Source organism: Leucopleurus acutus (genome assembly GCF_964270905.1).
Source record: "Leucopleurus acutus genome assembly, chromosome: 16".
Taxonomy (NCBI): Eukaryota; Metazoa; Chordata; class Mammalia; order Artiodactyla; family Delphinidae; genus Leucopleurus; species Leucopleurus acutus.
Window position 1 is genome coordinate 9,708,973 of NC_139158.1, and position 70,048 is coordinate 9,779,020.

The 70,048-nt window shown below is 51.4% G+C and overlaps 2 protein-coding genes across 5 annotated transcripts; one reads left to right on the forward strand and one right to left on the reverse strand.

The window, feature by feature from the left end:
• Positions 1–5,040: 5,040 nt before the first annotated feature.
• On the forward strand, positions 5,041–19,934 carry LAT2 (linker for activation of T cells family member 2). 4 transcript variants are annotated; one of them, XM_082857189.1, is made up of 13 exons: positions 5,041–5,255; positions 9,611–9,739; positions 10,202–10,241; positions 13,789–13,832; positions 14,016–14,076; positions 14,304–14,341; positions 14,632–14,667; positions 14,748–14,778; positions 15,341–15,396; positions 16,469–16,531; positions 16,816–16,887; positions 17,206–17,464; positions 19,656–19,934. In XM_082857189.1, the coding sequence occupies exons 2-12, from the start codon at positions 9,640–9,642 to the stop codon at positions 17,445–17,447; spliced, it is 783 nt and encodes a 260-aa protein (XP_082713315.1). In that variant the 5' UTR covers positions 5,041–5,255; positions 9,611–9,639; the 3' UTR covers positions 17,448–17,464; positions 19,656–19,934. The 4 variants fall into 4 exon arrangements, with proteins under 4 accessions (XP_082713315.1, XP_082713317.1, XP_082713316.1 ...); XM_082857191.1 differs by having other exon boundaries at positions 17,344–17,464; XM_082857192.1 differs by lacking the exon at positions 5,041–5,255 and adding an exon at positions 8,461–8,570.
• Positions 19,935–21,587: 1,653 nt separating this feature from the next.
• On the reverse strand, positions 21,588–43,998 carry RFC2 (replication factor C subunit 2). Its single transcript, XM_082856921.1, has 11 exons — positions 43,863–43,998; positions 41,148–41,217; positions 38,942–38,983; positions 38,537–38,643; positions 34,890–34,991; positions 33,496–33,596; positions 26,160–26,317; positions 25,846–25,911; positions 25,041–25,121; positions 23,732–23,845; positions 21,588–22,158 (listed from the first exon to the last, which is right to left on the reverse strand). Exons 1-11 carry the CDS (start codon positions 43,967–43,969, stop codon positions 22,048–22,050), a joined length of 1,059 nt encoding a protein of 352 aa, XP_082713047.1. The 5' UTR covers positions 43,970–43,998; the 3' UTR covers positions 21,588–22,047.
• Between the last annotated feature and the right edge of the window lie 26,050 nt (positions 43,999–70,048).

Sequence of the window (70,048 nt, forward strand, 5' to 3'; positions counted from 1 at the left end):
AAGCACCTAAATAAATAGGGACATTTTCATAAAAGTTTGTACCACCTATGTGAGTGTTCCAGAGATAGGTTTAGACAGATAGTTGACATCTGGTTTCTCTCTGCTATTCTTGAACTGGTTTCAGAGAAACATTTTAGTGGAGTGCCAAGTGAGGCCCTTTTAATAAGGGGTTCAGGTTTCTAAGAATGTTCTTTCCTCGGAGTCCATTTTGTCCAAAGCCAGATTGTTTCTCCAGGTCCCGGGAGAGGACAAGTTTCCACAGCAGGCTTCCAGAAGCCTGGGTTTCCCCTCATGACTCAAATGTCTTGTTTCTTCAGGGAGGTCTTGGTGAGCTTGAGGCAGAAAGGGGGCAGTAGTCAGGAGGGGCGTACGTTCGGGGCGTACGTGCGGGTGAGGAAGGAGGGTGTTGCCATTGTTACCTAGCATCCCCTTTCCATTCGTCATTGCTTAGGGGTAGCCTGCTTTTCTCAGTGAAGGAAGTTACTTGGTAGAGATCAAGTCTAGAAGAAGAAAAACTGATGGACTTGAGTTTGTTAAAGCCACTCTGGCTTGAGATGCGTTAGAAACAGCATTGCTTTGCTATGTCTTGAGATGGTGCAACGCAGCCTCTAGAGATTCCTGTGCCTGATTTTTTAAACAACCTTATTATAATCTCTTCACGAGCTTCAGATACACTTTTGCTTCCTCTCAGTCCTCTTCTCAAATTCCAAATGGCTGTTGAGGTCATGCGGGGTCACTAGTACCGCGACAAGTTTCACTCTTTAGAATGACCACCTCAGTAGGACCTGAGGGGGCCCAGTGCTGTTTGTGGGGCTGCTTGGTCCCATGGAGGATGGGGTCAGTGGCCTGTTTGCAGTTCAGCTGCTGCTTGATGTCTGCACAGTGGGATTTCTCCCCACTGTTTTTGTAGGGAAATTGGGAAGGGAGATGGGTCACGTCCTGAACTTTCTGAAGGATCATCTGTACCGGAAGTCTGTGGCGCATGTCACAGATGGCTGTCTCCTGCCTCTCCCCACCCTCCCCAAACAGTTTGTCTGGCATGTAGGTTAGTGAACCATCCTAAAAGGTCCCCCTGAAGGGAGGCTGTGTGGACGGCAGGCTGGGCCCCTTGTGCTTCTTTCCAGGAACAGCTGGCCTGGGCCTGGCCACATCTGCCCTTGTTGGTGAGGAGCTTTGCTCTGTCTTTTGCATTTTCTTGGCCAGTCTTTAACAACATTGAGATATTTGAGTTACTTTCTCGCTTGGGAGAGGTTCACAGGCTTATAAACACATCTAGTATCTGAGAGTTTTCCTTTTGCAGTTTTTTGTCATGAAAATGAGCCGAAATAATGAAAGCTATGTACTTAATTATAGCCTCCTACTAATCTCTTCCTCCATCTGTAACCACACTCTAACTGTAGAATATTAAATATACAAACAGAAGCGCACTCCTTTGCAGCGGCAGGCTCTTTGGTTTTCAGTTCAGGCACTTAGAAAAAATCTGTTTCCTGTACCTGTTCTTCCGTTCACTGTGGGAGACAAGGTAAATGGTAATAAAACTACTGGCCTAGAAGCTTATCTTTCCAAACGGGATTGGGAGGGAGGGAGATCAGAGAAGCTTTCCAGGTAGCCCAGAGGTTCTGTAAATAGCACCAAGACTCCTCGGAATTGGTAGAAGTCTCTCATGCGTTATATTCTTGAAAGTAAGAATATGCTCACTAGATTTTTTTTAAAGTAATGTATCAAAATATAGATAAAACGGAGGTATTACATTCTAAAAATACATGAAGGGTATATGATGATTTCCTGCAGATCTGTAAGAGAAAAACAGTAGGAAACTAAGCAACACAGTGAACAGTGAACAGGCATTTCACAGGAGAGGAAATATGGCCCCACAATGGTCAGCCTCATTAGCAGTCAAGGAGCTGTAAATCAAGACTACAAAGAAAATACTTTTCTACACCCCTCCACACGGCAAGAAGCCTGACAGACCGGTTGCTGGCAAGTGTGTGGGTCTCTCAACATGTTACAAATGAGACTGTGAGTACAGCCGCTGTGGATATTCATTGGAAATTAGCATTAACCTGAAAATTGAATGTTCCCACACTCTAGCCCAGCAGTTCCCCTCCCAGATATGTACCCAAGAGAAGTAACAGCCACGCAGCATGATAATTTTATACATAAAAGACACTTTAGAAATACACATAGATGACCAAAAAGTCACGTAGGTCGGGGGAGGCAGAAGAATTGGGAGGATATTCTAGGTTCCGTTGGGTAGTGAGGTCATGACCAAAGATAAATCATAAATGGCTGGAGATGAGGGACAGGAATGATGCTTGTCTGTACCTTGAGAGCTGAGGGTGGCAGACAGCTTTATAGACAGGCTCCAGGGGCTTCTAGAATGTTGTGTATGCTTCTCAAGGTGCATTTTTCTGGAGAAAATCCCTCCCTTCACGCTAGCCTTTAAGGCATGTATGATGCCCGAATATTCTCAGCCTTGGAGTTGTTGAGTTCTTAGAACTGCTGCATGACTACCTAGATATCTCGCTTCTGTAACGTGTACATAACTGACACTCAGCTGTGAGCTGAAAAGCCAATTAGCCCTGTTTGGAGTGATGAAAACTTTGAAAATAGACTGGTGATGGCTGTACAACGTGAATAATGAATGCTGCTGAATTGCACACAAAAGTGGCTAAAGTGGTAACTTTTGTGCTATATATGTTTTGTCACAACTTTTTAAAATGTAATATACCAGCAACCATTGAATTGAAAACAAAAAAACAATAAAAAAACCCCGGGACTTCCCTTGTGGGCCAGTGGTTGTCTCCACACTTCCAAGGCAGGGGTTGCAGGTTTGATCCCTGGTCAGGGAACTAGGATTCCACATGCTGCGAGCACAAACAAAACCCAAGTGCACTAGCGTTTACACAACCGGACACGAAATGTCTAACTTGGGTTTTTGGTTTTTTGTTTTTTTTTTTTTTGAAAACTGGTCTATAAATGAAATAGAACTTGGAGGAATTTGAGAATTGCCCGAAAGGGGGCAGGATCCTCCTTCCACTCAAGCCCAAAAAGGGTCTTTAGGTTGACAGGGCCCTGTTTTTTGTTTTTTGAGTAACTTTATTTATTTAATTTATTTATTTTGTGCTGTGTAGGGTCTTCGTTTCTGTGCGAGGGCTTTCTCTAGTTGTGGCAAGCGGGGGCCACTCTTTATCGCGGTGCGCGGGTCTCTCACTATCGCGGCCTCCTTTGTTGCGGAGCACGGGCTCTAGATGCGCAGGCTCAGTAGTTGTGGCTCGTGGGTGTAGTTGCTCCGCGGCAGGTGAGATCCTCCCAGACCAGGGCTCGAACCCGTGTCCCCTGCATTAGCAGGCAGATTCTCAACCACTGCACCACCAGGGAAGCCCAACAGGCCCCTGTTTTTATAGATGGAAAATGGGCTCAGAGAGGGTGCAAGAGGGCTCCTAGGTGCCACTGTAGATGGGCCCTGAGACTTTGCCGGTGGTTGGCGGTCACTTCTCCAGCATCTGCCATCGCTAAGGCCGTGACAGAAGCCAGCATGTAGAACAGAGCGCCATTCCCACTGGACATGTTGGAGCTTCTGTCCGTCTCTGCGGGCAGGAAACCCTGGGCAGGTACCCAGTCCAGGGTTGGATGGAAACCAACACAGGCTTGTCCCAGTGGGTGAGGAGAAGCCAGGCAGGCGGTCCCAGAGAGCACCTGCGCTCAAGGGTGGTGAAAAGATGACAGGCTTTGGAGGCTTTGGAGTATGGGTTCAAATCCAGCTTAGCCTCTGAGCCTCAGTCAGCTCACCTGTATAAGAAAAGTAAGGTCTCCCTCCAAGAGTTGCCGTGGGACTTAAACGTAGCACTGCCCCACGTGGGATGAGGGAGGCAGCAGTGATTCTCAGGCTTGGGAGTCACGTGATGTTGGCTTTAGTCCTGGCGCCACCACTTGCGGGGATGAGGATTGCTGTTGATGCTCAGGGCCCACGGGCTCTCCCATAAGCTCCAGTCCCTGCACCACCCTTCTCCCCCGCGGGGGGCAGCAGCGGGCGCCCAGCCCTTGCATTTCTCTTTTGGTTGCCGCTGGGCTTCCTGGCGGCACTTCCGCTGTCGCCTGGCTGGGTCTGGGAAGCCTGTGGACCCTGGACTGGGGCTGAAAGAAAAACCTTGTCCCAGCAGAGAGGGGCCCAGAGCTGGGGAGCCCAGGCTCTGGGATGCCAGACAGATGGGGGTTGGGGTGACCCCTGTGGACTTCCTGGTCTCTAGCTGATGGGGCGCCACTAAGAGTTCAGCGGCCTTGGGCAAGTTATTTAATGGCCAGTAACGGGAGGCACTGGGGAACATTTTTGCTGCGTGCGTGCGGCGTACCTGTCTCTCTAGCGCCATCCTCACCTCTGAGGGAAGGGCCCAGGCACCAGGGCAGCAGGTGGAGGGAGTGGGGGCTGAGCTCTAGCCCCCCTGGCTGGCTGCACGCCTCTGTGAGCCTCATCTGGAAAATGGGTGTGTGGAGGCTCCCAGGCCTGGCAGAGGAGTCATGGTTGTCCTTCCTTCTGTCCTTCAGCTTGGTCCCTTCCTCTGCTGCCAGGGACTGTCCACTCCTTTGTCCATCTGTCTTTGTCTCTGCCCATTCGTTTGTGATGTCTGCCCTGATATATGTCTGTCTGTGCCCATCCACCCACATCCGATGTTGTGTGTGTGTGTGTGTGTGTGTGTGTGTGTATCTGTATCTGTGTTTCTCATTCTCTCCCTGCACGTATATCTGTGTGTGTGTGGTTTTTCATTGTGGACGTGTATTTCTATGTGTGTGTGTGTGTGTGTGTGTGTGTGTGTGTGTGTGTTTTCAGTGTGTCTCTCCGTGTCTTCCTACTCTCTCGCTGCCCGTGTGTGTCTGTGTGCGCTCCCCCATTTCGTTCCCTTTGTCCCTGTCCCGCAGTGTGTGTCACTTCCTCTTTGTGAGACGTGTTTGTGTGTGTGTATTTAGTGTGAATTTTGTGTGTGTTTGTGTGTCCGTGTCTTTCTTTTCTCTCTGTGCCTGTTTGTGTGTGCCTCTCTGTCTCTCTGTCTCTGTCTGTTTGTCTGTCTCTCTGCCTCTGTCTGTTAAGAGCAGAGCCTGTCCGGCAGAGCAGCGGATGTATGAGGGATGATTCAGTGGCTGACAGGAAGCTCGCCGCCTTGCATCCTGCCTGCCAGTGTCTGTGGCACTGACATCGGATCAGGCAGGTGTGTGGGCTCAGGATGAGGTGGCCGCAGTGAGGAGCCCCCCGCTCTCAGGTAAGCCTTTTCCAGGGGTGCCTGGAGCCTGGCCCCCAAGGCAGGGGTCCTGAGGCTGTCCCCCCGACACCCCACGGGGTTGGGAGTGGCCCTGCTGGCCCAGCAGGAGCGCTTGGCTGCCCGGCGGGTGGGCTGGAAAGAAGCCGGGATGCCCGGCACCCCCTCCCTTGGCCCCAGCCCTGTCCTGGCGCCCCCAGCTAGCAAGCCCTCGCCCCAGACCCTGTGGCACTAGAGGGGCAGCTGATTCTGGGGCTCTGGCCCCTCTCCCACCCCGCCTTCCCCGGCCCAGCCTGCACAGCCCTGGGAAGCCCCCCAGGGCGGGTTCCATCACTTCCAGAGTCCGGTGAGGGTCGAGGACAGCAGCTCCGCAGGCCCAGACCCGTGAGCCTTGGTTTCTTCATCTGTAGAATGGGGCTGTAACAACCCTGCCCCAGGGCTGTGGGAGGATGGGAGAGATGCTACAGATAAGCAGAGCCAGGTCCTGCCCCTGGCCTGGAGGAAGAAGCTGTCCCGGCCACCCCACCCAGCCCCCAGGCTGGCCACCAGCTCTCTGCTGGGGGGCTGAGAAACTGTAGGCCCTGGGGTGCTCTTTGTTTGTTTTTTTAAATTCTATTTTATTTATTTTTTTATACAGCAGGTTCTTATTAGTTATCCATTTTATCCACATCAGTGTATACATGTCAATCCCAATCTCCCAATTCATCCCACCACCACCACCACCACCGCTTTCCCCCCTTGGTGTCCATATGTTTGTTCTCTACATCTGTGTCTCTATTTCTACCCTGCAGACCGGTTCACCTGTACCATTTTTCTAGGTTCTGCATATATGCGTTAATATACGATATTTGTTTTTCTCTTTCTGACTTACTTCGCTCTGTGTGACAGTCTCCAGATGCATCCACGTCTCTACAAATGACCTGGGGTGCTCTTGGCACCCTGCTCTGCCTACGGGTGGCCCTGGCCTTCACCATCCCGCACCCGGTCCCTACCCTGGCCGCCTGAGCATAAGAGCCTCCATTAGAGACCTCTCGGTCAGCCTCATCTGAAGGCCAAGGTTATTTGGGAAAACGGAGCAGAGCCCAGCCGATAAGCCTTTCCAGGGGTCGGACGGGGACCTCTGGGTCCACCCCTACCCCCGCAGCCTGACCTTCGGCCCTGGTGGGCCTCAGTTTCCACATGTACTACATGAGGAGGGCTGGGAGGCTGGGCAGCAGGGTTGCCAAGGGCCTTTCAGGGTGAGAGGCTGTGTGCAGAGGGTTGCTCAGCCCAGCCCTGAGAGCTTTTCCGCCGTCAGCTTGTTGCAAAACTTGTTCATATGAAAACTGCCCACTTCCCTTTCTGCTATTTTGGCCTGCAGGCCACGGGCTGTGGTGGCCTCCCCTCCCCTCCCCACCCGACTCAGCCCTATCTGGCCCCTTGGGGCCCTCCTGGGGCTGCCGGGCCTGCCTGCGCCAGGGGCCCAGCCCCTCTCCCTCCGCCCTCCCCTGCCCCACTTGTTCTCAGGCCTGGTTGGGAAAGCAAGGAGAGAGGACAGATTGATTCAGTCTGGGGGGCAGCCACAGAGTTTTCCTCAAATGAGCCTCTCTTTTAAAAAATATTGCATGATTCTTAAAAATGTAATATAAGCAAATATATATATATATATATATATATATATATATATATATATATAATATAAGAAAGGATTTACGTAAAGGAGTGTAGGCCTTGGAGTCAGCCTGCCCTGGGTGTAGATCTTGGTTCTGTGACTAGTCAGCTGTGTGACCTTGGGCAGAATACTCACCTCTCTGGGCCTCCCTCTCCTCCCTTGGAAGAAAGGAGCTGGCATCTCCAAGGTGATGCTACCCGCGTCTGTGACAACCGAAGGGCTGGGGCAACAGCGCTGCTCTCCTTCAGATCCCAGCCCCTCCCAGGGTCCCACCACGATGCCTTGCATGGTGCAGTAGAGGGGGGGCTCAGGCCTGCATGTCTGGGGGACCCGGCAGGGAGGGCTTCAGGTAGGGTTGACCCACACTGCTCAGTGCGGGCCATCCAGCCAGCTCTGGCCCCGACAGGATGCGGCTGTCTCTTCCCATCCCACAGGGACCGTGATGATGGCAAGTCACAGTGATCACAGGCAACCATGCCCCACCGGCCGGCACTAGCACCTTACAGGCATCCTCTCAATGCTGGGCCTCAGATGGCAACCTGAGTGTTAAGTGTCATTCTTTCCCTCGTTTAACAGAGGGGTGACCGAAGGCTGGTGACACTGGGATTCAACAGCTGGGGCAGAATTTCTGTTCTCATGCTCCCCTCCCTTCCCTCACCCGGTGCCAGGTCGGTGGAGATGGACCAGGGCTGGGGGCATCCCGAGCGTCTGCAGGGCCAGGAAGCAAGAGGGCTTTCTGATGGTCGGGGTCCTCTGGGAGGGAGGGCAGCAGAGGTCAGCAGCCCAGGTCCCAGGGCCTTGAATGCCAAGCTGAGAGTGTGGACTTGAACCTGGGGTCTTAAGCAGACCCCGGCAGTGGCCAGTGCTGGACCATTGCCCCATGGGTGCAACCCTCCCATGTGTCTGTGCCTGAACCTCCTCTGGGGCAGAAAGAGTCTCTGTCTTGACCAAAGGACAAAGACGTCAAGGGTGGGAGCCCAAGGGAACTGTCCAGACCAGCCAGCTGGAAATAACACCCTCAGCAAGTTTCTCTTCCGGAAACCCCAACCGTGATCCAGGCTGGACGTGCTTGTCCACCCAACGACTCTTTGAGGAACGGCCTGGGTTGATCCCAGTCTTATAGATGAGAAAACTGACGCCAAGAGACCCCGAGGCACAGGCAAGCTTCCCTGCTTCAAGGCCAGATGCTCCCAACCTCACCAGCCTGAGATGGACTTGGGCCTTGGCTGGAGGCCCGGGAGGGAGGCAGCCCCGGGGCAGAACGAGGTGGGGGGGAGGGAGGAGGGTATGCGGCCTGGGAGGGCAGTGCCCAGGCTCATAGATCCCCTCGGACAACCTCCTGGGGTGATCAGGTCATCCTCTCTCCTTGTGTGGAGGCCGCTGGGTCATGAGGTTTGGGAATGGTCATGTTTCCGCTGACTCACTTGGAGTTTGGGGGAAGGAGAGGTGACTTCTTCATGACGGGCCCCTGACTGGGGCTCAGCCCTGCACGGAGATTCCTTGTCATCTTTGCCACAGGGAATCAGGAAGCTCAGAGCGGCGAGGGGGACGGCTGGGTGCAGTGCAGGCCTCTGGGGAGCCCGGAGCAGGAGGCGGGCAGCACAGAGCTCAGGTCTCCCCAAGCCTTGCTTTCCCCAGCTGGGAAGCAGGGAGAAGCCTCCTCCCAGGTGGGCCGTGGCAGGAGGAACAGGTGTTCACCGAGGGGACACTCAGTAGCGTGGGCTCCACGTGCCCACCACGGGGCACTGCCCTCTCAGGACCCCTGGTTGCCCTCAGCTCTGTCACTGGCATTTGCAAGGGGGGAGCTGAGTCTCTTTATAGTTGTAATGATTCTCCTTGGAGGGCCCCTCAAGAGGGCTGTACTCACCAGGCCCTCCTGTGTGGGTGCCTGTGGCTTTGCTGAGGCCTGGCAGTCACAGCGGGGCCCCGAGGCTGGGACCGGCCACTGACCAAGAAGCAGCCTTTTAGCCCCACCTCCCAGCACATCCCACCACCAGCCACCAAGGTCCATCTGCCCAGGCGCCCTGCTTCCCCTCCTGGTCTCAGGCCCACCTCCTCCAGGAAGCCTTCCTGACCTCCCTCCTTCCATCACCCAGGGCAGGAGGAATCTGGGCAGATGGGTGTTTTAGGAATGGAAATCCCACCCCCAGCTTCCCCAGAGGCCATGGGTGGGAGCGGAGAACCACCCAAGGGTGGATGGGGGCTGCCAGGGGCTCCCAGGCAGAAGGGGCCATGGACTCTGAGGTTGGCTGGCAGGAGGCAACAGGATGCAGTGGGCGGAGCCAGAGTTACGGTCTGGAGGCTGGAGTTCAAATCCTGTTTTTCCCCTTAGCAGCTGTGGGATCTCTGGCTTTTGTTTTTCTGTTTGTGAAATGGCTCGAGCCTCTCCCTCAACGGGCAGTTGGGGGGTAAGCGAAGACGTGTGTGGGAGTGTGCACATACATGTGGTGCTGTCTGGCGGGTCTCCAGAACCTTCCAGCACTTAACCAAGAGTTGATGATGGCCCTGGGAGCCCGGGGTGCAGGTTGGGGGTCAGATGGGGGAACAGGGCTGGTTCTGTCCCTGCCTGGTCCCAGAGCAGGCAGGGGAGGTGATGCTGGGCTCAGCTGTGGGGTTGGCAGGGGACAGTGGGGGCCAGAAACCTGGGGTTCCTGGAGGGGGCGGCCCTGCAGCCTCCACCCCAGCTCACAGTGCCCCCACGTTGCAGCCCTGCAGGAAGAGTGGCCAGGAGTGGACATGAGCGCGGACACGGAGCTGCTGTGGTCGGGGGCGGCCCTACTGCTGCTGCTGCTGGGGGCGGCGGCCGGCCTGTGTGTGCGCTGCTCCCCCCGTGCAGGTAAAGGCTGGGGTCACAGGTGCGAGGGAGGGGCGTGCGGTGTACCCAGCAAGCCACTCAGGCCCAGACCTGGCTGCAGTCGGAAGGGGCAGTCAGATAAGCCTCAGGAGGCAGAAGTGAACCCCAGGGGCCTGGGTTTCTCCTCTGAAGACAATGGGTCTGGCTCGCTGGGGGCTTTGGTTCTGCTGGGTCAAGGGCGTGTGTCTGGGGCCGATGGACTGCGCTGGACAAGCGTGGGGAGGGGGGCTGGGCTGCCTGCGTCCGCCTTCTCCACGCTCCGCGTTCCTAAATAAATGGTGAGCAACCCCTGCCAGTGTCAGGTGGCCCCCAGTGATCGGTGGCTTAGCCCGCACGTCCGGTCTGAGGCCTGCACAGGGCACAGGGGAGACACGATGGTTGGGCCTCAGATCTCAGTTCCCACCTGGCCCCGGGACGCTTGCTAATCTGGTCCTGTTCTTGCAGGTGCAAAGAGGTCCGAGAAAATCTATGAGCAGAGGAGCCTGTGAGTGTCTCAGTGTCCCCAGCACGGTGACACTGTGTGCCCTGGGCATGGGTGTCCATGTGGGCATCCCCTCGGGCACCGCCACGCCCCACCCCTAACCCTTCACTCACACCTCCTCCGTGCCGGGCTCTAGTGGGTTCTAAGCAGTTAGGGGAGGGCGAGGGGGTGCCCAGGGGCTGTTCGGACCTGGCCCCAGCCTGGTCGGGGAGGGCTGGGGATGCCACAGGAGGGGAGGAGGGGATGCCACTCTCCAGCTAGCCCAGGAGCATCTCCAGAAATCCCCGCAGTGACCCCAGCCCTGGGGAGCGTGCTGTGCCGGTGCTGGAGGTCGACAGAGGAATCCCACCCTCCCGGGGCAGTGAGGGGAACAGAGACCGGGCGCTGTGTCCGAGTCTCCCCTGGAAAACACTAAAGGACCTCAGGGGAGGATATGGGTGTGAAACTTGGGGGACCAGGGAAGGCCTCCTGGAGGAGGCGGGAGGGATTTTAAGAGAGAAAGAAGGCGAAAGGGGACATCCAGAGAGAGAGGAAATGGTGTGGGCATTTGCCGATGTCGGGCCGGGGTGGACACTGTCTTGGGGATGAGGTGGTCGCTGTGAGCATGTCTTGAGAGAGATCAGCTGAATGCGGAGAAAGAAGAGTCTTGACTGTGGAGAGAGACCTTGGCCTTTGTCCTAAGGGCCAAAGGGAGCCACGGGAGAGCTGGAAGCAGGGCAGTGGGGGTGAGATGAAACGGGGCCACTGACCCCAGGCAGAGTTGCAGGACCTGGGCAGGAGGGAGTTCCAGGCACCTTGGGGACAGGCTGGCCGTTCTGTGAGCCGTGGGAGGGTCAGCAGTGCTGGGCACTGCAGATCGGGGGGCAACCCAAGAACAACTCGAGGCAGGAGGGCAGCAGCCAGTGGTGTCCTTACAGTGCCTGGTGGAGGGCTCTGAGACCCGCGTGCACACACGTGCACAGGCCTGCATGCCCACTCGCACCCACAGGCTCCCCCAGCACTCGCTCATGCGTGCACTTCTCACACGCACGGCACTCGCTTGCACGCCTGGGCAGGCACTCACATACAAACTCACACACACACCCTCTCTCATTTCCTTTTGCAACTGAAAAACCACAGAGATTTGAAAATAGAATTTTCCCATCCATGCCCACTCCTGGGGCCGGGGCTGGACTTTCCAAGGCTTTTGGGGCCACTTGGTCCTCTGGCTCACCAGCCCATAACCTCCACCAGGGCTGGGCTGGGCTCCCCTAGTGTCCACCCACACCCCTGCCCCAGGGCAAGTTCCTCAGTATCTTCCCTCTCCCCTCCTCCCTTAGTCCCTGCCCACTCCAGGCCCCTGATTAATCTTAGAACCGAAGATAGTCAGAGGCACAAGTTAAACCTCCTCACGTGGGAGGTGGGAAAACTAGGCCTAAGTGGGAGGAGCTGGGAGGGGAGACTTGGGCTCTCCCCACCTCACTTGGGTTCAGTCCTATCAGCCTGTGTGTGCCAGGCCCAGCTCCTGCTTCATTTCCTCTGGGAAGCCATGCCTGACTCTCTTCTGTGGTTTTAGGGCATCATTCCTAAATCAGATCACTCTGACCCCCAGGCTGGAAGGCTGGGGCAGGTCACCATTCTGGTCCAGGGGAGGAACCCAAAATGGTTTAATGATTAGCTAATCTGATCCACTATCCTTAGCAGTGGCTTTCATTCCCCAGGGCATTTCATGGTCCAAAGTGGCAGCTAGAGCTCCAGCCCTCATCTCTGCCTTCCAGGCAGTAAGTAGTAAGAATGAAGGAGAAGGACAGAAATGGGGCATCCCAGTTAGCAGTGCCTCCTTAAAGGAGTTTTCCTGAAAGCCCAACAACCTTGGCTTTGCATGTCATTAACCAGAATTATATGGTCACACATAAATGCAAGGGAGGCTGGGAAATATAGCCTTTTATTAAAAATTGAGGTAACACTGTTTTATAACATTATATAAGTTTCATGTGTACGACATTATATTTCTACTTCTGTATACCCTACATTGAGCTCACCAACAAAAATTTAGTTTCCATCTATCCCTTCACCCATTTTGCTCTCCCCACCCCTGGTAACCACAGGTAACCACTATTCTGTTCTCTGTATCTATGTGTTTGTTTTTGTTTGGTTTGTTCATTTATTTTGGGCTTTTTTGTTTGTTTCTTTTTTATATTCCACATATGAATGAAATCATACAGAATTTTTCTTTCTCTGTTTGACTTATTTTACTTAGCATAATTCCCTCAAGGTCCATCCATGTTGTCACAAATGGCAAGGTTTCGTCTTTTTTATGGCTGAATCGTATTCCAGTGTGTATATATACCACATCCTCTTTATCCATTCATCTGTTGATGGGCACCTAAGTTGTTTCCATGTCTTGACTATTGTAAATAGTGCTGCAATGAACATACGGGTGCATATATCTTTTCAAATTAGTTATTTTGTATTCTTTAGATAAATACCCAGGAGTGGGATTGCTGGCTCATATGGTAGCTCTATTAGTTTTTTGAGGAATCTCTATACTGTGTTTATAGTGGCTGCACCAATTTCCATTCCCCTCAACAGTGCCCAAGGGTTTCCTTTCCTCCACATCCTCACCAACCCTTGTTATTTCTTGTCTTTTTGATAACAGTCGTTCTAACAGGTGTGAGGTGTTACTTCATCACGGTTCTGATTTGCATTTATTTCCCTCATAATTAGTGATGGTGAGCAGCTTTTCACGTGTCTGTTGGCCATCTGTATGTCTTCTTTGGAAAAGTGTCTATTCAGTTCCTCTGCCCATTTTTTAATCAGGTTGTTTTTTTGTTGTTGAGTTAATTATATATTATATTATAAGGGGTATTAACCCCGTATTGGATACATCATTTGCAAATACCTTCTCCCAATCGGTACGTTGTCTTTTTGTTTTGTCGATGATTTCCTTTGTTGAGCAGAAGGTTTCTAGTTTGAGGTAGTCCCATTTATTGGGAAATACAGTCCTTTGGATGGGTATGTGGCTGTCTAAATGAAGATCAGGGTTCTGTTTCAAAGGAAGAAGGTGATGGTTAGATACCTGGATGTGTCTGCTAAGCCTTGAAGTTGCCTCATCAGGTACTGGGGAGTAAATGGCGTGTGTGAACAACTTAAGAGGACCGTGCTCTCTTAGGAACGTTAAACACTCCTGGGATGGCAGGTGGTGGGAGCAGCCTCTTTGTTGCTCCTGGCTGACGTCACTGCCAGGTCCCTGAGCAGCTGCCCCAGCCCTGCCCACAGACTCTCCTGGGCATCTCCAGGGGTCCTGGGGAGGCTCTGTGGGGGCATATGTTTGGCTGGCAGCTGGCTCCAGCGCAGGGCCATGTGAGAAGTGTGGGCGCGAGGTGGGCAGGCAGGGAAGCACTCTAGAGAAGGGGTGCATCAGGAAGCCCTGGATCTGAGTCCTGGGGGGCTGGCAGCCCCTCCTCACTCTCGCCCTGGTCTGTCCCTCCCTGTCCGTCTGTCCTGCCCCTCTGTCCCTGGGGCTGTGGGAGGCCAGGCCCTGGCTCAGCACAGCTCCATGTGTTTCCAGGCAAGAGAATCAGCAGAACTTTGCAGTGGCCCGGACCTATACCCGTGAGTCCCCAGACAGAAGGGTCCAGGACTGGGCTCGGGATTGGGAGTGTCCACATCAAAGTCCCTTTCGTCCCCATTGTTCTGAGGCTGTGGCCAGGCCTGATCTAGTGGGGTGATGGGGTGAGGGGGCTGTGCTGGGCAGCTGGCCTGGGGGCCCAGCCAACACCCCGTCAACCTTTGCAGTGGTCAGGGAGGCCTGGCCAGGGCCCCTGGTGGACACGGCCTCCAACGCGGCATCAGCAAGGTAGGAAGGAGCCCCTGTCCCAGCCCCACGGGAGGCAATGAGGTGGGCCCCAGGGTCCCCACCTGGCTGAGCCCAGGCCAAGACCTTGCTCCTTCCTCGGACGTCAGAGCCCCAGTTCTGATTCTGAGGGCCCTACCGGGGGGCTGTGGGACTGTGGCCTCCAGACCCCCAGGAAACCCGGGGCCTTCTCCCAGCCCCTCCTTAGCCTCTGCCCCACTCCTGTGCAGGAAGGACAAGCTGCTGCAGTTCTCCCCCAGCCTCGAGGGTGAGTGCCCTGGGACACAGGGTTGGGGGCAGGGGCGAGGTGGGACGGAGACAGGTGAATACCTGGTGGGACAGGTACTGAGCAGGAAGCCTTCCCAGAGGAGAGATGCTGTGAGCTGGGCTGGGAGGCCCGACGGGGCTGGCCCAGCAGGGGGAGGGGACGGAGAGCAGGTGTGAGGGCGTGAAGATTGGAAACACCTAGGCTTCTTCCTCCGGTGGTCACAGCTGGGAGGGGGCGGGGGCTGGGGAACCAGCATTGAGTCAACCCAACAGGCCTGGCCTTTCTTCCAGAGTCTTCATCCTCCAGGTACCAGAACTTCAGCAAAGGTAGGTGGGCTCCATGGAGGAGGGGGCCGCAGTGGGGCATACAGCCCGCGCTCAGGCCTGACTCTCGCCTCCTCCTGCAGGAAGTAGACGCACATCAGATGCATCCTACATGTGAGCGGGCTTCTCCGGGCCCTGGCCACCCCCTCGCCCCGCTGCCCGCCCTGCCCGCCCTGCCCGCCCTGCCCGCAGCCTCCTTACGTGAGAAAGGCCTCCTGCCCTGGAACCCACTGGCCCAGGCAGGCTCTCCGTAGCTCTGTTTCCCTCAGATGACCGTAGCTTTGGGGGGGCTGAGGACAGGGACAGGAAGGAGCCCTGCTCTGTTTGGGGGTGGGGGAGACCGTTGGGGGACCTCATCCTGCACCACCCGGTCAGAGACGAGTTCCACCGACCCTCAGATAGGAAGGGCCCCCAGGACGTCTCCTCATCTCACAGTTGGGCAAACTGAGGCCCAGGGCAGGAGGTAACTTGCATAAGGCCACACGGTGAGGTGGCTGGAGCCAGGGCAGCTCAGGGGTGCAGGGAAGCAGGGTGGGAGGATCGGGGGAGACCCTGGCAGGGCCCCCCGCAGGCTCTGGGGGCAGTGACGGCCGGAGCCGTCTGCCTGCCCAGGAAGCTCCCGGCCCGACCATGGGCCTGCCCAGCAGTTGGTGCTGTGTCTATGTTTTCTTGCCAGACACCCCTTCGCCACGGACTATTTCGATAGTGGGCGGTTCCAGAAGCCCCCGGAAGGTGAGGCAAAGGTCGATGAAGGGGAGAGGGAGGCGTGGCCTGGGAGCGCAGCTTCAGAAGTCACACCCCCGGGGCGGGGCCAGAGGTGGCGGGAGGATGTAAAGCAGGAGGCCAGGCCTAGGTTTAGGTGGCTGGAGGAGGCTGGGCGGGGGGACCTGGGGGAGGCTGGCCCTGTGGAGGGAAGGAGGGAAGGGATGGGCGGGAAGAGGGGGTAGGGGAGCCAGAAGGGGAGCTGAGGGCAGGGGCAGGGGGCAGGCTGGTCCGCTTGTCATCCAGGCCCCTCTCAAGGCTGGGCACACAGGGGACCTTGAAGGAAGGCCCTGGACCGGTCAGCCTTGTTGACAAACGCTGAGCCCTCCAGGCTCCGAGGATACTGGCACCCTTTGTGAAGAGCAAAGGTGCTCCTAACACCTTTGCTCTACAGAAACTGAGAACTGAGGGTGGGCAGTGCCTGCTGAGAGGTGCACAGGGCTGGGCTCCTGCCTGGGCCGGGCTGGGGTGAGAGGTGGGGGGGTCCTTTTCTCCCCGCTGCGTTTCTAAATTGGGGAGAGGCCCTCACTTCTCAGAGCCTCTTCGACACAGATGGACGCAGGGTGGGGTGGCGTTTAGAGCTCAGCTTCCCCGTTGGGGGGTGGGGGGGAATACCGGGGTACCAGGCTCTGATATGCCACAACCAGCCTAGGCCCCCGGACAAAGGACCCTCAGCCCACCCCACTGCCTGAAGGGTTAGGCAGGTTCCTGTCCCCTGGGCCCCCAGCGGCTCTCCCTGCCCCTCTTTGCCCCATAGAGATGGGCCTCCCTTCTCCGACTGTCCCTCGTGGGCCTGATTGCACCCCCCCACACCCCCTAATCTCCCCTCCCCAGGGCATTCAGGGGAAGACAGAGAAGGAGCCCAGGGTGGAGGCTGCTGGAGCCAGGCCAGCACCCATTAAGAAGCTTGTCCAGGAGAATGTTCGAGGCCCCGGGGGACCCAGAGGGCTGGGGGCTTGATGAGACAGAGGGAGAGAGGAAGGGCCAGGCCTGTCGGGCAGGGCCCACCAGCATCCGGCGCCCTCTCCTCTCTCCCTGGCAGATGAAGATGACACCAATTCCTATGAGAACGTGCTCATCTGTGAGCCAAAGAAAACCGAATCAGGTGAGGCTGCCCTCCCCGGAGCAGGGCAGGGAGGCCCTGCTAGGCCAGGCCCGCCTGCCCCGCTGAGCTCTGAAGTCCCCGCTGCACGGTTCACCAATATCAGACCCTGTGTGCGGGAGGAGTCCCCATCAGTCCTGGACTCTCCCTCCCTCCCTCGAGGGGCCTGCCCAGCACGAGGACACAGGCTGCCCCTCTGGAGGGGTGGACGTGGCACCTCTCTGGCCTAAGGGCTGGCCATGGTGGCTGCCCCTCTGCCAGCCCCTCCCCCGGTGTTCTCCCTGCAGGGGACGAGGAGTCTGAGGGTTATCAGAACTCAGCATCCATCCGGCAGTGGCGGGAGTCCAGGAGAGTCGTGGGTATGTGGCCGGAGCCCCGGTGCTTCCAAATGGTCACCTTCAGCAGGCTCAGAGGGGCCAGGCCTGGGACAGACAGTCGAGGGGAGGGGGAGAGAGGGGAGCTTAGGGGATCTGGCTGGGAGGGCAAGGCCGGGTGGGCTCCCCTACGGCCAGTCCAGCTGATTCCACAGCAAAGCTTCTGGCACATCAGCGGCTGCAGAGGCTCGAACTGTGCCAGGAACCCCCTCAGCAACACCATGGCCTCCTGAGGTTGGGTCCTCCTGGCCGGCTGCCCATCCAGCCGCACGCACGGCATCGCACTCGCCCTGCTCCCCGCAGGACACACCTCTGGCAAATCCCAGAGAGGACGGGACAGACACACCATCCAGTGGAGCCTTTCCTGCGGGCGGTGTGGTGGCGGGAACAGGGCTGGGCCTGTGCGTGTGAACCCTCTGACCATGTGCCCGCGGGTCGCAGAGCCGGTCCCGAGGGGAGCACCTCCCTACCCGGTAGGAAGCCCAGACGAGGACGACGGGGAGCCCGATTACGTGAATGGGGACGTGGCAGCCACCAGAGCCTAGAGAAGCCCTGGAGGAAGGTACGGTCCAGGGTGGGGGCCGCACGGGCCTAAGGGGCTGCGCTCCCAGGGAGAAGCAGAGCTGGGGCGGGAGGAGCCACAGCAGGGACCATGGGGCAGCACCCACGGATGCTGAAATGGGGTGGTTCCTCGGGGCGCTGGGACGCCGCCCTGGGTGCTGGGCCTCCCGAGCGGTCCCTGCCCACCCCCCGCTCCTGTGGCTGGTGTGGGGAGGTGACAGACCCACGGTGGACACAAAGTCTCAGGCCCAGGGGGTGTCAGGCAGGGCAGGCTGGTGAGTCGTGGGGTGAGAAGGTGGGCTCTGGGTGGGCCTCTGCAACCTTGGGCGAGAGACTTCACCTCCCTCGACCCGTTTCCTCGCTTGCAACCCGCAGCTACTGGGACCTGTGTCTTGACAACACGCACAAGGCATTGCATGGAAAGCAGGACCAGTTGGACTCAGGGATGGGGCGGGATCGGGAGGAAATGGTGCCAAGCGCTCACACACACCGTCTCTTGGCGCCCCCAAGGCTCAGAGTGGACAAGCCACCTGCCCGAGGTCCCACTTAGAGTGAGTGGAGGAGGGAACGGTCCCCCAGGCGCTCAGATGTCGGAGCCCAGGCCCTGCCTCACGGGGAGCAGGTCCCGATGTGGGGGACACGGGCAGTCCTCTCAGCGGGCGGCCGGTCTGGGCCATTTGAGAACGAGCAGCAGGATCGGTGGTAGCAGTTTAAGCCCAGCGGGCAGAGCCCGGGGTTCATTCATTCACCCAGTAGCTAGAGGGCCCCTGCCAGGGGCAAGTCCTGCCTTAGGGGCTGGGGACACAGTGATGAACAGAAGACACACAATCCCTGTCCGCTTAGAACTTCCGTTCTGGTGGGAGAGAGAGAACATAACCAGCTGGAAGAGAAGAGGAGAGAAATGCAGCGCGTTAGGACTGCAGGCCTGGGAAGGGGCAGGGAGCAACGTGGGGTGGGGAGAGGCGGTGCCGTGATTCAAGCCGGGAGACAGCGCAGCCTTTCTGAGCTCCGCTCCTCGCCCCTCTGGGGACAGGAAGGACACCCAGGCAGAGGGACTGGCAAAGACCCCCGGCAGGAATCTGCGTCTGATAATGTGTGTGGGCAGAGTGATGGGGGAGCATCGGCAGAGGTGGAGGGCGGCGGCGGGAGGTGTGCAGGGCCAGCACCTGGGTTTTCCTGAGATGGGGCAGGCGAAGGTCTGGAACAGAAGAGTGACTTGTTTCTAAAGGATCGCTGGCCTCCGCGTAGAGACATGAATACAGGGGACGCGGTGGAGGCAGGGAGACCGGTGCGCTCAGGCAGGAATCCAGCGACTGTTTGTGGAGCGATGGGGCTCACTGATGCGCGGCGTGTTGGCTGCCCAGTAGAGCGAGGACTTGAGGAGGCCTGCAGGGGTTTGCCTGAGTAATGAGAGGGCATCGCTGCCAGCAACTGAGATCAGGGAGGCTACAGGCGGGGCGGGTTTTGTGGGCAAGGCCGGTTTATTTCTGGGCCTGTTAAATTGGAGATGCCGTGCAGGAGGATGTATGAAATGGGCAGTTAGAGATCTGCGCCTGGATTCAGGGACAGGCAGGAGTGGAGAGGCTGTGCAGGTTCTTCAGACGAAAGAAACTAAGAGTATGTTGTACGCTGACAAACGATACGGGAGGTTCGAGTCTGGGTCGGCTACAGCTGGCTGGAATTTACACCCGGGACCCCGCACACAGAAGGGACTGAACTCCACGGGCTGGGGCCCACAGCAGCCCGACAGGACTGCAGAGGCCCAATCCCTATATTCTAGCAGGTGGAAGGGCTGCCAGGCAAGGGGAAAGGCGGAGTGGAGTTAGGGCCCAATACCCGTCAGGTCCCTTCGGGGTTCGAGGGGAGAGGACGCAGCTTAATGGTACTGGTCCCAGGACACGTGCGGGGGAAAGCCGCCAGCTGCTGTGCAGAGGGTGTTCCTGCACCCAAGGCACGTCAGAATAACTCGGGCCTCGGCCAGAACCGAGCAGTCAGGATTTCAAACAAAAAGCAGACGCTCCTGGAATAAGAAACATGCTTAAGGCTGCTTGACGGCGGGTTCTCTGCTCACTGGACTCTGACCAATGTGCATCCTCCCCAACCCGTGCCGGCTGCTCCGGGGATGAGGGGACAAAGCGTCAGGCCAGGCAAACCTTTCCCTCTTTAACAAATACTTTTCCTTTTCATTGAAGGAGCCAGGGAACCATATACTGCCTCCCCAGGGTCCCTTCTCCAGAGCTGCTCAACTTCTAGACCCCCTACGGCTACGCCTGGGAGGGGCACCAATGCACCCTGAGGACCAGCCAGCCGGCCACGGGGTACCCAGCCCGGGAAAGGACAGTTACGCATGGAGCCGCCCTCTGACCGGCTCCCACGGGCAAGGCAGGAGCCTGGGGCCGAGGGCAGCTCCCGCTGTGGTCAGACGCCCAGGACTCAGGGCAGTCGCATCCCCTTAACCGCATTTAAAACATCATACTACATGGGTGTTCGTGTCCTTTTTTGCTTTGGATTTTGATCCCAAATTGCTTACTAATGTTGGTTGCTGGGATTCTTGTGCGTGGTGGATAGGCTTGTACAGTTAATTTATATAGGTGGAGTTGTATTTAATATTCTGCGTTTCAGAGTAGAGGTTGTGTCCATCTTGTCTCCTGTAAGCATTACACGTACTTAACTTCAGCAGAGTTACGGGGAGCCTTGGCGCTCCTTTCTTTGGCCCTCTGTTGACCGAAATCAGAGATGAGGCCACGGCCACCTTCATGACCCTTCAGCAGGAGTGTCTGCTGTGGACAGAGCACGTCACGGTTCTGGGGAAGGGGCAGGCGGAGTGGAGTGGCCTGGAGCCTCAGCTGATCGGGCAGAAACAGGACCGTCTCATGGGAAGGACGGGGTCCAAGGGACCTTCTGAGTCAGAGAAGCCAGAGTCAGGGAAACAAAATGCCTCCTCCAACCGAAATATCTCAATAAACCGTTCCAGTTCAAGGGCAGCGATTCTCCCGTCTGCTTTCCCTGCTTCACGTAGAACCTTCTAAGGCAATGAAAGTCAGGCTTCTTGTTTCATAGAAAGGGACCCTGAGGCCTAGAGAGAGAGAAGGTTGGGGACAAGAACTTGGTCCCTGAGTCCAACCCTCTTTCCAGATGCTGCACCGATTCTATGAGACGAAGTTAATGCTGCAAGTTAGGAAATTAGAAGAAAAAACATCTAGAACACAGCTGTTGGCCACTTGTCTCTTCACACCCCGCAGTCCTGGCCTCACGACGTGGAGAGGACAGCTTAGGCCCGAGCACAGGTGTGGTGGGGCTGCAGTGAGGCTCCAGCGGGAGGGGGTCCTGCCCCACTGTCACTGAGTGTGGGAAGCTGGGGTCTCACTTTGCACAATGGGCACGAGCATCCCTTCGCCTCATAAGGGTCCCAAGGCTCCAGACAAAAAATAAGAGTGAGAAGGTAGGGAATTCCCCTGGCGGCCCAGTGGTTAGGACTCGGTGCGTTCACTGCAGGGGCCTGGGTGAGAGCCCTGGTTGGGGAACTAAGATCCCGCAAGCCGTGCGCCAGAAAACAAAACAAAAAATTGGGAAGGTATGCCGAGGTATTTTTGTAAACCTTCCCCCTGCAGTTTCTGAGGACCTTAATTCTTTTTCCCCTCTTAATCAAAACCCTGACCGCAAAGAACCAGTGACCCTGGAGCCTTTCCTGTATCCGTTCAACCACATGGTCTGGACACGTGTCTAACCCTGCCTGGGATTTGCTTCAGAAAAATCTGGGAGTGGGGTAGGATGCTGGTGCTGGTGTCGGGTACAGAGGAAACAAGACTGGCCACGTGTTGGTAAAACTGCTAAGATGGATGATGAGTATGTGGAAGTTCCCTGTATCATTCTCTGTTCTACGTACAATTGATATTTTTCATAATTTTTAAACGTGGAAAAAAATAACACCTTGCCAAAAAAGAAAAAGCAATTCCACAAATTAATGCCAAATTCACTGGGACATTCTAAAGCAAATGCGTACACCCGTTTGCACAGAAAAGGCGACCTGGTGGGAGGGTCCCCTATGCCCGTCTGCACCATCCTCCTCTGTGATTCTCGCCAAGTCCTTTCTGAAGGGCTCAGGGCCCTGGGCTGTTCTGAGAAGCTGATAAATTACAACAAACCCTGCCTCACCCTGTGGGACTGTCCTCTAGGCTTCTAGAAAGATTGAGATTAGCCTGTCCAGTCTATTATCGAAATCACCTTTCTACCTGTAGGACACTAGGGGCGTATACACAGAGACGGGAAGCCAGCTTTCCTTGTGGCCTTGCACTGCCACCTTTCTGCTGACAAAGCTGTACGGTTTTATTACTAAAATGCCAACACATGCACAGATCAGGCACTGGGCCCTGGAGGGTCTCTGGGGCCTTTCCATGCTGTCACCCCACCACGAGTCTGAGGCTGAGGGTAAACGCTCCAGGAGCAGGGGAGACGTACTGGAAGGTGACGGCAAGGAAGATGCGCTCCAGGGCCATCCAAGGCAGCACTTTTTCCAAATCAGAAGGCTATGACTCCTGCCTCTCAGTGACGAGGACTCATAACCCAGCGAATGAGTTCTCTGCTCTAACTGGCCACCGGGGCCATTGTCTTCTGACACAGCCTGGCCAGGAGCCCTGCCATCTGCAGAAGGGAGTTCACACCTTCCGCTATTTTCATATGAGTGTATCCAATTTCCTGAAAAAAAAAAAAATCAAATTTAAGTCTGGTTAATAAGTGAGGGAAGAAGTTTAGTTTTTAAAATCTGAACATCTAAACGAATGGTTTGCTCAAAAGTGATGCAGTGAACTCAAACTCCAGCTGGAAAATGAACTCTGAGGTGTTCAATTTATTTCCTAAAAGGTTGCTGATATTTCTTTGACAGGTACTGCTAAGAAAATGAAAAAGAAAAAAAAAAAGCCAGACTGGGAAAAAACATTTGTAACACACATATCTGACAGAGGACTTGTAACCAGAATATATAAAGAACTCTCAAAACGCAATAATAAGAACACAAACAACCCAATTTAAAAATGGGTAGGGCTTCCCTGGTGGCGCAGTGGTTGAGAGTCCACCTGCCGATTCAGGGAACACGGGTTCGTGCCCCGGTCTGGGAAGATCCCACATGCCGCGGAGTGGCTGGGCCCATGAGCCATGGCCGCTGAGCCTGCGCATCCGGAGCCTGTGCTCCACAACGGGAGAGGCCACAACAGTGAGAGGCCTGCGTACCACAAAAAAAAAAAAAAAAAGGGTAGACTTAGACACTTCCTCAAAGAAGATCATGGATGTCAAATAAGCCACATGAAAAAGTACTTGACATCATTAGTTATTGGGAGATGCAAATTAAAGCCATAATGAGATACTACTATACACCTATTAGAATGGCTTAGAAAAGACCAACTGAGCATTCCAAGTGCTGACCAGAAGGGGCATTGTCTGGAATGCTCACGTATTGCTGATACAAAGGCAAAATTCTATAGCCACTTTGGAAAAGTTTGGAAGTTTCCTATAAAGTTAACCCTTCGATTACCATTCAACCAAGGAATCTCACTCCTGGGAAGTTACCCAAGAGAAATGAAAACTGGGGTTCATGTTCACACCAGTTCACATACACAAATGTTTATAGTGGTTCTATTCACTGTCACCAAAATCTGGAAACTCAAGTGTCCTTCAACTGGTGAACAACAGTGGGACGTCCACACAGGGGAACACGACTCAGCAATGAAAAGGAAGGACCCACCGACATAGGCAACAACGTGAACAAATCCAAAACGCATTAAGTGAAGTGAGAGAAGCCAGACATAAAAGGTGACGTTCTGCTTGATTCCACTTGTATGGCCTTCTGGAAAATTCTGTCCCCAAAATAGAAAAGAGATCAGTGGTTTCCAGGTGCTAGGGGGACAAGCTGACTACAAAGCAGCCCATACATTTGGGGAGATGACAGAGCTGTTCATATCTTGACTGTAGTGGTGTTCACAAGGGTGAATGCTTTTGTCAACAGAATGCACCCAAGAGGCTGAATTTTACTCTATTTAAATTACACCTCAGTTAATCTCACTTAAACAACAAACAAATAAATACCTCTCTCATAAAGAGAGTCGTTCCAAGGAACTAGGTCACTGCCTGGCAGGACTGACTTAAACAAACCCCCAGACCCCAGGATGACCGGCCATTGACTGAGCATCTTCCAGGCACCTGGTCTGCGCGTAAAACAAAACCTCGGCGTGGCCCGCGTTCTTGACGAGAGAAGCACTGCTCTACTCTCACTGACCTTAATAAACTCCAGTTTCAAGTATTCTGCCATTTGGAAGGTTTTACACACTCGAAAAATGTTGCCAATGATGTCTTCTGGGGAATAGCCAAGATGCCACAGGTGAGCGAGGATCTAGACAAAAGAAAACACACGGAGGCCGCGTAACTGTGTGAACAAGGGTACTGGGGGCAGTGAGGTCAAACCCACACCAGTCTCAGGCCCGTCACACAGCTGGGAGCAGACAGGCCATCTGAGACAGCACGAGTGCTTCTAAGAATCGGCCCAACGCAGCGGCCCTGCTGGTGGGCCGCACCCTTTAGGTCATGTGGGGTGATCGATCTTCCCAGCAGGCAGAGAGATAGTATCGCAAATGTTTTAAACCATACTGCAAGACGGTCTACCACCATACCCTGTAACGTCTTTATCCAAGGCTCTTAAAAAGACTTTTTAATCGTCCCAGTAAGCACCCCAGAGTGTCTGCTACGCTCTCTGAGCTGCCACTCTTATAAATGAACACCCCCGGGACGATTAGGCCTGAACAAATCCTGACCAGGGCAGAGATGACCGCAGTGGTCTCAGCCTCCTGCCTTCTCAACCCCAGGCCCCAGTTCCAACGCTCACCCCACCCCAACTGCAGGGCCTGGAGTCCTTGGCTCCCTGGGGCAAACGCAGGGGGTGGGGTTAGCCCCGTGTCCATAAATCTGACGGCGTCCTTCAGGCCACGTGCCTGGGTCTCCCTGCCTTGCACGCCAGTTTCACGAGAGGTCGAGCTCTGCCCTAAACCCACTCAGCTTGTAGCTTAGTTTGGTGGCAGCATGGGGAGGGAAACCGGCTGCAATCAGAGCAATGGCCTCAGATCACATCAGTGCCCCCCACGTGGACTTGAGGGTCACCTACACCCCAACAATGCCCACTGGAATCTGCTCATAGGACCAGGCTCTGGGTCCCAGGATGCCCATTCCCAGGCTCTTCAGGAAGATAGAGGGGGACAGCTCCCCTCCACAAAGAGAAAGATGGCTTTTCTCTATAAAGCAAGGAATTGGGCTGTTCTTTCCTCATGTCCTAGGAGGACAAATTCCTCTTGCAGAGAATATAATTCGAGTAGAAAGGCATGACTCTGAATCCCAGGTCTATTACTTTCAAGCGGTGTGATTCAGAGTAACGAGTTTAGCCTCTGAGCCAGTTTTCTCGCCTGTAGAGGGCACCCAACTCCCAGCATCAGTTAAGAATGAGATGGAGCAAAGTCCGCAGCACAGGGAGCGCCCTCTCTGCCCGGCTCAAGAAGCGAGAGGTTCCCCCCGCGTCAGGAAAGGGGGAGGAGACCCACCTTGTAGGCCTCATCGATACTGGCGCTCACACAGTGCTGGATCATCTCCTTCACCAGCAAGGGGTGGGGCTCGTCACAGACCTGAGCAAACAGAAAAGAGAGGCCGGTCTGGGGCTGAGGGGGGCCATCCGAGGAGGAGCCCTGGCAGACCCACGTCTGGGCAACCTAGGTACCCACCGTCTTCACTTGCTGTTTACATTGAATTCTCCAGCAAACAGAACAAGGTTTGGGAATGCCTCTCTCACCACCAGAGTCGTCACCAAATAGAGTTCGGTGTCGACCTAGTGCGGTGAGGGAAAGCCTCTGACATCATCATTACAGATTTCTCACACCAGATGAATTCACAAGAGCCAATAAGGAATGAACACACAAGGGGCAGCTTCAAAGCCACGAGGCACCTGTCTTACATCACTGAGAAGATGACCTGCCCAGTGGACTCTCTGAACCCACTTAAGAACTGGGAGGTCTTTGGGGGCCAATCTCCCACCTGGAAGAGGAACAGGCTTGCCCTGGACAGGGCCCCCAGCCTCAGCGTGATCTCGGGCCTGTTTCCTCAGCCCCAAAATGATGAGAACATCTGCGTGCAGGGATGTGGGAGGACCAAACAGGACACACATGGGAGCCCTGGGCCTGCCGCAGCAGCGCGGCACGTCCACCACCCACACCACGCCACAGCCGAGCCCCTCCTGCTCTCCGCGGGGGCGAGTCTGTGCCCCTCCTCCCAACGCCGCCCGCCCGCCCTCCTCTGCTGGCCCCAGCAGGTGCACAACGCTCTGTCGACCGTGATGCCCACGCCAGCTTCTACCTTGAACACATTCTCACTGTTGATGAAGCCGAATCCCGCGAAAGTGGACTGCAAGTTGTTCAACGCCTGCCGAGGAGCAGAAACAAGGCCAGGGTGATCTTCAGTCTCTGCCCGCCCCATCTCCCCTCTTGGGATCCGAACTTACCCCCTACTTGCAGGCCTGCTCCCCACTGGCCCGAGGCCCCACCAGTGTATCTGGTCAACGTTCCCCAGTCTGGCTACACTCATCCCCAGGCAGCAGTCGCCCCCCTCTCCCCCCAAACGAGGGGTGCAGCAAGCCCGGGAGGCCGGCGCCCAAGCGGTGGCGCACGCACCTGCCTCATGTCGCCCTGGGCGGTGAAGAGGATGGCTTCCAGGCCGTCGTCCGTGTGCTGCACCTTCTCCTGCTCGATGACGCAAAGCAGCCTGGCAAGAATCTGGGCGTCGGTCAGCTTGGTGTAGCGGAGGACCGCGCACCGGGACTGAATGGGCTCTGCACGGGACAGGAAGGGAGTCAGGCTCCCCAGCAAAGCACGGCGTGACCCCGTCGGTCCTTCAGTTACTCGGAAGCAGCCGCAAGAGCCACATGGCCCGGCCATGCTGGTGCCACAGCCCCTGCCCAGCAGTGCCCAAGAGGGACCCGGCAAACAGGCTCAATTTCAAAATACCAACCAATAGTGGCCTCAGCTAGGACTGCCCAGGCTGACCTTGGCTGGCCAGGGCTTCCAGAAGGGGAAAAGATCCTCCAGGATAGAGACAGCCACGTGCCACAGCCTACAGGAGAGTCAGTGCGCGCCCAGGTGGCCTCCTGAATCACCGGGTGTGAGGTACGTCTGGGCCCTTCTGGGCAGGTCATGACCCAGCCAGTCTGGGGTGAGAACAGGGCACCTGCGTGGCTTCTTTAAGCTTCCACAGGAGATTCTGAGGCACATGAGAACCACCAGATGGACGAATGCCGGATTCTGGGTGCTATCCCTGACCTTCAGTTCAGACCATGACAACAGCATCTCCGTGATCTCCACGCCCCGAGTGGGTCTCTGATCCATCCTGCTCTGCTGCCCCACTGGCTTTCCTCAAAATGTGTTGATCTGTCGTCACCTCTGCCTGCCCAGGCAAACCCTTCAACTGCCCACCAAGGCCACAGTACAGACCGCCTCTGACCCTCCTACATAAAATCTTCCGCAAGCCTCACCCGTCTCTCCTCTCCTAAGCCCGCGTGCCTCCCATGGAAAACTCGACCTGTGCTCTCCTGGCAGCTCCTCCCACCAAGGACGTCCTTTCCCAGCTTCTCCCCACTTAAATCACAGACGTCATTGAAAAAGCTCTTCCTCCCACCCTCCTCCTCGCGGAGCCGGCCCAGACCACCCCAGACCGAAGTGACCGCCCCTCCTTTGCTCTCACATACACTTTCAAGGAACATGTTCCTGTTCGTTTATTTGCATTAAAGAAACCAGTTACCTCCCCCAGGGATGCAGTGGACGAACACCACGACCAGGCCCCGGTCCCTCAGAGCTTAGGTTTGCCGGGGTAGAGGAGTGAGCACCAACAGGGACGTTCCCACACCCTGGGACAGGGCCATGGAAGAGGTTTGTAGGAACGGCTCCAGGAGCCCAGCCGGAGAGCCATCAGCTCTGTGGAGGTGAGTTCTGAGCTGGGCCTTTAGGGACGAGCGTTCCAGGCCGGAAAGGCAAAAGGAACAGCACATTCAGAGGCAAGAGTGATGAAAGGGCACAGGGGCTCTGGGGAGCCGTGAGGCACTGTGCAGCTGCGTCACACAGGGAAGAAGGAGATGAGGCTGCGGGTAAAGGGCTCCTGTGTGCTAGGATGCGGGCGGGCGTGGCTGTGTGGGCAACGAGGGACCACTGAAGGGCTCAGTGGGGGAGTGGCAGGGTCAGACCTGTGCTGAGAAGACCCCGGCAGCCAGCTGGTGACTCAGGTGCAGAGAAGCTGCAGGGACACTGCACCAGTGAAGGGGAGAAACTGAGGCCAGACCTAGAGTGACGGAAGGAGGGGTAGGGGCTCAAGACACTGGGGAGGTGGGATGACCTTGGATCTGATTCTGGTTGAGGGGCTGGCTGTGGTGGTGAGCAGAAAAGGGAGGACCTGAGATGGCTCAGGGCTTGCTGGCTTTGGGACACACCCCCTGCCTTGTGTGAGCCCCTGGTGGGCAGGGACAGAGCCTCATACAGGTCTGTAGCCTCCACTGTGCCTTGGGTGGAGGAGATGCTGTGCACATAAAACACTGTGTTCAACATCTGTCCAATGGATGAGACGTTTCAAAGAACGGCTTTCCTAAGAGTTCATTTCAATTTGTCTGAAATCAGGAAGATTCACGACAGAACCTTCTTTACATATTTGCCTTAACAGCACAGACAAGAGAAAGACCAATTCGAAACGGGAGTTCTTGGGACTTCCCTGGTGGTCCCGTGGTTAGGACTCCGCACTGCCAATGCGGGGGGCCTGGGTTCGATCCCTGGTCGGGGAACTAGGATCCCACGTGCCACGCGGTGCGGCCAAAAAATAAATAAAATAAAACAAAACAAAACAAAAAAACACAAAGGAATTCTTATCTAAAAGCAATTAATATGCAAACTACACTAGAAGTTTCCTTTCATAGATTTTTCTCTTTGGAGAAGTACCAAAAGCTGCGAATTCAGATACACGTCAGAATAAAGCAGCCCTAGCCTTCCTCCAAGAAAGCAGAGCTCTCCCTTAACTGGTGTAACTCCAGGAGCTAAGGTGAGGTTGTTACTGACAGTTTCAAAAATCAGCTCTGCAGTGATTTGATCATGAACCATCTCCTCTAAAGCTAAGCAATACATTTCTTTAGAGATTTGGTTTACATGGTTCTTATATCCCTTTAGAAATTAAAAAATAATCAGAATGCTACCGATATATACCAGAAAAATTAATTTCATGAAAAGAGAGGGCCAGACCTTTCTCCACCAATAACTGCAGTTTCAAAAAAACAGACCCATCCACGCATAGCCCTATGCAAAATGCACTGGGGGGATGGCTTCACAGGCGAAGTCTATCAAACATTTAGAGAAGAGCTAACACCCATCCTTCTCAAACTCTTCCAAAATACAGCAGAGGGAGGAACACTCCCAAACTCATTCTACGAGGCCACCATCACCCTGATACCAAAACCAGACAAAGATGTCACAAAGAAAGAAAACTACGGGCCAATATCACTGATGAACATAGATGCAAAAATCCTCAACAGAATACAAGCAAACAGGGCTTCCCTGGTGGCGCAGTGGTTGAGAATCTGCCTGCCAGTGCAGGGGACACGGGTTCGAGCCCTGGTCTGGGAAGATCACACATGCTGCGGAGCAACTGGGCCCGTGAGCCACAATTACTGAGCCTGCACCTCTGGAGCCTGTGCTCCACAACAAGAGAGGCCGCGATAGTGAGAGGCCCGCGCACCATGATGAAGAGTGGCCCCCGCTTGCCACAACTAGAGAGAGCCCTCGCACAGAAACGAGGACCCAACACAGCCATAAATAAATAAATTTAAAAATTCACGACATATGTCAATATTAAAAAAAAAAAAATACAAGCAAACAGAATCCAACAGCACATTGAAAGGACCATACACCATGATCAAGTGGGGTTTATCCCAGGAATACAAGGATTCTTCAATATACGCAAATCAATAAGTGTGATATACCATATCAACAAACTGAAAGAGAAAAACCATATGATAGGGGCTTCCCTGGTGGTGCAGTGGTTGAGAGTCCGCCTGCCGATGCAGGGGACATGGGTTCGTGCCCCGGTCTGGGAAGATCCCACATGCCGTGTAGCGGCTGGGCCCGTGATCCATGGCCACTAAGCCTGTGCATCTGGAGCCTGTGCTCCGCAGCGGGAGAGGCCACAACAGGGAGAGGCCCACGTACCGCAAAAAAAAAAAAAAAAGATAATCTCAATAGATGAAGAAAAAGCTTCTGACAAAACTCAACACCGATTTATGATCAAAACTCATCATAGAGGGAACCTACCTCAACATAATAAAGGCCATATATGACAAACCCACAGCCAACATCATTCTCAATGGTGAAAAACTGAAACCATTTCCTCTAAGATCAGGAACAAGACAAGGTTGCCCACTCTCACCACTATCATTCTACATAGTTTTGGAAGTTTTAGCTACAACAGTCAGAGAAGAAAAAGAAATAAAAGGAATACAAATTGGAAAAGAAGAAGTAAAACTGTCACTGTTTGCAGATGACAATACTATGCATAGAGAATCCTAAAGATGCTACCAGAAAACTACTAGAGCTAATCAATGAATTTGGTAGAGTAGCAGGATACAAAATTAATGAACACAAATCTCTTGCATTCCTCTACACTAATGATGAAAAATCAGAAAGAGAAATTAAGGAAACACTCCCATTTACCACTGCAACAAAAAGAATAAAATACCTAGGAATGAACCTACCTAAGGAGACAAAAGACCTGTATGCAGAAAACTATAAGACACTGATGAAAGAAATTAATGATAATACAAACAGATGGAAAGATATACCATGTTCTTGGATTGGAAGAATCAATATTGTGAAAACGACTATACTACCCAAAGCAATCTACAGATTCAATGCAATCCCTATCAAACTACCAATGGCATTTTTCACAGAACTAGAACAAAAAATTTCACTATTTGTATGGAAACACAAAAGACCCCAAATAACCAAAGCAATCTTGAGAAAGAAAAATGGAGCTGGAGGAATCAGGCTCCCAGACTCCAGACTATTCTACAAAGCTATAGTAATCAAGACAGTATGGTACTGGCACAAAAACAGAAATATAGATGAATGGAACAGGATAGAAAGCCCAGAGATAAACCCATGCACATATGGTCACCTTATCTTTGATAAAGGAGGCAAGAATATACAATGGAGAAAAGACAGCCTCTTCAGTAAGTGGCACTGGGAAACTGGACAGCTACATGTAAAAGAATGAAATTAGAACACTCCCTAACACCATACACAAAAATAAACTCAAAATGGATTAAAGACCTAAATGTAAGGCCAGACACTATAAAACTCTTAGAGGAAGACATAGGCAGAACACTCTATGGCATAAATCACAGCAAGATCCTTTTTGACCCACCTCCTAGAGAAATGGAAATAAAAACAAAAATAAACAAATGGGACCTAATGAAACTTAAAAGCTTTTGCACAGCAAAGGAAACCATAAACAAGACGAAAAGACAACCCTCAGAACGGGAGAAAATATTTGCAAACGAAGCAACTGACAAAAGATTAATCTCCAAAATATATAAGCAGCTCATGCAGCTCAATATCAAAAAGACAAACAACCCAATCCAAAAATGGGCAGAAGACCTAAATAGACATTTCTCCAAAGAAGATATACAGATTGCCAACAAACACATGAAAGGATGCTCTACATCACTAATCATTGGAGAAATGCAAATCAAGACTACAATGAGGTATCACCTCACACCGGTCAGAATGGCTATCATCAAAAAATCTACAAACAATAAACGCTGGAGAGGGTGTGGAGAAAAGGGAATCCTCTTGCACTGTTGGTGGGAATGTAAATTGATACAGCCACTACAGAGAACAGTATGGAGGTTCCTAAAAAAACTAAAAATAGAACTATCATATGACCCAGATATCCCACTACTGGACATATACCCTCAGAAAACCATGATTCAAAAAGAGTCATGTACCACAATGTTCATTGCAGCTCTATTTACAATAGCCAGGACATGGAAACAACCTAAGTGTCCACTGACAGATGAATGGATAAAGATGTGGCACATATATACAATGGAATATTACTCAGCCATAAAAAGGAACGAAATTGAGTTATTTGCAGTGAGATGGATGGACCTAGGGTCTGTCATACAGAGTGAAGTAAGTCAGAAAGAGAAAAACAAATACCGTATGCTAACACATATATATGGAATCTAAAAAAGAAAAAAAAATGGTTCTGATGAACCTAGGGGCAGGACAGGAATAAAGACGCAGACGTAGAGAATGGACTTGAGGACACGGGGAGGGGGAAGGGTAAGCTGGGACAAAGTGAGAGAGTGGCATGGACATATATACACTACCAAATGTAAAATAGATAGCTAGTGGGAAGCAGCTGCATAGCACAGGGAGATCAGCTCCGTGCTTTGTGACCACCTAGAGGGGTGAGATAGGGAGGGTGGGAGGGAGATGCAAGAGGGGGGAGATATGGGGATATATGTATACATATAGCTGCATATAGCTGATCAGCTACATATAGCTGATTCACTTTGTTATACAGCGGAAACTAACACAACATTGTAAAGCAATTATATACTCCAATAAAGATGTTTTAAAAAAAAAAGATAGCACAGCTACCTTGTTTGATACCACTCAGTTGTTAGTTAGGGGAGCAGGGATTTGATTTGAAATCTGTTTGCTTACAAAGTTCATGTTGTTTCCAGTTAAGCTGCTGATCTGGAAAGTTGAACATTATTTGGTAAAATCTGGACTCTGTAGTTTCCCTACTCTTGCCATTACCTGTAGATAGAATTTTGACTTCTAGGATATTGTTCATTTCAATTTTACAGTAAAATTTATAATAAAAATTTAAATTAAAAAAAAATGCACTGGGGGGTGGGGGCAGTTCTTTAAGTATAACACAGCTCCCGCCCTCCCAGACCTGTCCTACCACTGGTAAGGAGACAAGCAACATACGCGGCCATAAATCAAGACCTTTTAGCACAGTTTCCTCCATTGCACCGTGGGTGTCTTGAAGGTAGAGAACGTTTCCTGTTAAACTCTGTCTGCTCTGCACTAGCCCAGTGCCCGACACCTACTAGGAACAGAGTAGATGTTTGTGGAATAGATTCATGACCTGGGGAAGGTCAAGGGCCACGAGCCCACTGGGGCTGGAGACAATGACTTTGGGGGGCATCATGGTTGGTACCACGCTTGTCTGGGTGGAGGAGCCGGACGGCTGAGCTTACACAGGCTGGGGGTTAGCGGGGCGGATGTGAGGCAAGGACAGAGGGACAAGAGAGCTGTGAGAAATAGTCAGAGAGAGAGTGAAAAAAAGCTGGGCTGTGCTCACAGTCTGTATCAGAAAGGGAAGGGTGTGAAACCAGCAGGAAGTTGAGACACTGAGGTGGGAGGGCTCAAAGCAGTGAGGAAGAAGACAGACTGCTGGGAGGGAAGGAGGGAGGAAGGGAGGGGGCTGGAAGGACCAACGCCAGGTCAGGAAGATGAGCGTGTGAGGTTTCACAGGGGAGGCAACTCCTGGTAACGACAAAACCCAGCGTGCAGACACACTGTATGCCAAGCGCTCCGGACACACAGAAAGCGGAAGAGCACATCTGCACAGGGGCCGTGACCGTGACACTGCGCACAGGATACCAAAACATCACACGCGCCTGTGATGCGAGAGTCAGACAGACCTGGGGCTCCAATCCCGGCTCTTCGGCTTGCTGTGAGACTTTGGGCAAACTATTCAACCTCTCTGAGCTCCATGTTTTTTTCATCTCTAAGGTGGAGCTAACAATACCTCCTCATAGAATTATATAAGATTAAATGAGAAAGCGGATTATACAGTGCTCAGCCCACGGCAGGCGATCAAAAAGCCCCTTCTCTTCTGCTGCTAAAGAGCCAACGTGAACGGCACGTGGACCCCGAGCCATGCAGAGCTGACGCTCACCTATGATTTTATCCGAAGCGTTACAAGCAAGAGCAAAGCGGGTCGTTTTGGAGTAGATTTCCATCGTTCTCCTCAAGGCTTGCTGGGCTCCATCAGTCATGCTGAGAAGAAAAACACAAGGGGCGGTTTGCAGCTGGGACCCAAGGTCCACGGGACACAAATCCCCTCCTACGGACCCTGGGAAGCCTACACTCCTGATTGGGCATGCTCAGTCTCTCTCTGGGACCCCGTGTGGGTCTCACGCAGACAGGCTGCACACGGACAGAGCAGAGGCCCTGCAGGCAGGCTGCCTGGGCTCACCTCAAAGCTCCTTCATCCACTCCTGTGGGAACTTTAGGCAAATTACCTGAGCCTCAATGTCATCGCCTATAAGGAGATAATGCTACTGCCCGCCTCAGAGGGTTGTTATGACAATTAAATAAAACAATAACATGTAAAGTGTGTAGCAGAGCACCTAGCATAATGCAAATGCTTACAGATACGTGCTGGATAAATGTTAGCGGCTATTACTGCTGTAAATAATGTTACAGTAAAATGGTTAAGGTGTATCCCCACTATGGAACAAAATGGAACAGAATACAGCAATTAAAACCTATGTTCAGGGCTTCCCTGGTGGCGCAGTGGTTGAGAGTCCGCCTGACGATGCAGGGGACGTGGGTTCGTGCCCCGGTCCGGGAAGATCCCACATGCCGCGGAGCGGCTGGGCCCGTGAGCCATGGCCGCTGAGCCTGCGCGTCCGGAGCCTGTGCTCGGCAACAGGAGAGGGCACAGCGGTAAGAGGCCCGCGTACCGCAAAAAAAAATATAAAACCTATGTTCACAACAAGATTACAATAACATGGAACTCTGCTTTTCGCGTTAAAACGCAAAACCAGGATACAAAAATTATAATTATTATCATCTCAACTATGTAAAAATGCACAGTGTAGAAAAACAGGAGATAAAATAAAGCAAGAAATTACCCATATCTTTAAAAGTTTCTTCAACGAACATGAATTACTGTTATTTTTCTAAATGGCACCTAACATTTTTCCACTTATACTGATAACGATCGCACAATGTTGTGAATGTCCTAAATGCCGCTGAACGGCACGCCTGAAAATGGCTGAAATGGTAAATTTTCTGTTAGATATATTTCACCACAATTTAAAAAAATCATTTAAATTATGCATGTAAGTGATGCTGGAACAAACACCTGAACTGTCTTAGACAAATGTTTGTAAATGACTTAATTAAGATCAGGTTCAGGGCTCAGGCCTCTATTAAATCTCTTTTGAAGATGCGATAAGCAAATCTGTCACAGAAGTGCCAAGGTGAGAGCTCTTCCTCCTGATTTAATCCGGCCGATAAAAGACTCAGAGATAAAGGTAACAAATTCCCGGCAAAGCACTCTACCTGTCTGCTTCATCCAGGATGATGATCTTGTGTCGCCCTTTGGGAAGGGTGACTTTCTGTTGGGCAAACATTTTGATTTTGTTCCTCACAACGTCAATGCCCCTGAAACAATGAGCCACAATATTACTGTCACCTTCTGAGACTAATTCACTCACCTTCACGGGGACTTTTAACCCTCAGGACACCATCATGGGCCCAACTTTAGTTTTTAAGTTTCTTTTTGGGCAATCTAACTATTTATAAGGATTGTCATTCATTACTTTTATTCCTTCTTGGAGGTCTTCAGAAGAACAAAGGAAAAAATTTACTTACTTTTTAAAAACAGAATGAAACTCATTTTATCTTGCAATTATCATATGGGTCCATTGGATTCTTTATAATCTAAGATACATTTTGGGGGTCTCAGTAATCTTATGCTTCCTGTATCTTAAAATGTTTGCTACTTCATCATCCTAGTACTTATTTCATCATTACTCATCAATTATTCCCAACTATGCTAAAAAAGACTAAAATAATAAAATGAAAGAATGATGGAAATGCTTAGAAGATTGATGCAATATTCGGAAAAACTGTTACTACTGCCTCATCCTTCAGTTTTTTATTGTTTCGTGAGGTACTACATTATCTTTCTGGAAGATACAAAAGTAGTTCAGATACACCATCTGAAAGCTTTCATTGACCACAGCCAAAAATTCAAATTTTTTCATTTTCTACCCATAATGTCACAGAGAAAAGAAATGACAGCGGAAGATGTTTCATCATTATAAGACAAGTCAGAAAATGAAGTAGAGAAACAGCAGGATTCTAGACTCTGATGATGCTGATGGTGAAATAGATCACATAAACAAAATTTTAGACTACGAGTCTTCAGATGCCAAAATCCTCCATGAATTTTCTCAAACTTAAGAATCAAGGCGTGAACATATTTCTAAGGACAAAAACTAAACATATTTTCACCCAGTTAGTCACTCAACAGGAAGGACTTAGCTCTCCAATGTCTTGTGACAAGAACTTGGACCATCCTGTTTTGCTAAAAGAACATGTGACAGGACTTCCCTGGTGGCACAATGGTTAAGAATCTGCCTGCCAATGCAGGGGACACGGGTTCGAGCTCTGGTCTGGGAAGATCCCACATGTCGTGGAGCAACTAAGCCCTCAAGCCACAACTACTGAGCCTGCGTGCCACAACTACTGAAGCCCATGAGCCTAGAGCCCGTGCTCCATAAGAGAAGCCACTGCAATGAGAAGCCCGAGTGCCACAATGAAGAGTAGCCCCCGCTCGCCGCAACTAGAGAAAGCCTGAGAGCAGCAACAAAGACCCAACACAGCCAATAAATAAATAACTGTATTAAAAAAAAAAAAGAACATGTGACAGTATTCGTTCATCTTTGATATTCGAACACCCACATTTACAGGGTACAGTTTGTAAGTGATCAAAAGCTGAAGGCAGGTGTGTCTAATAAGGTTCCTGGAAGGAAACAGATGATAAAGGAACCAAAAAAAGCCATTGTATGGATCCCTCTAATAAATCTAAAATTGAAAATATTTGCAATTACGGGCCATTCTCTCTTCAACACAGTTAAGAGCCACCAAAACTTTCTGCTGGTATCTGCTATCTGGAATCGGCGTTTACAAAACGGCTCAACTGCAGGCGTGTTCATGGCAGCCGACGAGCTGTTAGTTGCATTCAAACAGCAGAGCCCGTTTCAGGTCTGTATACATCATCAAAACCAGGAAAACGTTGCAGAGTAGAGAACCACGTCCTCAGGGAATAACCAAAGGCAGACTTTGCAGACATTTTATTCAACAGGTCCTCATTTTATAATCCTCTACTATCCCATGTCTAAAAAGTAAACTGGGGGAGTTCCCTGGCAGTCCAGTGGTTCTCTCACTGCCATGGGCGGGGGTTCTCTCACTGCCATGGGCGGAGGTTCAATCACTGGTCGGGGAACTAAGATCCCACAAGCCACGCTGTGCAGCCGAAAATAAATAAATTAATTAATTAATAAAAGCAAAAAGGTTAAGGTGGTAAATTTAATGTTAAAAAAAATAAAAGTAGTAGGGACTTCCCTCGTGGCGCAGTGGTTAAGAATCCGCCTGCCAAGGCAGGGGACACAGGTTCGATCCCTGGTCCGGGAAGATCCCACGTGCCGCGGAGCAACTAAGCCCGTGCGCCACAACTACTGAGCCCGCGCTCTAGAGCCCATGCTCTGCAACAAGAGAAACCACCGCAGTGAGAAGCCTGTGCACCTCAACGAAGAGTAGCCTCCGCTCGATGTGACTAGAGAAAGCTAGCATGTAGCAATGAAGATCCAATGCAGCCAAAAATAAATTAAAAAAAAAAAGTAAACTAGCAGCCCACCTCCATTAGGATGGTTACTAACAACAACAGAAAATAACAAGTGTTGGTGAGGATGTGAAGAAAAGGGAGCCCTTGTGTGCTGTCGATGGGAATGTAAAATGGTGCAGCCACTATGGAAAACAGTACAGCGGTCCCTCAAAAATTGAAACATAGAATTACCAAATAATCCAGTGATTCCATTTCTGAGTCTATATCTGAAAGAATTGAAAGCGGGGTCTCAAAGAGATATTTGTGCACTCCTGCTCATAGCAGTATTATTCACAGTTCATAATATTCAAAAGATAAAAGCAACGCAAGTGTCCATTGTCAGCTGAATGGATAAACAAAACATAGTGGTATATACCACTCAGCCTGAAAAAGGAGGGACATTCTGACACATGCTACAACATGGAGGAACCTGAAATATGCGTGAAATAAGCCAGTCACAAAAGCACAAATGCTGTATGATTCTACTTGTGTGCGGTTCCTAGAATAGTCAATTCATAGAGACAGAAAGTCACATGGTGGGTGCCAAGGGCTAGGGGAGGGGAATGGGGAGTTGTTGTTTAATGGGTGCAGAGTTTCCGTTTGGGAAGAAGAAAACAGTTCTGGAGATCTGTTGCACAATAATGTGAATGTACCCAACGCCACTGAACTGTACACTTAAAGATGGTTAAGATGGTAAATTTTTTTTTAATAAATTTATTTATTTTATTTATTTATTTTTGGCTGTGTTGGGTCTTCATCACCGCGCACGGGCTTTCTCTAGTTGCAATGAACGGGGGCTACTCTTCATTGCGGCAGGCAGGCTTCTCATTGCGGTGGCTTCTCTTGTTGCAGAGCACGGGCTCTAGGCATGTGGGCTCAGTAGATGTGGCTCGCGGGCTCTAGAGTGCGGACTCAGTAGTTGTGGCGCACGGGCTTAGCTGCTCTGCGGCATGTGGGATCTTCCTAGACCTGGGCTTGAACCCGTGTCCCCTGCATTGGCAGGCGGATCCTTAGCCACTGCGCCGCCAGGGAAGTCCCAAGATGGTAAATTTTATGCGATGTGTATTTCAGCACAATTAAAAGTAATTTTTAAACTCTCCATTAAAAAACAAAAAAACTAAACCTATAAGTCAAGTGCTTATGATGCCACATCAACAAGCCAGCAATCCCCATTCTCTTTCATTGGAAAGATTAAAGGAAAACACAAAGCCAGCAAAACAAGCTCTATAAGTGCTACAGAGACCTGAAAAATGTTGTTTCTATAACAGCTCAAAATGTGAAACACTTGCCACCCTTCAGGCCTAACTCCCAGGTGTACCTGTCATTTGAGGCATTGAGCTCCAAAACGGCATCCTTGAAGGCCGGGCCCAGCAGGGCTCGTGCCAAACACAGGATGCTGGTAGTTTTGCCGGTTCCTGGGGGGCCCTAGGAATGAGATCTCCAGTAAGTGCTTCAAGCCAACAGAATGAACGTAATGAGAACTCCCGATTTACTGCTCACCACTCTTTGCGCTCAGCCCCCGCCTAGAGCCCTCCCAACCCATAGCACACACCAGATCAGTACAGCAACCAACCCGCAGGCCTGACCAGTGGGAGGTGGGAATGGTATGGGCTCTGGTGGTCATGGGCTTCTCTGAGGAGGAAGCTCTGTACATGAGAAAGCGCTTAAGAGGGGGCGAAAACGAGCTCCAAGATGTCCAACAGGGCCAGGACCCAGTACTCACAGCAATGATGATATTGGGCACATTCCCTTCTCTTGAAAAGACCTGAAGGAAGAAATGCTCGTTAAAACTGGTTCATCTGCAAACTTGAGGAGCCAGGTCTCCCCAACCACACAGGCCCGTGTAGCAAACATGGCTACAAACTGTTCCATGTGGATGCCCCGTGGAACACTCAGGTCAACACACTCTAACCTGAATCCAACACTTTCCCCTATAAACCTGAGGTCCCCCCATGTTTCCCCTTCCACGGACTGTCAACGGCATCAACCCTCCCGCCCACACCAGGAACCTGGAGGTCACCGTCATCCCTGATTGGCCTTCTCCCTCACCCCATGCAGCCCCTCAGTGACAAAGGCTGGGCCTCTCTTTCTCCTTTATCTGGAGACCACTTCCTTCTCTGCAGCCCACTGCCACTTTCTTAGCCCAGGACCCCTTTTTAAAAAATTATTATTTTTTTACATTTTTATTGGAGTCTAGCTGATTTACAATGTTGTGTTAGTTTCAGGTGTACAGCAGAGTGAATCAGTTATACATGTACATATAGCCACTCTTTTTTAGATTCTTCTTAGCCCATTACCTCTTGCCTGCATTGCTTTCAACAGGCCATTGGCTGGTCTCCTTGCATCTAATCTTGCCCCACTCCAATCCATTTCCCATACGGTAACATAACCAATTTTCTAAAATACACATCTCTGAAAACACTCTTACCTGACTGGAACTCTTGGATGACTCAAACCCTTAAACCTGGCTCATGAGGCCCTGCCCACCTCACCAGCTCGCCCCTCCCACCCCCCAGTACATGTGCTTTACAGCCTCGTTACTTGGTAGGCTCCACAGACCAGCAGCATCGGCATCTCCTGGGAGCTTGTCAGAAATGCAGACTCTCTGACCCCCCTCCAGAACTACCAGATCCGAACCTGCATTTTGACAGCATCCCCAGGCGATTCGTATGCCATCCATGTCGGGAAAGCACTACCCTGTATTCCACTCAGATGGCATTCCCCACTCCCCACCCCCCACCCCCGCCATAGAATAAACCATGCTCTCTCTCACCTCCGGGCCTTTGCACATGCTGTTCCTGCTGCCTCCCCTCTCTCCACCCCCGACCCCCCAAGTCTGGCTGACTCCCACTCACTTAGCTTTGGTGTCACTTCTTCCATTTGGGAATTAGGACTCTGTAAACAGGTTAACTCTTCCCTGAACTAACCCACATGCCCCCACAGCCCCTGTACGTCCCCTAGCAGAGTGCTTATCACATGGCCTGATGACTTTAATGCTGCCCCAGTTCGACTGTAAATCCCACGCAGAGCTGGGCTCAGGTCTAGTCTGTTCACCATTATATCAACCGTTCCTAAAACCGCACCATAACTAGCCCAGAGAAGATATTCAAATATTTGCCACATGAATAAGTCTGTAAAATAAATAAATACCTTGGTAGCTGTTGAAGTCTAAGCCCCAGTTACTACAGAGACCACCTCTGTCATGTCTCAGATAGCTGGGCTTCTAGATTCTGCCTAAAGACCTCTAGGGCTGGGAATTCAAAGCTTCCTCTACTGCTGACTGTTTCTGCTTGCTCCCGGTTTGTGTCATCCTGAAGTCGGTTGCCTTGTCACTTAGTTGCTTTAGGCAGGGCTTAGCAATTATGATGGAGAGGAAGGTGGGGGGAGTGGGGGTAGTCCACCCTGAGACCCGTTTTTATAAGCTCCCTAGCTAAGAATGGTTTTCACATTTTTAAAGGGTTGTTTAAAAAATAAACAAAGGGACTTCCCCTGGGGGTCCAGTGGTTAAGACTGCGCTTCCACTGCAGGGGGCGCGGGTTCAATCCCTGGTCGGGGAACTAAGATCCCATGAGCTGCACACGCGGCACGGCCAAAAAAAAAATACAGAGAATATTTGACAAAGACTTTATATGGTTTGCAAAGCCTAAAATATCTATTCATCGGCTTTTGCAGACAAAGTTTGCCACCTCTGCTCTCGAAGAATACAAAACAAGTCTGATAAGCCCTCTCCAATGAGCCAGTCCTTCAAACATCTGAAGTTACCCACCCTGTCTTCTAGATTCCTCTCCAAACTGAATGTCTCCCATTCCCTTAATTCTTCTGGATCTGTGGCCAGCCCCCAGCTCGCTACCTTGGCTGTCTTCCTCCAAATGCCTTGAGCTTATCAAAGTCACAACAATGAGATGTAAGATCCTCTTTTAAAAACTCACCTCCAGCCTGCTCACTGTGTCTTCATTCCCGACAATTTCATTCAGCTTTACTGGTCTATATTTTTCAACCCTGTTTTTAAGAAAATGCATAAAGATGTTGACACGGCTATTTTCACGCTACCCAAAAGAAAGCACTAAAGGGCAATTCTGGGAGCTTTGTCAGAAGATGATATACATTCAATAAAAATACACCAAATGGCTGCAGGTTTTAAATTTAAAGAGATGCCCGAGTGCCATTTGAAAAGTCAAGCGCACGAGAATTGTGCACCAAAGACTTCAAACCCGCCACAGCAGAGAAACACCTGCTGGTGCTGGAGAAGGGCCAGAGCAGGCCATCTGGAGAAATGTGACACTGTGTGGCCACACAGTCTGCCCATCACAACAGAGGTCCAGCGCACGCAGCACTGACACCATTTGCTCTGACAGACATGGATGCAACTGGGCCCCTTCTCATCCTTTAACTGCCAGTGTCTGCAGACTTGTGCCAGGTGCCCAGCACGGCTGACTAGACAGAAACCGCAGGCCTATCCTGTGATCCTACTAGGCTGTGTGGACTGGACAGCCTAGTGGCCTTTTCAGACCAATACTTCTTCTACTAAGCAAGCTATGCTATGAGAGAAAGTGACTTTCTCTGGCTCTGAGAATAGAAGTGGAAGTAGATTTGCAATGATTTGACCATCAGGACTTCCTCTGCCTTTATTATAGTCCCTGATTTACTCTTAGCTTGTATTCCCTCCAGGTACTGGTTTTGCACCAGAAGGAGCTGCATGCAAAGCTTTTTTGCCACATACTGCAGAAAACAGAGACAGCTCTCTTCCAAGGTCCGCAGATGGAGCATGCTTGTTCCTCCTCATTTATTCTTCATGCTCAGCCCCCTCCAGGTGCCAAGCGGTGTGTAAGGAGTTATCACACTCAACGGGAAGAAGGTAGAAGGTGCAGACATGAGCAAAACATAGTTCTCGCTCTCAAGGGCTTTCCCACTAGAGGGGAGATACAGCTTGGCAAATCCCACTACAATGCTAAACTGCTTATGAAAACCACGGGCTGTGGAAGCCCAGAGGAGGGAGGAATCGCCACCTGGGAATGTTTGGAGCTGAAATCTCAGCTAGATTTTGTTCTGTTTTAATGAATTTATTTTATTTATTTATTTTGGGCTGCATTGGGTCTTCGTTGCACGGGCTTTCTCTAGTCGCAGTGAGCGGGGGCTACTCTTCGTTGTGGTCCATGGGCTTCTCATTTGCGGTGGCTTCTCTTGTTGCAGAGCACGGGCTCTAGGTGCCAGGACTTCAGTAGTTGTGGCACTCGGCCTCAGTAGTTGTGGCTCGCAAGCCCTAGAGCGCAGGCTCAGTAGTTGTGGCGCACGGGATTAGTTGCTCCGTGGCATGTGGGTTCTTCCTGGACCACGGCTCGAACCCGTGTCCCCCGTATTGGCAGGCAGGTTCTTAACCACTGAGCCACCAGGGAAGTCCCTCTCAGCTAGAATTTGAACAAGGCAAACATACTCCTCCTTCAGGACCTTCATAGCTGCTCCCTGACTGAAAGCTCTCTCTGCCTCCATGGCCACATGGCTTCTTCCCTGAATTCAGGTCTTTACTCAAATATCATCTCATCAGAGGCCTTCCCTGACCACCATAGCGATTCACTCCACAGAAGCTGTCACCATCAAATATATTATATGTCTACTTGTTCATTTTTTACTTGTCTTTATCAAATGTAAGCTCTGTGACAACAGAATTTGTTTTGCACACTGAAGTATCTTAAGCATCTAAAATAGGGTCGTGTGTGAAAATTATAATGCAAACCACATATGTAATCTTAAACTTTCTCATAGTCACATTTAAAAAGGTAAAAAGAAAATGGGTGAAGTTATTTTACTAATATGATTTAGAGAACCTAAAATATTCAAAATATTATCATTTTCAACATGTAATCAATATAAAAATTACTGAGTTTTTTAAAAACTAAGTCCTTGAAATACGGCGTGTATTGTACACTTACAAGCCCATCTCAATTCGGACTAGCATCAGACTCATGTGGCTAGTGGTGGGGGGACTGGATAGCGCAGCGTAGATATTCCAGTAAGCTATACTGCCCATCATTTAGGTATCTGGTCTCGTCAAGAAGAGGAGTGGGCTGGAGGGATGGGAATACGCAGCGGACAGGGAGGAAACCATTCCCACGCCCAGTGGAGAGTTCCGAGAGGTGCGCACAGGGAGTGGAAACCGAGTGGAGAGCCTGCCCTACACCTGCGCCTGTTGGCAGGTGACTTCCCAAGTCACCTTTCCTCCCAGCTGCCCAGGATGTTGCTATTTAAAGTGAGCAAGCCACGGAAAACAGGCGGGGGCCTTCACACCATCCCGATTCCGGATCTGCGTCCGACACTTCCCGCCGAGCGACCATCAGAGCCGCGGCTGGCACAGCGCCTGGTGCACAGTGCGTGGTCGCAGCGGGCGGCTATTATCACAACTAGCATTGTTCTGACCAAGACCCCGCTTCCAGAGTTCAGACTGGTCAGTCTCCACCCCAGGTGGGCTTAGCGACACACATCCCTTGCCTTCTTCAAATAATAATCTACTGGACACCACCCCGGGGCCTCCTGCTCCGCTCAGGTGACCCCCAAATGAGCTCCCGCCCCTGGTTACCCCGGGACACACGGCCCGCCACTCGCCCACCCACATGTCCAGAGAACCCATCGTTGATGGCCTGGATCCTCACCACGGCAGCTCGTACTGGCCGGCACTGCCGGGGGCCTTGCTGGGGGCCGGGTCAGGGTCCTGGGCCCCGCACTCGCCACTGCCACCGCCACTCTCCTGCGTCTCCATTCTCCCGCCGCCTCTTCCCGCCTCCAGAGACCTCACCCCATGACGCCATCACGCAGGCACCGCCCCTTGCTTGCGAGGGACTCTGGGCGCGAGCGGAAGCCTTCTGCCCGCCCCTTTCTGCGCCTGCGCAGAGGGCACTGGCCTGGAGGGGGAGCTAGTTGCTATTGACGGCAGTTGCTATGGGAGACCTGGTGTACGGTCTGGGTAGTGAGTGGAAGGCGAGACCGGACCGCATCGCCTTCCGAGAAGGCTGGTCGCTCCAATAAGGGACGTTCGTTGGTTTTCGTCTTTGTGAGATTTGTCGGGGAGGCCCTCTCTGTGCGGCCCGTGGGGAACTGCTGCACGGAGGTGGGGCCGCACGCCAGACAGGCCTGGCAGGGTAGGAGCATCCTGCCCGGTGCAGGGAGAAGCCGGAGCCTGTGGACCTTCCGCCCAAACGCAGGACCTGACGGCGGACACAGACAGGGACTGATGTCCAGCGGTCCTGGACGGCGGAAGGCCGGAGCCGACGTCTGGGACCTGCCCTTGCCCACTTTTCTCGATTGCTCAGAATGTCCCCATGCGGAACACTAGCTCCTGCACCCTGGAACTTGACGCACCCTGGAACTTGACGTTTATTATCAGGAAATTCTGATTGGGAATTACTCTCATTTTGTAGAGGAGGAACTGCCCCTCTGTAAAATATGAATCAGTTTCATTCCAGAAAAATAGATACTGCATATTCACAAGTGCTTTGAGTATTCTTTTGGGCTGGTTTTCTACCTGTTGAACTAATCTTTCCTCCCATTGCCTAGCTAACATAATAATAACAACTAATAAAAATAACGAATGGTGACTATATTTACTATCCTCTACTATGCACTAGACCCGAGGTGGATACTCACATTACCCTCGTTTTACAGATGAAGAAACAGGCTTGAGAATGACTAATTTGTCCAGTGTCATTTGGGTTGTAAGTGGTGGAGCCAACTCACCATGTTGCCAAAACAGTTCATATAAAATTCTGTTTTATTGCACATACCGTATTGCATCATAATTTCGGGATGAAATCTGACTTTAATGGTTAGGATTCTGTGATTTCACTGCCGAGGACCCAGGTTCAATACCTGGTCAGGGAACTAAGATCTTGCAAGCTGCCAAAAAAAAAAAGTCTGAATTGAAGGCAAGGATTGGGACCTCTTCATCTCTCCCCTGTTGCTTAGCACAAGGCCTGGTGCTCTGTAAGTGTTCAATATGAGTATCTTTAATGAACAGTAGGGATCCATGTTTCCAGACCAGCTTGGGTCAGCTGTGAGGAACTGGGTTGCTTTCATCGGAGAACTGACGAAAGCCCCATGAATGTTTTCCTTTCATCATCAGTTAAAATATGTATATATTACAGGGAGAAGACTTCCCTTCTAGGCAGTTGATTGGTCTTTCAAATAAATATGTGCTCCAGAATATATACTGCAAGTAATTGTTTGTTTTCTCTTTTTATCCTTATTTTTCAATTTTCTTTCCCTCAAGAAACCCAGCCCATTATGGAAATTTATTGGGGAAGACAGTATTGCTGTTCTATTCATTTTTCATGCGTAAACCCTGTGCTTCATCTTTCCAACCTGAGTGTTTATTTAGCTCCTTGAGGACATGGGACCTGCCCCTCGATTCCTATTTTCTTCCCTTGTATATAAGCGGCATGGAATTGATGTCTGCCAGTTGCTTCTTCCAGTTATGCAGCCAGGCTAGCAAGCTCAAGACAGTGGGCACAATTTACAATTGTGTTCTATGAGCTGGGAAGAAAACATGTGCTTCCGCATTCTTTTCAAGCTATTGCCAGTTGGGCAGGAACCTCAAATGACTCAGATTCTGAAGCAGTTTGTTTTAATGATGGTAATTATTTAAGTCTCCAGGTTCAAAACTAACTCAGTGTTTTTCTTCTCCCCTTTTATATGATTTAGGAAAAAAATACTTGAAGTTGGCTGTATCTCATCCGTTCCCCTTTAAACTAACAGAGCCATCCTGTGTAATTTTAGAGTCACTATTCACAGGTCCTTTATTTCTCTGGAGGAGAAAATACAAGTTTTCTTGAAATATAAACGTTTTTTGAAATGTCTCTTTGTGGTTTTCCCTTGGGATTGTTCCCATGTGGTAATATTCATATTTTCCTGAGAGTCAGCTGTCACTCACACACACATGTCCCACCACATACACAGTTTAGAAACTAAACATTTTCAGTAAATGCAGAAAGTGGTGTATAATTCTTTCCTCTTTCCTGGTTCTCCAAAAACCCCACTCTAGAGGGGCTTGTTGGTGCTCCCAGGACCCCGCGTTCATTGATGTGATTGGAATACCAGGAGAATCAGAAGGAGATGACCTTTGAGGCAGAACTGCACCATCAGGACATTTTTTTCTTTTTTCTAGTCTGAGCCTTCTGTGATTTGTTGGACTTGGGCCCAGACAGAGCTTAGATCTTTTTTTTTTTTTTTTTTTTTTTGTGGCACACGGGCCCCGCATTGCTGTGGCCTCTCCCGTTGCAGAGCACAGGCTCCGGACGCGCAGCCTCAGTGGCCATGGCTCACGGGCCCAGCCACTCCGCGGCATGCAGGATCCTCCCGGACCGGGGCACGAACCCGCGTCCCCTGCACCGGCAGGCGGACTCCCAACCACTGTGCCACCAGGGAAGCCCCAGAGCTTAGATCTTAAAAGCTCCAGCCACTCCCCTAGGGCCACACAGCAGCCACATGGGGGGACAAAGGAGTGTTGGGGAAACCACAGGCTCTTGTAAAAGGGCAAGAGGAGTCCAAGCAAATCTTCCACTTCTCTCCTGACAAATCTGTGAAATCCCAGGAAATTGAATTCACATATAGGCTAAGCTCCCAGACTCTTATCACAAGAGGGCAATTAGAGAAAAGAAGAAAGATGTCAAAAGGTAATAAAATTGAAAACAAAATCGTTTACCTAAAGCCAGAAGCTTTCAATCAAATTTATCAAATGTGACAGGCAACAAGTCTTGGTCAAGATGACACCTTGACTTTGACCATTAAAGTACAGCTCACTTCTCACGTGACGTTGCAGGATGTGGGTTTGGAAATCTGGTGGCATCTCAGGACCAGGACTGCCAGATATTCCAGCTTTCCACCCACTTGTAGCCTCCATTGACCCAGAATGTTGAACCTACCTGGTGCTGTTTGCTTTGTTTACACTGAAGTTTTAAAAATTCCTTTGTTGTTTTCTAGTGGATTTCCTTATGAATTTTAGCTAATACTGATACTATCACTGAAATAATTGTTTGCCCTCAGACACCGCAGTCTTCCACCACCGGTAGAGTTTTTCTAACATTCTCATTAGCATTTTCAATATTAAAACTAACGCTCATTTTGTAGTGAAAAAGCATACATCCTAAACATATCTACAGTATAAGGACTTGTTCTCGGGAATTGCTCTGATTAGATTTGCGGGATTTGGAAGCTGGAAACCATTTAGCCTGACTCTTGGTTTCTGTCTAACAATATTGATTGAGAGCCTACAGCCGCTGTTATGGGCACTGGATGTATGAACAGGGCAAGCTTCAGTCCCTAAGGAGCTTGTAGGGAGAGAAAGGGACACCAGGCAGCCAATCATACGTTTACTTAGCTGTGATTATGATGTGTTAGAAAAAGCACTGACTGGTTGTTAGGATATCAGCCCTAGGGTACCACCTCACCTGGGAGGTCAGGAAGGGCTTTGCTGGGGAGGAGGCATTTAACCTGAGATCTGAATCCTGAATCTCTGTTGGCTTTGCCTGGCAAGCACCTCCTAACCCCCTCCTTCTCTCCCATGACTGTCTTCCCTCTCACTCTGTTTATTTCTTTATTGTACTTACCCACGATTACCTGGGTTTGTTGCCTTGTTTATTGTTTGTTTCCCCTCCTAGAATGACAGCTTGTTAAGAACAGGAACTCTGTCTGTCCTGGTCATCATTTCTCCCCGTTGCCTGTAGTGCTAGCCCAGCGTAGGTGCTCCATTTATCCTGAAGGGATGAGTGACGGACAGATGGATCTGGGATGAGCGGGTGTTGGGGTTGGAGAGAGATGAGGCCTGCAGGGACCAGAGCATGCAGGGCAAGAGTAGGGAGCCCCTGGAGGAGGCTGGGTAAAAGCCACACGACCCAGTTTATGTTTCGATCACTCTGGTTACTGTGCCTCAGGTGGTCTGGAGGGAGGCAAGCGTGCATGTGGAGGAAATGCGTGCAGAATTGGTTGTGTTTTTTGTGATCTTTTAATTTCTAATGATGATACTTTTTTATTTTTGGCCGCACTGAGCGGCTTGCAGGATCTTAGTTCCCTGACCAGGGATCGAACCCGCACCCCCTGCAGTGGAAGCGTGGAGTCTTAGCCACTGGGCCGCCAGGGAAGTCCCAATTTCTAAATTTTAAACTGTAAAACATTTCAAATAGACTGAAAATAATACCCACATTCAGGTACTCGCCACCAAGACAGATGTTAACATTTTGCCTTGGGCTTCCCTGGTGGGGTTAAGAATCTGCCTGCCAATGCAGGGGACACGGGTTCGATCCCTGGTCCGGGAAGATCCCACATGCTGCGGAGCTACTAAGCCCGTGTGCCACAACTACTGAGCCCGTGTGCCACAACTACTGAAGCCTGCACGCCTAGAGCCCATGCTCCACAACAAGAGAAGCCACTGCAATGAGAAGCCGGCGCACCGCAATGAAGAGCAGCCCCTGCTCGCTGCAACTACAGAAAGCCACGCACAGCAACAAAGACCCAACACCGTCCAAAATAAAAACAAACAAATAAATTTATTAAAAATAAATAAATAAAATAAAATGACCTTGTATAAAAAAATTTTTTTTTGCCTTCTTTTAAAACAAAAGAAAGAGGGCTTCCCTGGTGGCGCAGTGGTTGAGAATCTGCCTGCTAATGCAGGGGACACGGGTTCGAGCCCTGGTCTGGGAAGATACCACATGCCGCAGAGCACCTAGGCCCGTGAGCCACAACTACTGAGCCTGCGCCTCTGGGGCCTGTGCTCCACAACAAGAGAGGCCGCGATAGTGAGAGGCCCGTGCACCGCGATGAAGACTGGCCCCCGCTTGCCACAACTAGAGAAAGCCCTCACACAGGAACGGAGATCCAACACAGCCAAAAATAAATAAAAAAAAAAAAGAAAGAAAATTTTATGGATACAGCCAAAGCACTCCATCCTGTTCTCTCCTCTTCCCTTTTCCACCTTCACTTTACAGAAGAGGAAACTGAGGCACGGAGAGGTCAAGCTGTGGTTCCCAAGGTCTCTCCATGAGGAAGGGGTAGAGTCTGGATCTAGACTATAGACTAGGTGGTCTGAGCCCAGGGCCTGGATGTTTATATGCTTTTGAACTTGGTTAAGGCATAGATTCTCTGTTAACATGATGTACTATTGTTTGGGGGGGTTTAAAATTTTCCATAAATCGAATCATGCTGTGTATAACTTTGCAATTTGTTTTTCTCACTTAGCGTTATGTTTCTGAGCTTTATCTAGATAGGTCTGTTTCCTTTTCTAGGATGTAAACTCCCCGAGAGTGGAATTGTTGTCTCTTTTTTTTCATTGTCTGGAACAAAGTAGGTGCTCAGGAAAACTTGCTGAATGAATTAATTTGTTTTCTGCCGCAGAGTATTCCATTCTGAGACAGTTTCTCTAGGGTGGATACCTAGAAATGGAACTACTGTGCCCCGGGTAAGGGCATCTTTAACTTAACAAGAGTCATTAGGATGACTTTCTGGAGAAGGTCTCCAGATAAAACCTCACAGCATATTTAGAGTAAAAACCCAAGCCCCGTAGGGCCCCATATGTCTTACCTCCATACAGCCATTTCTCTGACTTCCCTTTCTACCACTCTTCCCTCATACACTCGATTCCAGACACATGGGCCTCCTAGTTCTTGATGAAAAGGGCCAAGCACATCCACCTCAGGACCTTTGCACTTGCTGTTGCCTCCAATGTCCACTTGCTTCCTTGGTTCCTTCTGATCTCTGCTCTGTGTCATCTACTCACCAAGGCTTCCCTGCTCCCCTCCTCCCACCAATTCCTTTCCTCCCTACCCTGCTTTTCTTTTTTCTCTATAACCTAACTCTAGCTGATAAATAGGTATTATGTATGTATTGTGTGTGCAACCCCCCTCCCCCCATTAGAATGTTTAATGATGGCAAGGATTTCTCTTCATCTCAGTCACTGCTGTTGCCAGTGCCTCCAGTGGTGCTTGGCAGATATTGGCACTTTGTTTCCAATGAATGAATAATCCCAGGGAGTTTCGGAAGTACAGACGTTTAAATTGTTAGATTTATGAGATATATTTAAATACTTGGAAGGTTTGTCAGATAACTGAGATACTTAAGAAGGGAATCAAATATGTGGAATTTATAAATGTAGTTCCAAATGTTTGACAGATAAAATGTATTGTATCTATAAAGACCTTTAAAAGTCACTGTCAAAAAGAGCTAGAGGGAGGGCTTCCCTGGTGGCACAGTGGTTGAGAGTCCGCCTGCCGATGCAGGGGACACGGATTCGTGCCCCGGTCCGGGAAGATCCCACATGCCACGAAGCAACTAAGCCTGTGAGCCACAACTGCTGAGCCTGTGTGCTGCAACTACTGAAGCCCGTGTGCCTAGAGCCTGTGCTCCACCACAAGAGAAGCCACCGCAATTAGAAGCCCGCGCACCACAACGAAGAGTAGCCCCTGCTCGCCACAACCAGAAAAAGCCCGTGCGCAGAAACAAAGACCCAATGCAGCCATAAATAAATAAGTAAGAGCTAGAATTGGGAATACCCTGGCGGTCCAGTGGTTAGAACTCTGCATTTCCACTGCCAGGGGCCCAGGTTTGATCCCATGTCAAGAAACTAAGATCCCACAAGCCACACGGTGAGGCCAAAAAAACCCAAAAAATTAGCTAGAGTGATAAAAAGAAAAATAAGATTTGTAAAGTGAACTTGAAAGCTTAAGGAAGGACAAGGTGTTTCAAATGCATAATTTTCACAAGTCAGGAAAATCTTAAGGGGGATTTCCCTGGTAGTGCAGTGGTTAAGAATCAGCCTGCCATTGCAGGGGACACAGGTTCGAGCCCTGGTCCGGGAAGGTCCCACATGCCACAGAGCAACTAAGCCCGTGCACTGCAACTCCTGAGCCTGAGCTCTAGCGCCGGCGAGCCGCAAGTACTGAAGCCTGCACTCCTAGAGCCTGTGCTCTGCAACAAAGACAAGCCACAGCAATGAGAAGCCCACACACTGCAATGAAGAGTAGCCCCCACTCTCTGCAACTAGAGAAAGCCCACTCGCAGCAACGAAGACCCAACGCAGCCAAAAATTAAAAAAAAAAAAAAAACTTAAGTAACTTTGCAAATAAAATTTCAGTGCACAGAAGTTGTCTCAGGGCCCACCAGAAAACCCCCATTTCCCCTGGGTGTTGTCACTGTATCCTGCAGTGTGTACCAGCATAGCTCCTACCGCAGTACCAGGAGGTAAGTTTTGTTAAGTGCTAATCAATGCTTGAGTACTATTGTTAGTACAGATGAGACAACCACAAGGGTCACTGAGATTCAGTCTGCCTCTCTGAGGACATCATGGCATCCTGGGGGCCTTGATGGCCTGGGGTTAAGGTCAATTTACCCGCAGAGAAGGTGCACTGGCCACCTGAAAGTCCCTCCCTCCGTGCCTGTCTCTGTCTCTCCTGGAGTCTCTCCCTGAATCTGGTGTCTCTGAATTTGCAAGCTGCTCCTGTCATTCCGGATAACGAGGTCACAGAGTGACCTCCAGCCGGCTCTCTCCAGAGGCGCCCCAGAGAAGGCAGCCCATCTTTCCAGGACAGTCCTAGCTATTGAGCCAGGATGTGAGTCTCACACTGTCTGTCCACAAAGGACCGGCCCTGTGTGAGCTCTGCTCTGGGAGCACTGTTCTGATCACAGTGGGAGATGCAAAAATAAGCCCGAAGAGAAGTTCATGATTGGAATGTCCTCGCACCTGGAGAGCACTTGCGGCTGGAGTGGCCCAGGCCCCACGGGGAGATGATCTGTGAGCTCAGCCTTCAAAGGAAGCACAGCTCAAGTTTAAATCGATGCTCCTGAGCAAGAGTGTCCAGAGGAAGCCTGATTTTGAAACGTCTACACCTCTCAGAGGAAAATCTTGGGTCCTGGGCCCCCAGACACCTCCATTTTGAGGGGCAGGGGGAAGATGCCTGCACAGGACCCTAAGATGCACCTTTTAAAAGACCTTCATTTTTCCTCACAAGGAAAAATGGCATTTTAGAGGGGGTGGGACTGGGGATTTCAGAGAGCCCACCCTGCTTTAGGCAAATCCCCAGTAACAATCCTTTAAAAACCCTCCCAGAGTACCAGCTAGCCTACAAAAATGCGGTTCCAGTTCAGTGCCTTCTGTATGTAAATTTTTCACTTTAACCGTTTCGTTACAATCGGGAAATTTTGAAAACTGCTTTACATACTTCCTTGCCTTCTTAAAATAAAAGCGGATGCATGTTTCCTGGTGCCTTAGGGCTTTCACTAGAGGCTGCGTGACTTGTGTGCTATGATGGGGGGTTGACCCCAGGGCTGGGGGGTTTAGTGCAAATGCTGGACCACTTGTCCTCACCCTTGACAGCCCGGATCGTTAGTCTCTTTAGATTTTTTACTTCTCATTTTGTTCTGTTTGTTTATTCATCCAAGCTCTCCCTTCTTCCTGCTCTCAGTCTGTCTGCCCTGGCCTCCGTGTGGCTACCTCTCAATCCGCTAGTGGATGGGAGACCAGAACATGAAGTTCGTTCAGTTATGTCCCGGCTGTCCCTCCACCAATAATGTTAAAATTACTACATTTTAACATTATGCAAATGAGAGATGAGAGAGAGTACTTTTGTTTTTTTGCCAATCTGGTGTGTATGTGTGTGTATATATATATATATATATACACACACACACACATGTATATTACATGTAATATACATATTATCTATAAATGATAACATATGTGTATGTATAATTACTGTTTTCATTTTCATTTTCTTTTTTTTTTGGCCACGCTGCTAGGCATGCAGGATACCCCCACCAGGGATCCAACCCGTGCCCCCAGCCCCCGCAGTGGAAGCGTGGAGTCCTAACCACTGGACTGCAAGAAAACTCCCTAGTTTTTTCCTTGATAAGCTCCTTTTAATATGTGTGTTGACCTTTGACATTTCCTCTTCTGTGATTTGTCTGTCCATTTTTCTGTTCTGTACAAATTATAAGGCCCTTTTGGAGAGCAATGTGTCAGTTTCTAGGGATGCTTTGTTTTGTATTTCTATTATTATTATTATTATTATTTTGGCTGCATTGGGTCTTCGTTGCTGCGCACAGGCTTTCTCTAGTTGCGGCGAGTGGGGACTACTCTTCGTTGTGGTGCGTGGGCTTCTCATTGTGGTGGCTTCTCTTGTTGCAGAGCACAGGCTCTAGGCACGTGGGCTTCAGTAGTTGTGGCACACAGGCTCAGTAGTTGTGGCTCTAGGGCTCTAGAGTGCAGGCTCAGTAGTTGTGGCTCACAGGCTTAGTGGGATCTTCCCAGACCAGGGATCCAACCTGTGTCCCCTACATTGGTAGGCTGATTCTTAACCACTGCGCCACGAGGGAAGTCCCGAAGCTTTAGAACTATACATTTTTTTGACCCAGAATTTGCTTCTAGAAACTTGTCTGAAGGAAATACACATATTCACAAAGATATATGCACTAGGATATTCATTGCAACGGGTTTTTGTTTGTTTTGTTTTGTTTTTGGGGGCCACACTGAGCAGCTTATGGGATTTTCATTCTCTGACCAGGGATCGAACCCGGGTCATTGGCAGTGAGAGCATGGAGTCCTAACCACTGGACCGCCGGGGAATTCCCTCATTGCAGCAGTTTAGAATGGAAACAAACAGAAAATGATAGAAATGTCCATCTGTAGTTGAATGAGTAGATAAATTATGGTATATTCATGCTGTACAGTCACTTAAAAATGAAGGCCATTTACGTATACTGAAATGGAAAGATCTCCGTGTGCCCCGCCCCCCAAAAAAAAAACTCACAGGAAAAACATAATCCAATGCATTTAAAAAGAAACTACATCTCAGCCTGAAACAACCAACGTTAGTTGTATTTCCCTCTGGGGAGGACAGTGGTGTGGAGGCATTGCTGGTGAATTGGAGAAGGAACTCTTTCTCTCATGGACTTCTGTTAGTTGTAACCTTCTACAACAAGAGTTACCTGTGAGCTACTTGTGTCTGAAATATTTTATTTCAAATGAAAATTATTCTGTCTAAAGTCTTGCCACATCAGCTGTGGTCCAGGGTCCAGCAGCATGGGCACCGGCTGAGAGCAGGTTAGAAATGCAGGCTCTCAGGAATCTCTCCACCAGTAATGAAACCGGCAGAACGCGTCTCAGTGCTCAGTAGAGCATAGGTTCTTCTGTCTCAGGGCAGAAAGAATTCAGCGAGAGGCAGAGTGACAAGTAAGGAAAGAGTTTATTAGTGTAAGACACTTGTGAGAGATACAGGCAGGTGGGCAAGGGAGTGCCACCTTGAGAATTTAGTGGGCTATAGTTTTATAATCAAAGGAAAAGTGGGGAGGGGGAGAAGACCACCTTCTCCCTCATTCTTTTTTTTTTTTTTTTTTGGCGGTACGCGGGCCTCTCACTGCTGAGGCCTCTCCCGTTGTGGGGCACAGGCTCCGGATGCGCAGGCTCAGCGGCCATGGCTCACGGGCCCAGCCGCTCCGTGGCATGTGGGATCCTCCCGGACCGGGGCACGAACCCGCGTCCCCTGCATCGGCAGGCGGACTCTCAACCACTGAGCCACCAGGGAAGCCCTCTCCCTCATTCTTGAGTAGACGTCAAGCTTCCATCATCAGCTCTGCCTCCACCTCAGGTGGGGGAGTTTTTTTGTCCCTGCGTGGTCAAGCCGGGACTGTCATGGTGCAATGGAAAAGAGGCAAGAGGCAGTAACATATACTAAAATATGGTAAATCATCTCAGGTTTCAGTATAATGTCACCTTTTCCTTATATTTTTGTTTTTCTTGGGCACCGAGAAGCATGTTCTAGAAATCATTAACTTACTGAGCTCACTGGGCAGGATGTGGGTCTCATTCCACCATTTATTGTTTTGGGGCATGTCTCATGCTTCTGTTGCATGGTTTTGTTGCTAAGCAAGCCTGCTTGGTTTTGTGGTTAAGCAAACCTGCTTTCTTGAGTGATCATTAACTTACAGGGTCGCCCATAATTTTTTCTTTACTTAGAATCCCCTAGTGGGATTAACTATTTAATCACCTACTCTGTCCCTTTACTCTGTCCCTATCAGTAATGTTAAAATTACTACATTTTAACGTATGAGGATGATTAATGAGACAGCATGTTTTTGCTCAAGCCTGGCTGCAGAGAATCACCTAGAGAGTTTTACACAAATGCAGAGGGCCCAGAGGTTCTGATGTAGTAGGTCTGGGGGCCTGGGCATGCAGCTGGGCTGAACCTCTGCTAAGGCGTCAATAAATGAGGGGGAAGCAGTGTGAGTAGGGGTGGGGGGATTCTCCCAGCAGGAACGTGAGAGCCAGGGCAGGCTCTTTAGGCTGATCTGTGGGGTATATATATATATTTTTTGCTTCCTGTTGGGTACTCTGTGGCATGTGATATTTGGACTGCCAGATTAGGAAACCCACTCAAGAAGTCCTGGGAATTCCCTGGTGACCCAGTGGTTAGGACTCTGTGCTTTCACTGCCTAGGGTTCGGGTTCAATCCCTGGTCAGGGAACTAAGATCCCACAAGACACCTGGCCCCCCCACAAATTTTTTTTAATAAGGAAAAAAAAAAGGCCTATAATGAAGAAAACTGTGTGTCCTCACAGGATCAATTAGGGGTTGATTAACTGCATTCAAAAAACCTCATCTAAGCAGTTTCACATTTCTTTCAGTAACAGCCTCCCCAGGACATTATTTCTCAATCTGAGATCATGTCCACCATTTCAATACCACATCCACTGCGAATGGTTCGTGTTGGTCCAGTCTAGCTGGCTGGTGCTCCAATTTGGGGGGTATATTTTATGTTTCCCCTAATCCCAGAAATAGCCAAGCATGGGTCTCATCTGAAGAAGACATCATGTACATTTTAAACAAAGCTTAGTCCCAGCATGCCCACTCATGCTCACACAAGCACGCCACATTCCTTGGGAAGCCCCGAGGGCATCAGTTCCATGAAGGATGTGTCTCACAGGTGGAAATGTTTTCTTCATACCTGAGGCCCTTGGGTGCAGGGTGTAACTGCGAAAGTCCTCTGTACCCTGATTCCACCAAGACTATAACTTCTTATGCTCCAGGAAGTGTCCTGGGTGCAGGGATGTGTAGTACACAGGCTGAAGGGTGAGGCGGTGAGGAGACACAGCAAGAAAGGCTGGTGCACAGTGTGTGTAAGGCCCTAAAAGAGTAGGGTCTGACATCCATGGAGCAGATGCGCGGGAGTGAAGGGTTCCATCTGAGGGTGGTAGCAAGAAGAAATGGCCACAGGGCTTCTCTGGTGGCTCAGTGGTTAAGAATCTGCCTGCCAATGCAGGGGACACAGGTTTGAGCCCTGGTTCGGGAAGATCTCACGTGCCGTGGAGCAACTAAGCCCATGCGTCACAACTACTGAGCCTGAGCTCTAGAGCCCATGAGCCACAACTACTGAAGCCCGCACGCCTAGAGCCCGAGCTCTGCAACAAGAGAAGCCACCGCAGTGAGAAGCCCACGCACCGCAACGAAGAGTCGTCCCCACTCGTCACAACTAGAGAAAGCCACGTGCGGCAACAAAGGCCCAATCAGACAAAATAATAAATAAATAAATTTATTTTTTTAAAAAAAGAAGAGATGGCCACAGACATAGGTGGTAATTGAGTTCTCTTCAGCCATCCATCCATCCATCTATCCATCCATCCATCCATTCATTTATTCAGCAAGTATTTATTTAGTGAACCAGGAACAAAAAGTCTGGGCCCTATTAGAGTGTGGGATACGGATGAGGAACTGCTTTAGCTCAGCATTGCAGGTGCTACCATAAGGGAAATCCCAGGCCATGAATGCAGGGAGGGGGACTCCGAACCCAGATTTGGAGGGGAAGCATCAGGACCCAGGCCGGGACCTGATAGTTGAGAGGGAGTTATCCTCCTGGGGGAGCCCAAGAGATGGGGTGCCCTGGGTTTCAGGAAAGGGTGTAGTCCATGCAAACATCTGGAGGGGGTGTCTTAGAGATCAGTTGAAGCTCACAGAGGTGAGTTCGCACCGGGTGGAGCAATTGGAAAAAACAAAGGGACAGCACCCTGAGAAGGTACAGTTTGGGGAATGACGGGGGAGGTGGGGGCGGTTGTTAGGGACACTCTTAAGTAGCTGAGACAAAGGATGCCCAGCTGCAGGAAGGGCAGGTGAGGGGCTGGAGAGGAGGCCAGGCACTTCTGCGAGTGCCAGAAAGTCAATCCTGTCTCAAACCGAGGAAGAGGGGATGAAGGGACCCATGAAGGAATTAGGGGAACCGGATGCACCGTAAGGTTAGGCGGCATCCCGACTCACTTGGAGGGCACTGGAGTCCCAAACCCGGTCTCCAATCAGGGGGTGGAGCCTGTACATGCCCCCCACTCCCAACCTATAGAGGGGACGGAGATGGGCGGGTCCCAAGGAAGCATTGTCCAGGAGGTCCCCACTTTGGACAGTCCCCGATCAAATACCACCTCTCCACAACCACCCGCAAATATTTACATCCTGTTTATGCCGAGGCCTCCCAGGGCCTCAATTTTCATGAATAAAATATGAGTTTCCAGGCCGAGCCAAGGAGGGAAGAAACCCCCGCCAGCTGGTAGGGACCAGAGGCAGTTTAGCATTTCGGTTGCTGTCGCCTCCCGCGTGGTATTTGGAGGAAATTTGAATTGGCCCCGGTCAAGGTGACCCGGGGCGGGAGATTCGGCAGTTTCCATACTCTCTGAGGGTTCCTGGAACTAAACTACTTGCAGTGCACAAACCCGGAACTCTTTTCACAAGGCTGTTCCCTGAGAAACTCAAGGCTTTTGCTTGTTTATCCTTCAGAAATGCTAAAGTCTGAGCATGTTATAGCCAGAGGGGGGTGCTTAGAGATAATCTAGCCCAAAGCCCTCATTTTAAAGATGAGGAAACAGGCTCAGAGGGCAAGGAGCTTGCTCAGGGCCATTCAACGAATCGGTGATAATCTGCCGCGGTTCCCTGTCACCTGGTCCGATGTTCTTTCCACTGCATCACACTTCCGGCAAGTACAAAACATTTAAATTAATACAGTATTCTTCAGAACAGTTTCAGTTTTACAGAAAGTTAAGTAGATAATACAGAGAAGTTCCCCTATAGCCTATTCCCTGGCACACAGCTTCCCCTATTATTAACATCTTGCATTAATGTGGTGCATTACTTATAATGAGTGAACCAACATCGATACATTATTATTATGTAAAGCTCACAGTTTACATTAAGGTTCACTCTTTTTTGTTTGTTTGGGCTTTGGTTTTTGATTTTTTTTTCTTTTTTTTGACCGCGCTGCACAGCTTGTGGGATATTAGTTCCCTGACCAGGGATCAAACCCAGGCCCTCGGCGGTGAAAGCATGAAGTCCTAACACTGAACCCGCCAGGGAATTCCCAAGGTTCACTCTTTATGTTCATCAGTTTTATGGATTTTGACAAAGGCATAATGTCATGCATGTATTCACGATTACGGTATCTAACAGAATAGTTTCAGCACCTAAAATCACCTGTGCTTCACCTATTCAATCCTCCTCCCTCCCTCTCCCTCCCGGTCCCAGGCAACCACTAATATTTTTGCTTTTACAGTGGTTTTGCCTTTTCCAGAATGTCATATATTTGGAATCATACAGTATGTAGCCTTTTCAGACTGGCTCTTTCACTTGGCAATATGCTGTATATATACATATATTTTTAATACCCATAGAAACTTCCTCATGAGTAATAGAGATCTTATAGGTTGATTGAATATTTCATATTCTTTGTTCCTTCCAAAGATGTGGAAATTCCTGGAAAATGATGCAAAATTCTTCCTTAATTAGAGAGACGGATTCAGGTTGGTGCCTGGACTTGCTTCTTTGAGCCTCAGCACTTTTTCTCCCTTGCCTTTCAGATACCTTCTCTTTAAAAAAATTTCTTCGCCAGCCTTTCTTGTCGGGATTGCCTCTCACGTGGTCTTTTTCTCGGTTCCGACTTCTCTATAAAACCTGAGTTGGGAGTGGGTCGGGGAGAAGTTTTGTTTCTTTGGACATGGAGTGTTTTTCCTACACCAGGCTCTGTACTAGAAGCTATTTCCTACATTTTATTTAATCTCTACAAGTCTGTAGCAGAGAAATCCTTCTTCCTATTTTTATACAGGAGAGAACTGAACAAGTCCCTGATCAATTAGCCCACAGCCTGGCAGCCAGCAAGTGCCCCAAGGCGGGGGTGGGGTTTGAACCCAGGTCCCAGGTCCAGATCTGGGCTTTAAACCTACACTGCTTCCTTGGACGGCCTTAATTTTAATTCGGATCCAAGTAAAAAGTCCCCCAAATTTCCCCCGTTTTCAGAGTGGGGTGACAATGTTAGTAACCTGAGGAAATACTACTTGTGGGAAAGAAAGTTCTGGTTTAGAACTGCTGACCGAAAACAAAACAGGAAGTCAAGCATTCCTGGCTTAAATGGACCATCTGGGAATCTACTAGAATTAGTCCTGCCGGAGGCCAGGCTGCGCCGTGCTTCACCCTGGGCTCTGAGGAGAGGAGAGGGGCTCGAGTCTGCAAACCTCCCTGGGCCGGATCTGCCCTCCCACGAGGGTGGGAGTCAGGGAGGGGGTGGCCACATCTGAGCTGAAACACCAGGCGCCGGAGAGAAGCGGGAAGGACAGGACACCGGAAGTCCTGCAGCTGATGGGGAGGCAGTGCCGTGGGGAGGTGTGGAGGGAGTGGGGGGGGGGACAGATGCCAGGGCTGGTGGGGGGATGAATCAACCTCGGGGGCGTGTAGAGAGCCTGCCTGGCTGGAGCTGGGTGGGCCCTTGCAGTGCACTGGAGTCATTCTCTCCCACTGGGCCGGTGGTACAAATCCCTGGCACCCCTGCTCCTTGAGAGCATAATTACTACCCCCTCCAGAGGACCTGCAGAGGTGCCAGGGCCAGGCGCTGCGTGCAGAGCCCTGGAGAAAATGCTGTCTTATTTTGCTCTCCCAGAGAGGCAAACTGAGGCACGGAGCAGTGAAGGTCGTCATCCAGGGTCACACAGTCAGTGGCAGGACCGGGATCTGACGAGAGGCTGTTGCTCCCCGGACGTCCCTCCTACCCCTCTGCCCGCAGCCTCTGTCTAGACACCTTGGACCGCCTCTGTGTCCCCTTTCCCAGGAAGTACCCGGGACCTGGGTCCGAGGTGTCATCTGATCTCCTCTCTGAGGCAAAAAGGGGGGAGCCAGGATGAGGGGCCCCAGATGTCTGTGGCCTCAGTCCGGTTAGATGGTAGGAAGGAATATACCAGAGAACGGGCTGCAGCCATGGGAGGGGAAACAGGATCCATGGATTCTTTCCCAGTTCCAGGCTCCTTGAGTTAGGGCCTCCAGGCCAGAAAGCGGGCCCCGCACCAGGGCGATGCCCTCTCCACCCCAGCCCACCTGCCTCAGTACCACTGGGGTCTGAACCATTCAGCTGGAGGACAAATGGCCATACTTAGATTTTAACAGACAGCTGGAACAGGGCCCAGGTGGAAGGGGAGACCAGGTGGGGCTGGCAGGGTCCCTCACCTCCCTCCTAGGGGCGCTGGAGCCCAGGTCCCAGGCTGAGCTGGCACTACCCGCCAGCAAGGCAGGGATCAGTTTCACCGCCCCCCACACCCCGACATGCAGCCGTTCAGGTCTGAGAAGCCCGTCTGGGCGGAGAGGCTTCGTTCACTGCCCCTGCCCTCCTGCTTCCTGGAAGCTCTTCATCTTCCGGAGGCCTGCTCTGGGCTTTTTGCATCTCGTACCTTTGAGGAGGGGATGGGCTGGAGAGGTGGGTGTAGGGGGTTCAAAGGTCCAGGGAACGTTACTTTCTTAAGCCAGGGGCTCCTAACATCGCTGTTCTTTTTATTATATTTAAGCCATGTCTACAAATGTGCTTTATATGCATGATATTTTATGATCAAAACCAAAAGCAATTTACCACCGACCTCCCCAACCCTATTCCCATCTTATGAACCAAGGACCAGGATGGTAGGGGCAGAAATCTGACCCCGGGCTTCCCTGGTGGTGCAGTGCCTGAGAATCCACCTGCCAATGCAGGGGACATGGGTTCGAGCCCTGGTCTGGGAAGATCCCACATGCCGTGAAGCAACTAAGCCCATGTGCCACAACTACTGAACCTGCACTCTAGAGCCCGTGAGCTGCAACTACTGAGCCCATGCGCCACAACTACTGAGCCCGTGTGCCACAACTACTGAGTCCGTATGCCACAACTACTGTAGCCCGCGCGCCTAGAGCCTGTGCTAGGCAGCAAGAGAAGCCACCGCAATGAGAAGCCCGCGCACCGCAACAGAAGAGTAGCCCCAGCTCGCCGCAACTAGAGAAAGCCGGCTCGCAGCAACGAAGACCTAACGCAGCCAAAAATAAATAAATTTATTAAAAAAAAAAGAACTCTGCCCCCAAATCACACAGGGAGTTGGGAGCAGAGCGGAAGATTACAGCCCCATCCTGATCTAAAGACCCCCCCCCCCAGCCCCAGCCTGACCTACACACTCCCCACTGTAGGCAAAACCCCCTATGTGTCTCCTTTATTCCCACCCGATACTTCGCTGCACTCCTGATACCAGATGTGTGGGATCCCCACACCAAGCAATTTTCTCTGCTACACCAGCTGGGGTCCTGCAAATTTTTTTTTTTTCTCCACACCGCGTGGCTTGCAGGATCTTAGTTCCCTGACCAGGGATTGAACCGGGGCCCTCGTCAGTGAAAGTGCAGAATCCTAACCACTGGACCACCAGGGAATTCCCGGGGGTCCTACAATTTAACTCAATTCCGATGCTCTCTACCTGGAGTTAGCACTCCTAGCTTCTCCCCAAACATCTGGCCCATAAGTTAAGGGCTGAGTCCCATGAGACTGTCCCCCACCCCACCCCCCCGAGATGCCAGTCACAAGTCCAGGTTGTCACCTGTGCTTTTGATCAACTGGCTGTAAATTGGACGTTCCCACGACCCCTCCTTGGGTTCAGTCATTTGCTGGAACGGCTCACAGAACTCAGGGGAACACTTACGTTTACTGGTTTATTATATAACAGAGGATATGGTAAAGGATAAAGATGAACTGCCAGTTGAAGAGATACATATAGCCGAGGTCCAGAGGGGTCCCAAGTGCAGAATCTTCTGTCCTCGTGGAGCTGGGGTGCGTCACCCTCCTGGAGTGCGGATGTGTTCGCCCACCCAGAAGCTCCCTGAACCCCATACTTTGGGGATTTTTATGGAGGCTTCATCATGTAGGCACCATCGATCATTAACTCCATCTCCAGCCTCTCACCCCTTCTTGGAGGATTACGGGGGTGGGGCTGAAAGTTCTAAGCCTTTAATCATGGTTTGTTCTTTCCGGTGACCAGCCCCCCCATCCAGGAGCCCACCCAGAGCTGGCTCATTAGAACAGAAGATGCTCTTGTCACCCAGGAAACTCCAAGGGTTTCAGGAGCCCTGTGTCAGGAACTGGGGGTCAAATACCAAAGAACAGCACAAAAGATGTCCCTGGTGCTCTTATCACTTGGGAAATTGCAAGAATTTTAGGAGCTCTGTGCCAGGGGCTGGGGGACAGAGACTAATATATTTTTTCTATTGTTTTCCACCCGCCCATCTGCACCCTGATCTAGAGACACTCCCACCCCACCTCCACGCTTACCTAGAGACCCTCCATCCTACTCCCACCCTGATCTAGAGACAGCCCCACCTCCACCCCTCACCCCCACCCCAGTCTAGGGGCCTTGCTGTGACTGTGATCTTGGTGTTTCCACGAGGCTCCAGGGAGGAGACCAGGGTCAGTGTGCTGATCCCAAACCCGGGGCAAAGGGGCTAGAGGGTGATCTGTCCCCAGTGCACCCTCACCTGCGGGGAGCTGGCAGGCACAAGAGGGGGAGGGGTGGCCTCGAGCAACACGCCGGGCCTCAGACAGAGATCCTTGTGGACAAGAAACTTGGGGAGACTGCAGCTGCAGGCTGGGTGTGGGCAGGCGGGCACCCCGTGATTTGATAGATGGAGGCCCTTTGGTGGCTAATTCTGGGGACCCTTTGGTCAATGATACCCTCTTGATTTCTGACAGCCCCTCTGACTTGCCCTGGGGCCTCTGGACACTTCAGCTCGGGGCGCTGGCTAGGAGGACGGAGTTGCAGAGAGAAGAAGGAGCACGTCGGAGGGGCTGCAGGACCTGGGCTCCTCCCTGCACTGGCACCAGCCCTGGGACCTTGTGGCGAGGGCTGGGGGAGCTTGGCCGTGAGAAGAAACAGCAGCGGCGTGTGGTGGGGAAACTGAGGCAGGAAGTTGTTAGGCGTCTTTCTCAGAGCCCCAGGGAGGGTTTGTGCAGGAGCCGCTTTTGGCTCTGCAGGCTGGCGGAGGAGAGGAGCCAGCTCGCTGATGACATTCACAGACGCCCTCCCTCCTGCCAAACACGGACAATGTTCATTTTGGTCCCCTCCTCCTCTCCTCCCTGCTAAATCTCGATCAGAACTGCCCACTCTGAGCCAACATCGCTGCTCCTGCCTCTTCTTGCCCAACCAACAGGAAAAGACAGGCGTGGCAATGCTTTACAGACACAGCCCCACTGCCCTAAATCCCGTCTTCTTAGCCCCGCAACTGAGAGGGAGACGTGGCCCCAGGCACCCTGACCATGACTCCATCAGAGCACTTAGGCTTTGAGCCCTGTCTGTCTGTCTGTCTGTCCATGCAGGTGGAGGTGGAGCCTGTCATTCCCATTTTGAGGACAAGGAGACTGAGGCTGCCCCTCCACCCTCATCTCAGTCCCAGTTCCCTGGTGCTCTGCGGGCTGAGCTCTTCAAGTGTCCTCCCAACATCACTTGTGAGCTGCCCCCTCTGCCTGCGCACCACACTTATCCTTCCAGACACATCGGGGCTGTCACCTCCTCCAGGAAGCTGCATTGAGAATTAGATGTGGCCCAAATCACTCTGCCCACAACTTCATCAGAGCTCTTATCACTTTATACTGAGAAACTGTGTCTGCATCTTTTCAAAGCAATTTTGTAGCCACACACTGGGCAGAAAAGTGGTGAAAGTATTTAAAAGCAGTAAAAGGGGTTTTGTTGCTGGGACACTAACATTTTGAATATGAGCTCTAACTGTTGTATGTTATGCACACCTGGACCACATCTGTGGGATGTTTAAGAACGATGAAGCTGCAGGGGTGAGCTGTAGCGTAAGGAGGCTGCCAGTGGTTTTCCTAATGATGCTTTGTCTAACGCACTTTATCTTTCCTGCTGAAAAGCAACAGGGGTTGGACAAATGACCTCCTAGCTTCTCCCCAAACATCTGGCTCACAGACACTGGGGGTGGAATGACACCAAAGCTCAGAGTGTGCCAGAAGGTAGGGTGGGGAGGATGGAAGGGTGTGTGGGTTGGTCTAAGAAAAGCCAGATTAGGCAGCGCAATTCTGTCAGGCAACCAAGGTGGCCGAGAGCCCCAGGAGGGGTGGGACCAGGAACGTCACTGCCCTGGGCCAGCGTGAACCTCCTTAGGACACTGGTTCCCAAACATTCCAGGAACAGCTGCCAACTTTGACCTCCATCTGCCGCAAAGTGAATGGACGTTTTCCAGAAAGCCAGGTTCACTTCATTCAAAGGGCTGTCTTTTATTCCAGAATGACGTTCTTACCTTTTTCTGGTGCTAAAATGTCCTTTCTCGCAGGCCATGATGGTGGTAGCCCAGTTGTTTTTTTTTCCAGCGTCTTTTTATGGTCAAATCACAAACTGGTAACCTTCTGTCAGTTTCAAGTTTTGTGTTTCTGGTGGGGTGGGGTGACTGGTGATTGGGGTGACTTCTCAGAAGGACCCGAAAGACCAAAACCAAAAGAGATGACCCCTTAGGCGGGGGCTGCGGAGAAGGTGCGGCCTGTGAGGGGCAGGCGGCCCGGGAGGGGGCAGGGGCCAGCAGCTGGCATCCTGGGGAGAAGGCCACTGGCAGTCTCCCCGGGCAAGAGGCTCACAGAGACGGAATAAACATGATTCCAGGGCATGTTACCACCTCGGCCGAATGATGCAATGCACAGATGTGCAAACTTGGGGACGTGGAGAGAGGAATGAGGGATAGCAGCTGGGAAGGAAGGCTCTTTCCCTCGGTTGGAAAGCAAGGGACTGCAGAGGGGCCCTGCAGGTAGCACCTTCTAGAGGCTTGCCTTGGCGAGAGGAGGCTGGGTGCTTGTGGCCCAGCTGGGGACCCAGGGAGGAAGTAACCCCAGGGGTGTGGCAGGCACCGGCACCTAAGGCCTCTACCCACAGAGGCAGATTTCCACCCCAGCGGGAACCACGGCAGCAGCAAAGTCCTTAGCCGCACATCACCCGATTCTCAGTGATTGTGGGTGCTGTCCATCCACGCAGGGGCTGGCTTCTTTCCTCCACAGTCCCCCATTTCCAAGGCCCCCCGTTGAAGGAGCCCATTCAGGAGTCACCCAAGGAGAAGCGCCTTCCCCCGCCCATCAGGCCTCAGTGGAGGATTTGTGCCACCCCAGGGTCACAGGTGCCCCCCCGATGCGTATTCACAGCCACTGCTTCATCTGAGAGGCCGGAAAGGCAGGGATTAAAACATGGACTCTGGCCCTGGGCCGCCTGGATCCCACAGGGTGCTTCTCCCTACCTGCCTGTGAGCCTGGCCGAGATTCAGAACCTCACCTGTAAATGGGGCGGGTACAGCCCCTGTTCCTGGGGCGTCCTGAGGATTACGTGAGCTTACGGAATCTCAGGTGCTTAGAAGGGTGCCTGGCGTGGAGCGAGTCATCAATGCAGCGTATACAATAGGCTCTCAAAGTGCACGCCTGGAACCGGCACTTTGCGAGCAGCCCTGTGGAGCAGGCAGGATTCCTGTGTTACCGGCCCAGGGTCATAAAGCCGGGGAGCAAACAGAGCTCAGGTTGGAGTTTAAGGTGGCATCTATCTCCCTGCTCTTTCCTTACAGGCCGGAGGGCACCTGGCTCTGAACCCCGGGGGCCTGGCTAACCTTGCACTCACAAGCTGTGTGACCTTGGGCACGTCTCTTAACCTCTCTGTGACTTGGTTTCCTTTTCTCTAAGATGATATAGTAATCCCACCAGCTGTAGAATATTTGGTGAGGATCACAGGAGTTGATACTGACAGGCTGCATAGACAAATGGGCAATGGCAGACCGTATATAAAAAACAACTGACTCACAGCCTGAAACCTCCAGTCCAGGAAGGCAAATGGTAACCCCCGGAGCAATGGGCCCCGAATGGCCAAGGTTCGATCAAGAACTGCCGGTTTCCTGAGTTTTTTGCCTCTACTTCCAGCTTAGGGCCAATCCCCGAAAGCCAAATGCGCTCCCCTCACCAGTCACAGAGGTGATATTCATCCCTCTCTAGTTACCCAGCCTCCAGCCTCCCCAGCCAACAGCCTCCAATCAAAACACACCCAAGGACTTCCCTGGTGGTGCAGTGGTTGAGAGTCCGCCTGCCAATGCAGGGGACACGGTTTCGGGCCCTGATCCGGGAAGATCCCACATGCCGCGGAGCAACTAAGACCGTGCGCCACAACTACTGAGCCTGCACTCTAGAGCCCGCGAGGCACAACTACCGCAACAAGAAGCCCACGCACTGCAACAAAGAGTAGCCCCCGCGCGCCACAACTAGAGAAAGCCCGTGTGCAGCAACGAAGACCCAACACAGCCAAAAATAAATAAATAAATTTATTAAAAAAACAAAACAAACCCCACATCCGAACCTTCCCTCTGGTCCTCTCTGAAGCCCTCCCACTCCTGGCCTGTGTGTCTTTGCCAAATGCAAGTGTTGCATCTGACTCCGTCGCTAGACCGAACGCTGCATAAACAGCCCTGGCTGGTTCTCTGCTGGGTGGGCTTTGTGGATTTCCATAATCCATATAACTACTCTGTAATAAGTAGTCAGAAATGCCAGCTTTGGGTCACTTGGCGAGCCTGGGTACGGGCTGTATCAAGCCTGTAACAAGCGGAGGGAGGGGGCACGGCTTCCTCTTGAGGAAGGAAGAACTGGGCTCAGGCATCTTCCTTGCGTTCGAAAGTAAGGGTGTGGCCTTCAGAGTGATGTGGCCTCAGCTCCTGTCTCCATGGTGATGTCACTCCCAGCTCAAGGCCACAACAACATCCAAACAATGTTTTGTGTGTTTTTAACAGAGACACAACATCCAAACAACCATTTGAACAGACACGCGTTTGGGTTTACATTTCTTTTGTTAGTTCTAAAAGTAACACATGCCGTAGGAAAACACAGAAAAGGGAAGAGAAAAATCCCATTGGCTCCCCCTCCCCAAAGGCTACCACGGTTACATTTCTCCCCCTTGACGGCTTACAAGGCTGAGATTGTACCCTATGTACATTTTGTTTTTCATTTGACATAAATCCAGGAATGTTTCCCATGTTATTTATTACAAATTCCTTGTAAACAGCAATTCAGAAGCTATAAAATATTCTATCGTGTGAATGTGCTATTGGTCTTAAAAAATTATACAATAAAAAGTATCCCAGGGAGGCAGCAACCTGCAGGGCAGCCAGGCCTCTCGCCCCCCCCGCAGGCCCCCCGCGAGAGCGCTGCCCCGGCCGCACCCCCCCCCCCCCCCCCCCCCCGGCTGTTCCCAACGTGCTCTTCCCATGAAACTCCCCCTCCCGTGGGGCTGCCAGTCGTGGCCAGTGTCAGCAAGAAGATGGCCAAATCAGCACTTTCTGTGGAGACAAAAGAGCCGGGTGAGAGGTCTATGGGGACAGCCCCCTCCCCCAGGCCTCCCCCCTCCCCCCATCCCCAGGCCTGATGCCCAGGGCATCGTGCCCAGTTCCACCCTCCACATCTACAGCAGAAAACCCCAATCGAAGCTTCAGCAAGGTAGAAGCGGATCTTCTCTCACGTAGAACAAGCCTGGCAGTAGCAAGGGCAGAACCTCTCAGGTGAGTTGCCCCTTTGCAGCTCCGCCCACCGTTCAGGTGAGGGGAAGCTAGGACTCTGTGGTGTTCCCTGCTGCTCTGAATAACTGGGGGTGGGGGGGAACGGATGTCAGTTAGGGAGGGGGGCCAGTGGGGGCCGGGGTGGGAGGAGGGCAGGAGAGGGGTGACTGAACCTGCCAGGTGGCACAGGTGAGCTCAGGTGCGTCACAGCAGCACCTGGGTAAATCCCTGTCTCTCTTTAGACCTCAGTTTCCCCACCTGTACAAGGAGGGGCCAGTACTAAATGGTGGTTTTGTTTCCAACAAGGAAGCTTCTTAGTCCATCCCTGATGGGCTGGTATCCTGGGAACTTTATCCAGTTTCCTGGTTCCAGAAGCCTCAGGTGTTGAAGAAGGGAGAGGTGCCCACAGGGCCCAGGTGCCATTTGATCTGGGTCAACCCCCCTCCCCGGCCCTGCCCCAGTTCGGGCAAATCACACTTTCTGCTACACCCCACTTCCCCCCTGTCTGTTCTGAGCTCTCTCTCCTGCCCTAGAACCTGGGTGCACGGACCAGGTGGGCTTCAGGGATCTGTGAACTGCCTGAAGCTGTCTGCAAAACTCCGTGTGTGTGTGCACGCACACACACGTGTGCACATACATGTGTGCATGCGTGTATGTGTGTAAGCATATTGCACGTGTCTGGGGAGAGTCCCCATGGATTTCAGAGTTTCCAAGGCATGTGTGGCCCTAAAAACTTATAAGAACCCCTGGCCTGGGCCTCTCCCTTTGTTTTCTGTGCTGTCTCCCCTCCCCAACAGAATTCCAGACCCCCAGCTCTAGCCTGGAGCCTCCCAGCCTCCCAGCTGGTCTCTTAGGGCTTCAGCCTGCTCCCATGGGCTGCCAGGAGAACTTTCCTTTTTTTTTTTTAATAACTTTTTTTTTGGCCACACCTCAAGGCATGTGGAACTTCCCCGACCAGGGATCGAACCCACGCCCCTGTAGTGGAAGTGCGGAATCTTAACCACTGGACCACCAGGGAAGTCCCAGAACTTTCTGAGTAGTTTCTGATCGAGTCCTACCTGCTTTCTGTCATCAGGACCCCCCTGGCCTTTGTAGCCATCCTGGGCTCCCTTCCTACCCCACACTAATTCCCAGGCAGACTCTTCAGAGGAGAGTAACCTGCAAAAGCCCTGCCCCTTTACTCTTTGTGTTTCCTCCTCTCCGTGAGACAAGTCCCTGTTAGAACTCATTGCCCACAGGAGAAAATCCCAACTCCTAATAGGCACTCAGGTTCTTTTCTGACGCAGCCACTTGAAACAAAGGTCACATTTCGCGAATGCAGGCACTATTCGCTCCTAGCACTTCACCTAGATTAACGTATTCAACCTTGACAACAGCCCTAGGAGGTAAGTGTGTCACTAGCTCCATTTTATAGATGGGGAAACTGAGGCCCAGAGAGGATTGCCCATGAGCTGGCAGGTGATGGAGCTGGATTCTTACCACTGCGCTTTGCCTAAGGTCTTATGTCTCAGTATCAAGACCGTCCATCCCAGCCACAGGGAACAATTCAGTCCATGTTTCCCGAGCTCCGCCCTCTCCACTCCCTTCCCACCCTGTTGACACCTCCTCCAGAAGCCTGCTCTCCACTGGGCTCACTCTGCACCCTCCTCCTACCTTGGTCTCCAGGTCTGGCTCCCCTGACCAGCGGAGACCTCCTCAGGGCTGGTCCAGTGCCCACACTCCATCATCAATATCATGACCCATTTGCTGAACTGAAGTGAAACACTATCTCCAGTTTATCAGCGGGGAAACTCAGCTCAAGAGGTGAAGAGGACTTCCCTGGCGGTCCAGTGGTTAAGACTCCGCGCTTCCACTGCAGGGGGCACGGGTTCCATCTCTGGTCGGGGAACTGAGATCCTGCATGCCAGGCAGCGCGGCCAAAAAAAGAGAGGTTCATTCATTTCTCAGAGATTATGGATACCAGTGGAGAGATGGTTGGTAGCA

Coding starts and splice junctions, on each gene's coding strand:
- LAT2 (XM_082857189.1), top strand. CDS start 9,640: ATGAGCGCGGACACGGAGCTGCTGTGGTCGGGGGCGGCCCTACTGCTG. Junction 9,740..10,201: donor GCGCTGCTCCCCCCGTGCAG/GTAAAGGCTGGG, acceptor CTGTTCTTGCAG/GTGCAAAGAGGTCCGAGAAA. Junction 16,888..17,205: donor GGAGTCCAGGAGAGTCGTGG/GTATGTGGCCGG, acceptor TGCTCCCCGCAG/GACACACCTCTGGCAAATCC.
- RFC2 (XM_082856921.1), bottom strand. CDS start 43,969: ATGGAGACGCAGGAGAGTGGCGGTGGCAGTGGCGAGTGCGGGGCCCAG. Junction 26,318..33,495: donor CGCTTCGGATAAAATCATAG/GTGAGCGTCAGC, acceptor TGTCCCGTGCAG/AGCCCATTCAGTCCCGGTGC. Junction 23,846..25,040: donor GTATCGATGAGGCCTACAAG/GTGGGTCTCCTC, acceptor TCTTTTGTCTAG/ATCCTCGCTCACCTGTGGCA.